Source organism: Helianthus annuus, chromosome 11 (assembly GCF_002127325.2).
Source record: "Helianthus annuus cultivar XRQ/B chromosome 11, HanXRQr2.0-SUNRISE, whole genome shotgun sequence".
Classification (NCBI taxonomy): Eukaryota; Viridiplantae; Streptophyta; class Magnoliopsida; order Asterales; family Asteraceae; genus Helianthus; species Helianthus annuus.
In genome coordinates, this window is record NC_035443.2 from 183575321 (window position 1) to 183647409 (window position 72089).

Below are 72089 nucleotides of genomic sequence, written 5' to 3' on the forward strand. Positions count from 1 at the left end.
GAAACTGTCCCCATAGTCCCATCGGCTAGTTCTACTTCATATTTTACGTTTAAGGTTTTAACAGGCAATTTTAATAACTCGCAGAACTTATCATCCACAAAGGATTTGTCTGCTCCAGAATCAAATAAGACTCTTGTGAAAACATCATTGATAAGGAACGTACCGGTTATGACATTATCGTTCTGAATAGCCTCTTTAACATCCATCTGAAAGACCCTCGCATTGGTCTTCTTCCCATCTTCAGCCCTTTTCACATTCTTCGGGCAGTTCGTCTTGATATGCCCCTTCTCATTGCAACTATAACAAGTTGCATCCTTGAGTTTCTTGCACTCAAGAGTCCTATACTCCGAGGACTTGCATATCCCACACGGCTTCGGTGGGGATTTCTTTTCAAACCTGCACCTTCCAAAGCGGTGCTTTTGGCAAACCTTGCACAAAGGCTTGTCGCCTGACTGTCGGTCATTTTTCTTGTTCTCTGACCCCCTCTTGTTGTCACGATTGCCCCGATGCTTCTTGCTGGATCTACGTGAATCATCATCCTCACGTTTCCTCTTCTCACTATCAGCATTCCTCAACGACCTCTGCCTCACTGCATCAAGCGTGAGAGACAGAGATATATCTGCCACGGATCTGAAGGTAGCAGGCCTAGAAGCCTTTACGCTAGCTTTTATTTCTGGGGCCAAACCCCCCAATGAAGCGCGCAATCCGTTTGGGTTCCGGTGTTACAAGATACGGAACCAATCTTGACAGAGTGTTGAAGGTCGTGAGGTATGCCTGGCAATCCAGGTTCTTCATGATTAATGATAGGAAGTCAGATTCGATCTTTTCAACCTCGTGCTGAGGGCAGTAATTTTCCTTGATGAGAGCCATGAATTCCTCCCATGTCATGCTGTACAAAACAGCCTTCCCAGAGGCTTGAACCAAGGATCTCCACCACGCTAGGGCTTCACCTTTGAACGACTGTGAAACAAACTTCACCAAATCTCTCTCTGCACAACCACTGATGTCCACCACAGTGTCCATCTCGTCTAACCAGGTCATACAGTCCACCGCGCCCTTTTCCCCAGTGAAATCTCGGGGTTTGCAAGATACGAAATATTTATACGTGCAACCCCTGGCGCGAGGTGTATCATCGACTACTTTCTTCTTAGGGTGGACGCTATTCTCATTGGATGAATGTCTATCGTCGTCCTTCTTTGGCTTAGACGGAATCGAGGGTGGTTTGCTGTGAGATTTAGAGTGGGTTTTTAGCTTTGAGTGTGGTGTAGTTAGGGTTCTGCTGCGGGACTCGGTGTATTCTTCATACTGCCGATCCAGGGCTGCCTTAACAGCGTTGTCTACTAGAGCTTTCAATTCCGCGCCCGTTATATGTATCTGGGCGTTATCATTGTCATCCTCTTTTGAATGACTATTAACTCTACTTGGTTCAGTCATTGTAACTTGAATCTGCTACAGAAGATAATAACAATGTTTTATTTAGGAGTTTATTATGGAATTGTCTTTTATGGAAATTCATTAACCATGGTGAACAGAGACCATATTTGGTTAATTTGTCACTCACAGTTTATTTAGGATTTGAATATAACTTATCCTATTTACAATTGATATTGTTAGTGGCACATAAGCCTAGTCATAAGGACGTTTTTATAATATAGGTTGGGATTACAGAGAATCAAGGCATGGAGGTTTGAACCATAGTTCTTTTACCCCTTTCTGACAGGGAGTCATAGACTACAACTGTCTTTTGTCTTATTTGACAATAAGTATGGCCCGTGGGCACTACATCTCTAATGGATGTTTTAAATAAATGATCATCTTTCTTTATTGACGATTTTAACCCATGATTTACAAATCATTAATTTGGGTCTTGGAATCCTTTGAAGGATTCTTATATAAGAATGACGCGAATGATTTTAACGAATCACATCTGCCAAGGATGCTAACATGTTTACAGAGGTTAACTGGAATCTGAATCTTTTAATTAAGTCTTACCATCTTGGCCGGGTCTTGTAATGACACTAGGCTAGGTTTCACTATTAAGATTCTTTATTTAGGCAGATTAATTTAAAAGGAATGAGTTTCGATTCATTTCATATAACAACGTATATAATAAAAATGAAATTTATAACATATATTCCATTAATCAGAATAATGGTTACACACTGTCCTAAACGGGACTTTTAAATAAATAAGTACCTACGCAGAGGTTTACAGAAAACAAGTCCACGCAGGGACCATATACATAGATTGATGTCCATACAGGGACTAAAAGATAAGTCCACGCAGGGACTGAAATGCAATTGTCCACGCAGGGACTAAACACGATAAATGTCCTTGCAGGGACTAGAATGCAATAGTAAATACAATAATACATATAGAGACTAATGATCTCGTTTCTTCCTCCCTTTTAGTAGGTTTGCTAGGCCTTTAAAGAATCCGCGATTACTTTTACGTTCTTGCTCAAAGTCTCGTTCCACTCGGTTTAGACGGTGGAGGATTTCTTCTTGCTCCGGTGGAGAAAAATGTGGCTGCTGCGACGGTTGTTGAACCGGAGGTCTAGGAGGTATTGGATACCCATGAGCTGAGTAATCTGTTCCCCAAAGGTTTCCATAAGCTCTGTCTGGATGGAGGGCATTGTAATTAGCCGCAACCACGTATGGGTCGGCATCATAATTATAGTTGTAGTGCGTATGAGTCGGCTGCTCAAACGGGTTGTACGCGATGGAACCGCCGTATGCTGGTATTGGATTGTCATAGCCGAATGGTGGTGGAGGTGGTGCAACTGGTGCAGAATTCACCTCTGCAGGGTGACCAGAAGGTTCCCCTAACTGTGGTTCTTCAAGTACTGGCGAAAAGTGACTTGCACTCGAGTGGCGAGGGGTGCTAAAATGGAATTCCCCTCCTCGGGTGGACATCCGCGCGCCTGATCTCCTACGCCTTGGCGGATCTGGAGGTGCTGGTTGAACTGGTGGCGGAGGAGGTGGTGGCGTAACTGCCACGAAACGCGAATCCTCGGAAGGATCCTGTTGCTGTTGCTGCTCATGAGGCGAGAAGTGATGAGAAGGTGTGAAGTACCAATCACACTGGTTAAACCTCGCCTGGTAACTGTCGGGACCTTGATAGGGCGTTCCATGGAAGGATGACCCATCAGAGATCTCGATAGGGTGGTTGGGAGTACCTCTTGCAGGTTCTATGGGATCCGTGTCTTCATCCATATCAACCGTATTATCTTCGGAGAAATGGTCTTCAGGTCCTAAAGGGTTATAACCTACTGGTTCTTGGACATAATCAGCCGGGTTAAATCGGCCTTGAAAGAAATGAGTAGGATCGCCATAGGAACGGTGCGAAGCAGATCGCTGGAGAGGTATAAACGAAGGTTGAGGGTTACTGGGATCGTTCTCCGAATTTGGTCCAAAAGAGTGACGGTATGAAGGTGTCGAACTGTGCGAGGTAGAATGTCTTGCAGGCTCAAAGAGGTTTCTTCTACGTCTCTGAGGTTCTTCGCTCCTTGTACTCGAAGGAGCTCGCATGTTCGAAGGTCCGGCCTCGTGATCATTATGAGTAGTGATCGCCTCTTTGCCTCTTCCTCCTCTTCTAATTGTTGGTGGCATATTTCCTGCTTAACAAATCTTTAAATCATAAAAAACAATAAAAGACAAACTGGAAGAACAATTCGAATTTGTCCTATGTTCTTGTCTAGACTCAAGTATGTGCAATTGTGTCATTGAGATTAAACACATAAGGATAATGTTTAATTCACTCAACGTTGGCTCTGATACCAACCTGTCACACCCCGATTTCCACGTGTATCACCGGTGGGCCCGGTAGGCGATTACCGTGACGTAGTTGGCAATAATATAGTCAAACCATACAATATATAAATGCACAGCGGAAGCATAAAGATAAATATATTTCAACCTTTGAATGTAATATCAAAGTATCACAATTGTCGAAATATAATCCACAGGGGATCAAAATAAAATATAAGTATTGTTCAACAGACGTAGGCATCTTAAGCTTGCGAGACTCTTTATTGATGCTAAGGAGAATTATCCAGCCAATTACGCTTAGAACCTGCATTTAATCTTTTTAAGGAAAATACGTCAGTTTACACTGGTAAATACATTCAACCGACACTTTTGTAAAATGTTTAATAAAATTGATTTGAATGCACATGGCACAAACTCTTTATAACTTGGAATAATTTATAATTAAATCTTGTAAAAGAATTACATGTTACTATGCGTTCGGTCGCCCGGGTCGTGCCGGGTTAAAGGTTAATAGACACGCCACTAAGCATAAAGCCGTGGCGGGAAAACCAACGGTTATACCTTTAATAATATAGACACATTACGGGTGTACGCCTACACCCGTGTGTCGGGGTCGTGGCCATTTCGTAAAATGATGCCAAGGATATCCGGGACATGGTCATTAAGCTCCCAAAGGCGTAAAGCCAACAAAACAAGTTTTTAAACGGGTCACATTGATAATACCCAACTACTAATGAGTTGGGGTCAATTGCCCGACCAAGCGGTATTTTAAATACCGTAACCCAAGCCCGTATAACGGAAAATAAGTTAAAAGTATTTACCTGAGCAAGTATTAATCCTTAATAAACAATGCAAGTTTCTTTTACTGGTCTCCTATTCTGGAACGAAGGTTTAAATCAACCTATTAGAATCCTAACGGGTCTTTAATTTAGCCTTAGCTAGACCGGTTGGTTTCAAAGGATATTTACGGTTTAATCGCATGAAAGGCGAAAACCGGGAATGGAATGTGATTCAGACCCAACTAGTTTGAAGACTTGTTTTGTATGGGTAATATAATCACACTCTGGATTTTGAGGTCAAAACAATAAGGTTTGACCCGTTTCGGCTAGTTTATGCAAACTAGTTACATAAGCCGAACCGTGCGCGCATAAGGCGTAACGGGTAACCGTAAGAGTCCTACACAAGTTTCCTAAGTCAATATGCTTTAAAGAGGTTGTGGTATCAGTAGGATACCTTCCGTAATGCCCGTAACGAGTTTAAATCCATTATATGCCCCGTAGGGGTAATTTGGCCATTTTAAAGATTATAAAAGAGGTTTTTGAGTTCTACAGGAAATCTGAGTTTTCCGATCAGTTTATAAAGTCCAAAATACTCTATTTATTATTTAAAATCAATAGCAACTGGAATCGGGTCAAAAGACCTTGTAGAACTCAAGTTATGCTCGAAAAGGGTATATTTAGTATTTACCGAACCGATGCCATAACCGCAGGTTAAAAATCATTAAAAATCTTCAAAAATCTCCAAATATTATTTTACATCAGTGGGTAAAAGGTTTGGTGCCGAAATTTGGGTTTAGATAGGCGTTATGCTAATTGCGCCATTTAATTACTAAAGTCTTCGTAAATGCGCTATTTAGCATAACTCCCATTCTAGACCTCGGATTGACGTGAAATTTTAGGGACATGCTTAGAAATCAGTAACTAAGATTATTCTCCTTTCATATGTCCAAAATTCTCGTTTTAAAGTGAAAAGGGCGTTACGGTCAACTTTTAAGCATTTAACGGAAATGTGTTAAAGACTCGGACAAACAACGAACCGGTCACAGAGGGTTATACCATCATGTAACCTGGTCCTAAGAAAGTCCTAAGGCATATCTAAATCATACCATAACGGGTCAGAACTGAAGTCAAAGCAAAAGTCAAAGTTTTGCGACTTTCGGTTCCGAACCGGGTCAAAACAGAAAATGGTCGGATCAAACAAGCTTAGACTAGTTAATATACTTATTATCATGTTATATATGTGTTAAAACAGATTACACGCCATCTACATTACTGATTATGCTCAAAATCGCAAAAATAGCATTCTGTTGACTTTTTCTAAGCAAGTTTGACTCGACATTCGGACTAGTTAGAGTGGGAATCAGAGGGTGCCCTTTTAGGGGTTTAATGCCCACATGATTACCAACATATAACTACTTTTGATTCGACAAACCACTGGACCATTTGTGATTTATCGCCAAGTCAACCGTTAATTACGACGGATTGACTTTTAGGCTATAACTAAGCAAAAACTAAGCCACAAAGGGTTAGGCATACTTACAGAAGATTGGTGCACGACCAGAGATGTTAGAAGAATGCTTTTGAGCTCCAGAAATGAGCAGATGAGTTGTTTGAAGGTGTCATGAACAATGGTGCACCACATTGCCTTTTATAATGAAATTTTGGGCACAAGATCATTACAACTCAACCTATAATTGCTCATGGATGATTAGAAAGAACTGTGAGGAACTGTTAAGAAAGTGGGGTACATGCTTAGTATGCCAAATTTTGAATAATTATAAAGAACTGTATGGAAGATGTGAAAGGTTAACGTTGAAGGAAGTTAGAATGAAAATATAAGAATGTGTAACTATTAAAGGTGGAATGTTATATAAAGAGGGGTTGAGTGGAATGTAAAATATGATGAACATTTGAATGGATATTTGAATGAATCTTGCCCTTAGTCGGGTTCCCCCATCGTATGTGAGAGAGTTAAAGTTTTATACGCATGATTCATGGTTCGTATTATAAAACAACCCTACGTGGTAGAATGTAATCTCAATTATCGAATGAATGGTTGTACCAAGTCTTATGTAACTCATATGTGGAATGGAATGGCATATGTAATAAGCTTATAATCTCGTATGTAGCGGAACCTAGGTAAGTATATAGATAAGAATTAGCCCTTTGTGGTACAATGTTAGGTAGTTGTTTTAGTATTACAATTGCTAGAAGGAATGACATATGTATGACAGCTATGGAATGTGATGACAAGTATAGCTGAGTATGACACCTCGAATGTAATATGAGTTACTCAAATGTGAGTATTGAATTATCGATCATATTGATAGCGTGATAAAAGATTTATATTGACCCTTGTAACCAAGGGATAGATGGTAAAGAGATTAGAGCAAGATAGTATGTACACGATTTGTATAAACGTATACGTAAAATTGTGTTTATCCACACAGATATGATAGATCATGAATGAAGGAAATATTGGTCTCGGGTAAAGATTATACGTAGGTATTGTAAGAAAAATATGAAAAGAACTATCAAGTCAGTGACATGAAAGAGATTTCGCTTGATATTGGTCTTGTAAGGATGAGGTGTATGTAGAAGCTAAATAGTTAGAAACTACTGAATGATGTTTGATTTGTGTCTTTATATGAATGAATAGGAATGAACAAGTATGAATATTATGATAATTATTCCCCTAAGTAAATATCAGAAGTATACGGGAATGAATAATCTGATACATAAGTTTTAAGAAATCAGCTTGAACAATTGAATGATGATCATGAAATAATGTAATAGGATCATATTGAATTACCAAGTGCATTGGACTTGGTAGTGATCAAATCATCATGGCGGGTGATCGGATGAAAACTTGTTGTCAAAGTTCGAGGTATGTACTTACGAAAGGATACAAGTAGACTTGTTAGAATGTATACTAGCTCGAGTCGGAATGGTAGCATATCGGATAGAATTACCATCGACACTAGGTGGAATACACAACACCTCCCATGTGTCGCAATTACGAAAGTGCCTCGCGTTTGAAACGGCATATGTGCCCTTGGATGACATCGAAGTGATGAAAGATTGAAATATAATAAAAGGCTAGTGACAATAAAAGATTACAAAGTGAAACAACTTTGCAACAAAGCCATTAGACAAGTTTTGGTCCAATGGCGACATCAAAAAGAATCAGATCACACATGGGAAACGGGAGATGATATGTGGGAACACTACCCGTCATTATTCAATACGTATTTAGGTTTCGGGGACGAAACCTTCTTTAAGGGGGGTAGACTTGTAACGCCCCAAATTTTCGTATGTCAATATAATATAAAGTAGTGATGCTTAAATAATAGAAAATGACAAATAGAGATTTATGCCACGGGAAAAGTTAAATAAATGATACTAAGTTCACAAAATATGTATGTAACTAATTTAACCAAAAGAAAAGTGACCAAGTTAGTATGGGAAATAACAATTTGGACACACTTTAAAAGACAAGGGTCTAAAGGTGTAAATGTGTAATGAAATTTGATAAAAAAAAAAAAAGAAGGCCAGTGTTGTTCCTGGGTGTGTGCGATCGAACGAGAGAGGGAGCCAAGGGGGAAACCCTACTTCTTAAAAATCCTACAAATTGAAGGGATTGAAAGCTGAATTCTAGGTGCATGAGTTAGGAAGTAAGATCTCCTAACTATATTAGATACCAAGTAAGTTTAATTTCATGTTCTTATGAAATTTCATGAAGTGGGTTATGTGAAAATTATGATTTGTGTATGAAATCGAACCTAAATGTTAAATGATATGAACAAATAGGGGTCATATTATGTGCTATTTTGATTGTATTAGTAGTTTGGGGTAAAACCCACTTGAAATTGTAAGGTAATGAGGTTTAGTAAAGTTTATGGATAAATTGTGTAATGTGGATGTTAAACTCGTGATATAGAAGGTGTTTAGATGGGTAATTTGATATGAATCATATGTAGTATGATTATGATATTGATTGTGAAAGATTAGGTTAATCCATTGATGAATTTAGGATGAATATGCTATAATTACTTGTACATCATGTTTTATAGATAGTACGCACGCCATGTGTTCGATGAAATGCTTGAGTTGAATTGGTTATGTATGAACATGAGAAATTGAAGTATTGATGATCTAATGATGATATGAAAAATAAATGTGAGTAATGAACATTATGGTAAATGTTGTAAATGTGCGTAAGTGATGTATAACGCAAAAGCTAAACGCGTATGTGATGCACCTTATAGGGTCGAAGAAAGGAGGGGAATCAAACCAAGCAAAGGCAATAGGAGCGCACGACTCCGGTAAGTTCATATGAACTTCGCTCATGTAGAATGTAGATTTTGTGTTAGTTTTCATATAAATAATCGTTCGTTGTTTTATGCGGAAATTTATAGTAAAATGTCTTAATGCGAATTGTTGGTAGAAAAAGGGAAAAGTCTATTGACGACCCGTACAAATGGGTCTAAAGTATGAGTATGAGGTGTTCTTGGTGACGTATTGACCCGTAGTTAAACGAGTCAAGTAAGATGAAATTGTTATGAAGTTAAGATAGCTAGTGAAGTATGGAAAAATTAAAAAGTAAGAATAAGTATGATCCGTGAGAACGGGTCGGATAAAATAGGATGATTGATGATGATGGAAACTAAGATGGTGCTATATCCGTTAAACGAAATTGTCATATGAGAAGTTCGAATGAAAATATGTAAAGATATAGTGACCCGGTAACGGGCCAAATAATGATGAAAAGCAAATTGTATTAGTAATATGTTTTAACCGAACTAACTTGTAAGTTTGTGTTATGGATGTAGGTGAATCTCACTCTTGATAATGGCGAGCTTGGATCGAACACACCACGTCGCCCTTTATGCGCTTCCGGTTAAAGTTGTCTTTGTAAATGGGTCAAAACACTTTCATAATGTAAATGTTAAATTTATGTCTAGGATGTTTTGTAGGTAAGTTAGGATTTTAAATCTTATTTTGGTAGTTCGGACAAAACGCTTTTGATGGAATCTTGAATGGTTACAACTTTTATGTCTTTTGAAACGTGTCGTAGAATTTAGTTTGAATAGTGATTGTTAAAAGCAGGGAATTGCTTATAGTACGAACGGGTCATGTCCAATTTTTGTTAAATTTAGTATGTTGTATTTATTATTTTCGAATGTGAAAAAGTGGGCGTTTCAAGTTGGTATCAGAGCCGAGGTTTGAGGAATTTAAGCATTAGAGTTAAAATGCTTGAACTCAAACCGAAAGCTCGTATGAAGGTGTGTTCGTTCCGAAGCGCTATGCAAGTAAGTAAATTGTAAATTTTGATTATGCTTATAGTTAGAAATGGGAAGGGGATTATAGTTAACTCACTAGAATAACTTGGGTTGTAACATTACGGGATGTTACGGAAGGTTTCGGAACGTCACGGAACCTTTCGGGTCATATCGGGGCTCGGGAACGAAGCATGTGGATAAAAAAAATCAGCGTTTGCAGGTCAGAAGACCCGTCGGCGACGACCCCCTATGGCGTCGGCGACGCACCTGGGTGTCCCGACGGCCTAACCCCCTGCCTACGCACAAGTCCAGCGACGCAACAATCTGGGGTGCGTCGGCGACGCGGCCCAGTGCCGTCGGCGACGCCCCTCCCTGGTCCACTTTGCTGAATGGTTTCGTTTGTTATTCCATGGCCTCTAATTCAGTTTCGGGCCTTCATTAATCTTAAAAAAAAGCCCCAAAATGTTAATGAAACCATGAATATAAGTTTACTAACACGCAGGCTATTAGTTAAAGAACGAAAGAATAAGAAGTAAGTGTAAGAGTGAATGTATGTTTTGATTAAAATGTCTAGAATGTTCGTAATGAAGGATAGTATGGTTTTCTGACCTACGGAAATAAATTATTGAAAGTAAATAATGCATGAATGATATAGAAATGAATGATATGGTATCTAATAAAAGTATGTAATTGTAAATGGCGGACGCAGTGAATGTAAATGATGATGATAATGATATTATCAATAATGATGGTAAAGAAGATGCCCTATGATAATGGTATGCGGTGTGGTCACTAAATGACCGTTAACACCACGAATGATTAATGGTATGCGGTGTGGTCGCAAAGTGACTGTTAATACCGAGAATGATGAATGGTATACGGTGTGGTCACGAAGTGACCATTAACACCGAGGATGATGAATGGTATGCGGTGTGGGCACGGAGTAGCCGTTAACACCAAGGATGATGAAGGGAATGCGGTATGGTCACTAAGTGGCTATTAACACCAGAAATTATGAAATAAAAGCATGATAACCATAATTAAAAGGACAAAGGTCAATAAGACGTAAACATGATGGCATGAAGTAACATATAACGAAGTGAAAAGTATATAAAATTAATGAATATGTAATAAGTAAGAGATCGAAAGTCATTGAAATATGTTAGGTATATTAACATATTTCCTAAACTATGTTGTAGAGTATTTCTTAAGGCAAATCTAATAATTTCGTTAGGTTTCCAAAAAATGTAACCTATGATAATTAGGATTCTCTAAATGTCAATCGGGTCATGTCTTTCGAAGTAAGAACGTATATGATTGGAAGGTTGTGGGTGAAGTTCTAGTTGGGTTTATCAACCCTATGATGAGAGATATGTAGTGTGGTCATAAAGGACCGTTAACACCTAGCATGAAAGAAAGGAAAGTGTATATAAAAAAAAAAGGAATGATAATTACGATTAAGCTTAGAAAGTATTGAACATGAAAGGATGATAGAATTTCGAGTGTAGTATGGTCCAAAGGATGAAAATTTTGTTAAATAAAAAGTAAATGTTAGTAGAAAGAATAACGGGCTAAGACCTAGATGGATGATTTAAGCACCGACGAGGATAGAGATTTTTGTAAGAAATGGTAAAATGATAACAAGTATGATTGGATTCGAATGTTTAAAAGATAAGAACGAATTTCAAGAATGAAGGAGGTGGCTCAACATGTAACATAATCACGTGATGGACTTACTAGCAGAGGATTTAAAAGAAATGGGATGGCAAGAACAACGTTTACATAAGTATGTCTAAAATCAATCAGGAAGTAAAAATGTGCGAATTAGTCCATACTGTAGGAATAGACTACCAAGCAACTAATAGTAATAGAGTTACTAAATGTTTGAGGCAAGTATATGTATATGTATATATACACACACACATACATTAGTAGTCAAAGTTTTTACATCACAAGAGGAGGTGACTAGGAAGAATGATGATATTGATAATAGAGGAATTAAGTAGTAGGCTCATGATGAGCATTATTGTTTCTAACGGCATAGTGAAGGAACAAGTATGGTTAGTAACTTGGAAGGCAGAAGTAAATGACTTATAATGCTAGTAAATGAATTATAATCTTTATGTCAATACAGGAAAATTATGGCGGCTCTAAATTTTTGTTTATTGTAAAGTACGGTTATTAGATGTCTTGAAATGTCATGATGGAAAGATGGCAAGAGTCGACCCGCATATTAGTAGAAAGGAAAGAAAAGTGAGGAACTGTTAAGAAAGTGGGGTACATGCTTAGTATGCCAAATTTTGAATAATTAGAAAGAACTGTATGGAAGATGTGAAAGGTTAACGTTGAAGGAAGTTAGAATGAAAATATAAGAATGTGTAACTATTAAAGGTGGAATGTTATATAAAGAGGGGTTGAGTGGAATGTAAAATATGATGAACATTTGAATGGATATTTGAATGAATCTTGCCCTTAGTCGGGTTCCCCCATCGTATGTGAGGATTTATTAGAAGGTAAACCTCTAAGGAAATGTTCGAGAGTTAAAGTTTTATACGCATGATTCATGGTTCGTATTATAAAACAACCCTACGTGGTAGAATGTAATCTCAATTATCGAATGAATGGTTGTACCAAGTCTTATGTAACTCATATGTGGAATGGAATGGCATATGTAATAAGCTTATAATCTCGTATGTAGCGGAACCTAGGTAAGTATATAGATAAGAATTAGCCCTTTGTGGTACAATGTTAGGTAGTTGTTTTAGTATTACAATTGCTAGAAGGAATGACATATGTATGACAGCTATGGAATGTGATGACAAGTATAGCTGAGTATGACACCTCGAATGTAATATGAGTTACTCAAATGTGAGTATTGAATTATCGATCATATTGATAGCGTGATAAAAGATTTATATTGACCCTTGTAACCAAGGGATAGATGGTAAAGAGATTAGAGCAAGATAGTATGTACACGATTTGTATAAACGTATACGTAAAATTGTGTTTATCCACACAGATATGATAGATCATGAATGAAGGAAATATTGGTCTCGGGTAAAGATTATACGTAGGTATTGTAAGAAAAATATGAAAAGAACTATCAAGTCAGTGACATGAAAGAGATTTCGCTTGATATTGGTCTTGTAAGGATGAGGTGTATGTAGAAGCTAAATAGTTAGAAACTACTGAATGATGTTTGATTTGTGTCTTTATATGAATGAATAGGAATGAACAAGTATGAATATTATGATAATTATTCCCCTAAGTAAATATCAGAAGGATACGGGAATGAATAATCTGATACATAAGTTTTAAGAAATCAGCTTGAACAATTGAATGATGATCATGAAATAATGTAATAGGATCATATTGAATTACCAAGTGCATTGGACTTGGTAGTGATCAAATCATCATGGCGGGTGATCGGATGAAAACTTGTTGTCAAAGTTCGAGGTATGTACTTACGAAAGGATACAAGTAGACTTGTTAGAATGTATACTAGCTCGAGTCGGAATGGTAGCATATCGGATAGAATTACCATCGACACTAGGTGGAATACACAACACCTCCCATGTGTCGCAATTACGAAAGTGCCTCGCGTTTGAAACGGCATATGTGCCCTTGGATGACATCGAAGTGATGAAAGATTGAAATATAATAAAAGGCTAGTGACAATAAAAGATTACAAAGTGAAACAACTTTGCAACAAAGCCATTAGACAAGTTTTGGTCCAATGGCGACATCGAAAAGAATCAGATCACACATGGGAAACGGGAGATGATATGTGGGAACACTACCCGTCATTATTCAATACGTATTTAGGTTTCGGGGACGAAACCTTCTTTAAGGGGGGTAGACTTGTAACGCCCCAAATTTTCGTATGTCAATATAATATAAAGTAGTGATGCTTAAATAATAGAAAATGACAAATAGAGATTTATGCCACGGGAAAAGTTAAATAAATGATACTAAGTTCACAAAATATGTATGTAACTAATTTAACCAAAAGAAAAGTGACCAAGTTAGTATGGGAAATAACAATTTGGACACACTTTAAAAGACAAGGGTCTAAAGGTGTAAATGTGTAATGAAATTTGATAAAAAAAAAAAAAAAAAAGAAGGCCAGTGTTGTTCCTGGGTGTGTGCGATCGAACGAGAGAGGGAGCCAAGGGGGAAACCCTACTTCTTAAAAATCCTACAAATTGAAGGGATTGAAAGCTGAATTCTAGGTGCATGAGTTAGGAAGTAAGATCTCCTAACTATATTAGATACCAAGTAAGTTTAATTTCATGTTCTTATGAAATTTCATGAAGTGGGTTATGTGAAAATTATGATTTGTGTATGAAATCGAACCTAAATGTTAAATGATATGAACAAATAGGGGTCATATTATGTGCTATTTTGATTGTATTAGTAGTTTGGGGTAAAACCCACTTGAAATTGTAAGGTAATGAGGTTTAGTAAAGTTTATGGATAAATTGTGTAATGTGGATGTTAAACTCGTGATATAGAAGGTGTTTAGATGGGTAATTTGATATGAATCATATGTAGTATGATTATGATATTGATTGTGAAAGATTAGGTTAATCCATTGATGAATTTAGGATGAATATGCTATAATTACTTGTACATCATGTTTTATAGATAGTATGCACGCCATGTGTTCGATGAAATGCTTGAGTTGAATTGGTTATGTATGAACATGAGAAATTGAAGTATTGATGATCTAATGATGATATGAAAAATAAATGTGAGTAATGAACATTATGGTAAATGTTGTAAATGTGCGTAAGTGATGTATAACGCAAAAGCTAAACGCGTATGTGATGCACCTTATAGGGTCGAAGAAAGGAGGGGAATCAAACCAAGCAAAGGCAATAGGAGCGCACGACTCCGGTAAGTTCATATGAACTTCGCTCATGTAGAATGTAGATTTTGTGTTAGTTTTCATATAAATAATCGTTCGTTGTTTTATGCGGAAATTTATAGTAAAATGTCTTAATGCGAATTGTTGGTAGAAAAAGGGAAAAGTCTATTGACGACCCGTACAAATGGGTCTAAAGTATGAGTATGAGGTGTTCTTGGTGACGTATTGACCCGTAGTTAAACGAGTCAAGTAAGATGAAATTGTTATGAAGTTAAGATAGCTAGTGAAGTATGGAAAAATTAAAAAGTAAGAATAAGTATGATCCGTGAGAACGGGTCGGATAAAATAGGATGATTGATGATGATGGAAACTAAGATGGTGCTATATCCGTTAAACGAAATTGTCATATGAGAAGTTCGAATGAAAATATGTAAAGATATAGTGACCCGGTAACGGGCCAAATAATGATGAAAAGCAAATTGTATTAGTAATATGTTTTAACCGAACTAACTTGTAAGTTTGTGTTATGGATGTAGGTGAATCTCACTCTTGATAATGGCGAGCTTGGATCGAACACACCACATCGCCCTTTATGCGCTTCCGGTTAAAGTTGTCTTTGTAAATGGGTCAAAACACTTTCATAATGTAAATGTTAAATTTATGTCTAGGATGTTTTGTAGGTAAGTTAGGATTTTAAATCTTATTTTGGTAGTTCGGACAAAACGCTTTTGATGGAATCTTGAATGGTTACAACTTTTATGTCTTTTGAAACGTGTCGTAGAATTTAGTTTGAATAGTGATTGTTAAAAGCAGGGAATTGCTTATAGTACGAACGGGTCATGCCCAATTTTTGTTAAATTTAGTATGTTGTATTTATTATTTTCGAATGTGAAAAAGTGGGCGTTTCATGATTCGACAAACCACTGGACCATTTGTGATTTATCGCCAAGTCAACCGTTAATTACGAAGGATTGACCTTTAGGCTATAACTAAGCAAAAACTAAGCCACAAAGGGTTAGGCATACTTACAGAAGCTTGGTGCACGACCAGAGAGATGTTAGAAGAATGCTTTTGAGCTCCAGAAATGAGCAGATGAGTTGTTTGAAGGTGTCATGAACAATGGGGCACCACATTGCCTTTTATAGTGAAATTTTGGGCACAAGATCATTACAACTCAACCTATAATTGCTCATGGATGATCAGCAGCTGTCCCTGAGTGCTAGGGGACATGTAGGGGGCGCCCATGCTTCCATTAATGCATCTAAGGTCGGTTAAAAGATCAAACAGTGAATCTGTTCATGTTTACTGCATCTGGTGGTCTGACGCGGCCTGCATTAAGGATCAGGCTGGGCTCACGCGGGCCGCCTGAATCCTTATGTCAGGAACCGTATCTTCATATGGCTCGCGTCCCGCATTAGCTTGCTTGTTTCTCTAACGCGGCCCGCCTGAGGCCTGCAAATCAAGATTTTCAAATCTTTTACCATGATTAGCCTGACCTTTCGGTTCCGAAGGGGTAACTTTGCGATTTGGGCCTCGTTTATTTACGAATAAGGGCCTCTCGACTTTTACCCGCATTGTTAAGTCCCCGGTTAGTTTAATTACTATCCGAAAAGCCTTATCTTTCATTGTTGACGCTTCTAACCCCTCGCATACGGAATTGATCATAACTTTCTCGTTTCAAAACGGAACTTCGTGAAATTTATATCGTATATTCTAGTGAGCGTAATTTACTGTTACAAAGCCTCGGGTATGTTAAAGGGTCACTCAGAGGTATAACATAAACATGTTGACACAATTAACCCATGTAGTTTGTAATCTCTCACTTTCTTCCGTATTTCGTTCCGTACGATCCATGATTTATCCGTTTGAAGGTACGAGCATCATTTCGGGTTACTGTACAATGTATTTATCCCTCGTTGACATTTTTAACCCTCGAATTTACATACTTTCCATGTTTGTCAACTTTAATCCTTTATTCAGTATTTAATACCACGTGTAAGCTCAAGACATGTGTCAATACATTATTGGACGCAAAATTTTGAGGTGTTACAGGGCACGCCATCTACAATCTGGACCCCTTCAAGATAGGGGATAACGAGTCACTCAATGGGAGAAAATTCCAAAGAATCGTCGCGGTGATGCCTAACTGGAACCGCGATCAGGTATAGGGAGGTACCTTACTGGTACGCAAGAATTCTTATCGGATTACAATTCAGCTAGGAAGGGAGAAATCCAACTCTTGCTAAGGAACGGGGCCGACGAGCTTGGGTTTGGGCTCGAGGCCCTTGCTCGGGAACATGACATGTATTGTAATAAACAAGTTCAGGTAGAATGGGGCGGTCAGAAAGGATGTAACACTTGTTTTATTGTGATATTTTCAAAGAAGAAGAAGAAGAAGAAGAAAAAAAAGAAAATTATTGATTGTTTCACTTTTGCATATTCTAGAGAAATGAGAGTTTAACAGATATTATAGTTTAAGTTTGTAATCAAGTCTAGTTGGTTTAAAACAACATATAATCTTCTGGCCGTGAGCCTGATTATACTTCATTTCATCATAGTTGGTGTTTTGACAATCGGATCAGTTGCTAAACGGAACGGTTAAAACATATAGATGCGGCTAGAGGTTGCATAACCAAAGTGCTGGTATTAGCTAGTCCAGGACCAACAGTCGAGTCCATTCTTGAAAACCTGATTATAAGTTAACAAAGAGAAATAAAGTCCAATATTGAGCACCATGATTGAATCCAAATATTTTCACCCCATTAACCAAGAAACCAAATATTTTTCATACCATAAACCAAGAAACAAACCCCAACACATAACCACTTACCGAAGTTTTGTCAACTTTATTAGTTAAAACAGTCCAAAATTGACATGTTTTTGTAAACTATTTAGTTTTTAGGACAATATTCAGAGTATAAGGACCGGGTACCGAATTAGCTTTAAATTACATTGTTATTTAAAGCATTTAAATTAACACATACCAAACCTATAAGGTATCACTTGGCATGAGATACAAACTAAAACTTTAACAAAAATCAAAGGGTTCTGTTAAAGAACAACCTGTTGCAGCGATTCTCTCTCTGAGGTTAAATTTCTTGGCGATTAATGGTCTTACGTCATCAACTCCAACCAGACTTTCTAAAAATGGCAATAAGGAAAGCAGCTCTTGATCCGTACGGTCATCATACCAGCTTTCTAATGAGTAAAACAAAAGTTATTAAGGTGTTATATGATGTTAATAATTAAAATTTCGACCAGTTTACTAATGAGTAATGAACATGCCGTTTTGGTTATGACATATACCTCAAATGGGTCAAAATGTTAAAAAAAAAACTAAAAAATAATAAACACATTAAATACGTCGAAAATCACCCAAACTCATATTTTAATATATTATTTACATTATAAAAAAATTTAGAGGTATTGTAGAAAAACCCTATGAATTATCACTATATTCCAATGTAACTATGTAAGTCCATAAGACTATTTTTGGATGATGAAATTTCTAGACTTTCAAAGACTAACAAAATAGTCCTTTGTATAGAGTTCAGGGAACTAATCATCTAGACTTTCAAAAACTAACAAAATAGTCCTTTGTGTAAACTTTTACTTAAACTATATCTAGAAATCATTTCGATATTTTCACAGAATAGTAGACAACATAACTCAAGAAAGTTAAGTACCTGTGGAGAGTTATCAATCATGACAACAACGTGTTAAATCGCGACCAAGGATTGATAAATCTTTGAGGTAGTTTCCTTCTAGAAAAACGCAGGACTCATCAATCTTGTCCCTGTGGTTTGAACCAAAATGCCACATTCGTCCAAGAAAGTTTTTTTTTTTTTTATCAAAGTCCCTGAGGTTTATACTTTTTGTCATTTTCGTCCCTTCTTCTAACGCCGTTTAAAAAGCTTTTTCAAGTCAGGGGTAATATGTTCATTGTACCTATTTATTTTTCTTGTATTTATTTTATTTTATTCTTTTTACTTATCTATTATAACCCACCCAACCCCACACTCTCTCTCTCTCTCTCTCTCTCTATATATATATATATATATATATATATATATATATATATATATATATACACTCTCCCTCTCTTAACAGATCACCACAACCACCACCATCACCCACTTCAATCACCGCCATCTTCACCACCATGTCACCGACCTATACCACTCACCTCCGCACGTCACCCGCAACCGCCACCCACCTCCACCGCGTTACCTGACGACGGGCCAGTGGAGGAGCCCACTTTGCCCGCTTTGGGCCTTTCTCTTTGGGAGCCCAATTACTAAAATGTCCATTAAATAAACCACCCTTGCTCACCAAGGACTTTTCCATGTTTTGAGCGGGAAAACAGCTAAGGAGCAGCAGGCTCATTTAATGCCTGATAAGAGAAGCATCCGGTCACCATCATCGTACTTATCCGGCTATGCATTTATGAAGAAGGGTATCGCACCGTTGGGGGTCAGACACGTGTCTGACCTTCCCAAGGCATCGCAGTTACCGTTAGATAGTGTGGGAGATATTTCTCTTAGAGATAAGGGCATGCCATTATATAAGAAGGAACAAGGATAAGGCAAAGACAGGTATAATCTCCGGCCAACTCCTCATTTACTACTCTCATTTATTCTCCTCATTAACTCCGACCAATATTCCTCGCATTTACTACACACATAGCACATTAATTAGATTCACACAAAGATAGGAACTTTCCGGTGAATACCTTCATCGGAAAACACTCCTTACCTCATCCGGCAAGTTTACTTATCCTCACGCCGGAGCTTGGTCACGGATCCCCCTCCCGGGGTCCCCCGTGGCGAGGCTAACGGTTTATTTCTTTTGTAGCAAGCAAGGACAGGAGCTCTCAACGTCACCGAAGATCCAACTAACGTCACCCGGTGGTTGGGTATTCGACATTGGCGCCATCCGTGGGACACAGGCCTGACCGGTGTTCCCACATTAACATCCGACGTTCAGAGAGCAACTCACCTTTCCGGAAACAGCATGGCAACTCCACATAGTTCACGTGTCACCCAAACGGCCCAAAATGATCTGGAGAAAGTCACTGTGGAGGATATCACTCATGAAGAGGATAACGAGAATCTGGTAGAAAACCTGGAAGAAACGGAGCATGTCACCCCTGGCTTCGTGGCCATGCACAGGGAGAAGATAACCAAGTATCTTGACGATCTGAAGAGACAAGAGAAGTTGGACAGCCTCAGAGCCAGACTCTCTTTTGACACACCTTCAAATCAAGAAGGAACGAACCCCCAGAATAAGGGCAACAATGGGGACCAACTGGAAACATTCATGACAGCCCTGAGGCAGATGTCTTCCGAAGAGAGAGAGGACTTGATCATCGGTCAGAAACACAAGGAAAACGAGAAAAACGACTCAGGTAGCGATGGTTTGGACCAACCATACCTACCACGAGACCTGGCCGAGGTCTCAAAGTTCACAAGGAGAATATCAGAGGCACCCATGCCTCCCAAGACAAAGCTGCCCCCAGGCTTTGATCGCTACGACGGAACGAGGGATCCAGAGGATCATCTGCATGCCTTCCGAGGAGCGGGGCAGCTGGGAAGGTGGCCCATGCCGGTATGGTGCCACATGTTTGTGCAAACTTTAACAGAAGGAGCCCGGCTGTGGTTTGATAGCCTCCCTCCGGGGAGCATAGACAGCTACGAAGAGTTAAGCGAAAAATTCCTCAGAAATTTCGGCCAACAAAGAAAGGTGGTCAAGAATCCCACCGAAATCCTCCACATCAGGCAAAGGGACAACGAGCGGATAGACCAGTACATGGAAAGGTTTGTCAAAGAAAGCATGAACATCAAGGATGTTCCGGAGGTCATGAAAATCAGTAGCTTTATAAATGGGCTGAAGCATGCACAGCTGTGTGAAAAGCTGGGAGAGGAGTTCCCACATTCCTTCGATAATCTCATGTACATGGTCAGGGCTTTCGTCCGGGGAAAGGATACGGTCAGCAAGGCTAAGAAGACGGACACTACACCCCGAAGGGCTGCCCCAACAGCAAGACCCCTTGAAAAAGGTACTCCCTATTCCCGAAAGCCTCCCTTTGATAGAATGTTACATGACAGGGCAAGGCCCTCATACTCCCCCTACAGACCCCGAGGGAGGGGCCCTCCCCCTTACCCTGACAGCTTCACCCCCCTCGTTAAAACTCCAAGTGAGATACTGGCCACGGAAAGAGTGAAGAATTCTTTCCCGAGGCCACCCCCCATAAAGCCAGGACCCAAAGCACAGCCGAATGAATACTGTGAATTTCATAAGGGCTTCGGGCACAAAACCGATGATTGCATGTACCTCAAAAGGGAAATAGAGGCGGCGGTGAAGACGGGAAGACTGGCCCACCTGGTCAAGGAAATCAAAGAAGGGGGGATCGTAAGGGAAGAGATGCAAGAGAGCCTGGGAGGGCAGATGTTGATATGATAAGAAGGAGAAATGAATTTGATGTTACCCGAAGTGTTAAGGCCAGAATCCTAGGCTCTCCGAACTGCATGAAAACTCCCATCCTCATGCCGTACTTAGAAGAAAGCGAAGTACAACGGCTTCCACTGAATATCTCAGCTGTGATAGCTGGACACAAAGTGTCTAGAATACACGTAGACGGAGGATCCGGCGTCGAGGTAATATATGAACATTGCTTCCTCAGATTCGACAGAGATATAAGAGATAGACTGGAGGAGGACTCTATCCCGTTGGTGGGATTCAACAACAGTGTGTCACACCCCCTGGGAAAGATTAGGCTCCCATTTACAGTCGGTGTAGGGGACAGGGTCCGAACAATCAATTTGACCTTCACTGTAGTCAGGGCACCCTCCAAATACAACGCGATTTTGGGAAGACCCGGGATCGGAGATCTGCAAGCGCAAGCATCCACTCCTCACGAGGCGTTGGTATTCCAAACACCAAAGGGCCTTGCATGGGTTAAGTCAGCCTACGAAGTGGTCTCTTCAGTATCCAAAGGGGAGGAACCCGGGAAGACCCAAGGGAAGAAGGTGGAAGAATGGGTCCTCTGTGATAAGTTCCCAGAGCAAACAGTCAAGGTGGGAAGCCACCTAAGCGACAAATGTAAGAGTGCCCTAAAGGAGTTACTCCTCCATAACATAGACGTGTTTGCATTCCAACACGGTGACATGACGGGAATTCCCAGAAGCCTGACGGAACACCGGCTCAACACCTTTACATGGGTGAAACCAGTGAAGCAAAAGAAGCGGAGCATGGGACCAAACAAGAGAAGGGCTGTTTGTGAAGAGACCCGCAAACTGCTCAGGGCGGGGATAGTTAGGGAAGTCAAATACCCATCCTGGGTTGCCAACCCAGTTATGGTTCAGAAAAAAGATGGGGGATGGAGGATGTGCATTGATTTCCAAGACTTAAACAAAGCATGCCCCAAGGACTGCTACCCCCTCCCGTATATAGACACCCAGGTCGACTCCCTGTCCCAGTATCCACTGAAGTGCTTCCTAGATGCCTACAAGGGATACCACCAAATAAAGATGTCAATAGAAGATGAAGAAAAGACCGCTTCCATCACCGATGAGGGAACATTTTGCTATACTAAGATGCCCTTTGGTCTCAAAAATGCGGGGGCGACATACCAAAGGTTTATGAACACCTTGTTTAGGGAGCAAAGGGGAAGGAATCTAGAGGTGTATGTTGACGACATTGTCATTAAGAGTCTGACAGAAGCAGCCATGATAGACGACATAGCTGAGACTCTCAACACAATGCAGGATGTAAATATGAAGCTGAACCCCAGGAAATGCTGTTTCGGGGTAGAGGAAGGAAATTTCCTGGGGTGGTGGTAACTAAAGGAGGGATAAAGGCAAACCCAGAGAAGACCCAGGCTGTGGCGGAAATGCGCTCCCCCAGGTCCTTGAAGGACATCCAGCAATTAAACGGAAGGCTGATTGCACTAAATCGTTTCTTATCAAAAGTGGCTAACAAAACCCTCCCTTTTATGAAGGTGTTAAAAGACTGCCTCCAGACCAGCAAATTCAACTGGACCACCGAGGCCGAAACCGCCTTTCAGGAAATGAAGACCTACATCTGCAAGCTCCCAACGTTAGCTACCCCGGTGCCCGGGGACCCACTGCTCCTTTACCTATCTGCCTCTAAGACGACCATAAGCGCGGTCATGATGGTGGAACGGGAGGGGAAACAGATCCCCATATATTTCATCAGTAGAACACTTAAGGGGCCCGAGGAGCGGTACATGCCTTTAGAAAAGCTTGCGTTGGCCCTGGTTTTTGCATCTCGAAGGCTCAGAAGGTACTTCCAAGGGCATAAGGTCACCTTAGTAACTGATCAACCCCTCCAGAAAGTGCTTAGAAAACCGGAACAGTCAGGGCGACTGGCTAAATGGGCCGTAGAATTGGGAGAACATTCTCTGGAGTTCAAGCCCAGGACAGCCATGAAGGGACAAATACTGGCTGACTTCCTAGCAGAAGTGCCTGAGGACGAAGAGAGGGAATTACTAAGGTGGGAGGCTTTGGAGGAAGAAGAAAAGAGAAGGGAAGACGAGGCTGTCTGGAAGTTGTTCACGGATGGAGCATCCAGTGAAGAAGGGAATGGTGCAGGCATCACATTGATAAGTCCCGAGGGGGTTGAGCTAACATATGCTATAAGGCTGGATTTCGAAAACACCAACAATACCGCCGAATATGAAGCCCTCTTAGCAGGGATGAGATTGGCACAGAAGATGAAAGCAAAATACCAATTCACAGTTGGTGGTAAAGCAGTATCAGGGGGAATATGAAGCCAAGGATGGCGTCATGGCTCGGTATGTGGCGAAAGTTAAGGAGACAGCTAAGGCATTCGGAACCTTCAAATTGGAATACATCCCTCGAGGGAGGAACAGGAAATCTGATGCACTGAGCAAGCTAGCTTCAGTGGCATTCGATCACCTCGCGAAGGAAGTCAAAGTAGAGGTCCTGACATCCCCCTCCCTGAACGTAACGGAAGTGGCCACAATCGAGGGTTCCCAAGAAACATGGATGACTCCAATCATTAAATTCCTCCGGGACGGGATCTTACCCGAGGGGGAATGGGCGGCCAGAAAAATAAGGGTCAAAGCCCTACAATATGAGCTGATTGGGGAGGAGCTATACCGAAGATCATATCTGGGTCCATCCCTAAAGTGCATAGATATGGAAGAGGCCGAATACGTGATTAGGGAAATGCACGAGGGAATCTGTGGAATGCACTCAGGACCAAGAACGGTTGTAAGAAGGGCAATGAACGCAAGATTCTACTGGCCGCGAATGTACGAGATGGCATCTGAAGAGATCAAGAAGTGTGATAACTGCCAAGTACATGCACTAATGACCCACCAGCATAAACACCCTATGGTCCCGGTCTCAACATCTTGGTCGTTCCAAAAATGGGCCATCGACATAATCGGGCCTTTTCCAGAAGGCCCCGGGGGGGTCAAATATGTGGTGGTGGCCATTGATTATTTCACTAAGTGGATCGAAGCGAAGCCCCTGGCGAAGATCACCGGAGATCAGATGAGACGGTTTGTGCTGGATAACATCGTGTGCAGGTATGGGATCCCGAAGGAACTGGTGAGTGACAATGGGGTGCAATTCGCCGGGAGACCCTTCAAGCCATGGTGCGAACAAATGAGAATTCAACAGGTGTTCACCTCTGTAACCCATGCCCAGAGTAACGGGTTGGTGGAGAGAGCCAACCAAAGCGTTATCAAAGGAATGAAGGGCAGTCTTGGGAGGAAACAGAAGGGCTGGCTGGAGGAACTTCCATTTGTGTTATGGGCATACCGAACCACCCCCAAAAGTTGCAATGGGGAAACCCCATTCAGCCTTACCTACGGGACGGAGGCCATGATCCCTGCGGAGATCGGATCCCAAACCGCCCGGATGAAGCTGAGGGATGAGGAGAACGAGCAGGATCTAAGGATGAACCTGAACTTATTGGAAGAAAGAAGAGAGATAGCAGCGGTGAAGGAAGCTCACTACAAAAAACTCCTGGCAAGTTATTACAACACCCGGATGAAGAAACTTAACCTCGTCCCAGGGGACCTAGTCCTTAGGGCCAATGAGGCCAGTCTGCAGGAAAATACTGGGAAGTTGGGCCCCAACTGGGAAGGCCCATATCGAGTCACATGGGCAAACGGGAAGGGAACATGCAAGCTTGAGACATTAGAAGGAAAAGAGGTCCCCAGGACCTGGAACCTGATGCAGTTCAGGAAGTATTACCTGTAAGGGGCATGCCCCCAGGGGAAAACGGCTAAGGGCCACTTTTGTTGTAGGAAAACTATGTGTATGGGGACTTTCCCTCAGGAAGTAAACCTTTTTGTAAACAGTCTATGAGGGGAGGTATAAATCCCCCGAAGATTAAATGAAAGACGGACGAAAGTGTCCCATTTTGAAAACTGCGGGTAACCATACCTGGGCAGACGTGCCTATGAACACCCTTCAAATCTAAAACTAGAACAAACAAACACACGTGTATGAGGCATCCAAAGACGTGCCCAAAGCCCGGCCGTGGGGCTAATAAAGGTTTAGCTAACCTAAAAAACGGACAAAAGCAAGTCAAAAACATAATATCACATTATAAACTTGTCCACCGATTGGCCTCGAACAGACAATCACAGTTTAACAAAGCAAACAACAAAGAACAAATAATGCAAATACACTCGTATATAGAAAACTACGAAGGGGAACCTGCTTTATTTGATACAAAACATACGTATAAAAAGAAGCCCCAATAACTGGGGCAAAAAACTAAAAAGATTATTACAAACACGGCGAGACAAAGTAAAGACATAGCTCCTCGCCAAAGCAGCTTGAAAATCTCCAAGGAACCACCAAGCTAGCCTCCGATATAAGCCCCTCCAAAATAAAACAAACAAGGCAAGAAACAGGCAACAAAGCAAAAGAGGAGCTATACATAACCATAGGCCATACGATTAGCGGTCAAAATGGTCCCCAACACAAAGGACCATCCAAAATAAAGTCAAGCCAAACATACGAGTATCCCAAGGTAAGTTAGAGTTATTACAACCATATCGAAATTTGTCAAGTGTTCAGAATTTACTGGGGATCACCCCCGGAAAGAGACGGCGGGGACGAAGGACCAACAGAGGAGAACTAGGCCTTCAGTTCAGCAATTGAGATCATGGGATGTTCAAGGATCTTGGCAAGGACGGCTGGGGTTTTACGCCCAAACTCCTCGTTCAGTTTGGACAACCTCTTCTTTACCTTGGAGTTGTAAAGAGGAGTCTCTTTTCTGCCCAGGCCTTGGGCAGAATAAGCATAGCCGTCCTTCAATCCCGCCTGATAGCCAACATCCCTATAGGCCCTATAAACCTCCTCCAAACCGCTTTTAAAGTCTTCTGATTGGGCTACAGCAGTCAGGAAAGCCCCAAAACCTTCAGTAATCAACAAGTGCTTCTCCCCAGCCAACCGTTGGTTATCATCTGAAGTTATCCCGTAATCTGCATACATAGTGTTAAGCTGCTCCTGGGAAACGGAGCCAACTTCCTTCACATGCTTCAGCTCAGCAGCAAGCTCCTCCTTCTCCGCAATCAACGATGCCATCTCCTGCTCCCAGGCTCGCTCCTTCCTCTCAAGCATAGCACCAGCCCCCTAAACAAAGGATCAGTGAATACGTATGTATATATAAAAAAAGGGGGGGAGAAGATTATGCACCTTCTCCTCCTGTAGCCTCCTCTCAGCATCAACTACTTGGCCTCTAAGCCCAGCAACAACCGACTGGGAAGCCTTAAGCTCAGCCTTGAGTCCCTCGTTTGCTTTCCTCAAATCGTCAATCCTTTGCAGCATCCCAGCACCCCTAAAGAAGCTTTCACACAAAGACATGCTGTATTGATCTTCAAAGAGATCATCCCTCAGGGCAGAATTTACAAATTTATGTGAGGGGGGGACAGCATGACTCAGAAAATCCCTAGCAGCTTCAGGAGTCCCTATCACGGAAGAACTAGTTACCTTCCACTTGGGAACATAAGTGGTAGGGATGGCATCAGCAAACAGAGGAGCAAGGGGGGATCGACAAGCAAGGCCTTCCTGAAAAGTAGGATTGCTAGTCCCGGTAGCATGTAACGAAGAAAGTTCATAAGCCGGGGAAAGGCGAGCTACCCCCACCTCAGAGGCCTTGTCCCGGATGCGGGAAGGAGAAGGACCAGTTGGAATTTCTATAGGCTCCCGGGAACTCCCCTAAGAAACAAGAAGAAGGGACAATCAGAAAAGACACAAAAAGAAAGAAGAGGAAAAGAGATAACTCACCAGTAATGGGGCACTCACTAAGCTTGAGGACTTTAAATGCTTGGAAAAGGAACCTTTGACCCCGGCAGGAGTAAGGTCAGAAACAGCCTTGTAAGAAGGAGGTTTTTGACCACTAGCACTCCGAAGCCTTTTGCGAATATTGCGAGGTGCAGGAGCCGGATGAGGACTGACAGACTTCCTTTTACGAACCAGCTATATCTCCACTTCTTCATCGTCGCTTGGGCCGGAAGGATGAACGGGAGGAAGGTCGGGAGAACTTTCCTCCCCACCAGAAGGATCCTCCTCGGACCCACCCGTAGCAACAGAGCCCCCTGCCTGGACGGATCCCCCAGCAGCCTGTGCCTCTGCATTCAGCCGGGGATCGATCTCATCATCAACCACGTATTTCACATCTTTGGAATCGCCTTGAAGAAGCCGCCACAAAGTTATCTCTACACAAGACACCAAAGATGACTACGGACCCCCAAAAGCATGAAAGAAAAAAGAAAATGACTGTAAGAAACAAACCCAGAACACAAAGTACCTTTCTTGCCAAAGAAGGCTCTTGGACGAACTGGGTAGGAAGGACTCAAACCACCCATAGCAAGCATCCCCTCCGAAAAGGTAAAAGCCCTTGTTGGATTATCACACATTCTTTTCCACTGGACAGTCTCACTCGCAGAAAGGGTAGGGACAACATCCTCAATAGCAGCGTCGAGATCCTTGGGAGCAGGGGACTCCGGTAGCATAGCCGTAGAAACGAATATGAACCTACACTTCCAGTCCTTTGGGTAGGTCGAAGTCGGCATAAAGCTGTAACAAGGTCTCGAAACATTGTTTTGACGCTTAGCAAATGTAAACCAATCACCATCGGAGATCAGCCGGTAAAACATGCAGAACAGAGGAACAGAGGGTTCCCCCGAGATTGCGGCACAGGACAGTTCAAAATGAACTACCCTCATGAACCCCAAAGGGTGAATCTGGAGAAATGCACGCCAAAATGACGGAGTAAGGAAATCTTGAAGGCAGAAAGGGGGTATCGGACCCCACAGGAAGAAAAGGCAAGAGTATAGATGGGTATCCTATCCGGCGTGCATTCTGCCGATTCGTTGGGGCCAGGTAAAGAAGGGGAAAACTGATCTGGAATGTTATATGCCTCGACAAAGGTTTTCAGATCTTTCATCGTTAAAACAGACCTTATTGATGACCGACCTCCACGGCTCATGGTTAAGAGAAATGGTGAATGGGGAGAATAGTTGCAGAGAAAGAAAGAAGATTGAGAGGTTTGAATGAGAAACCGGAGGAGATTAAAGGAGGTATTTAAAGAGATAACTGCTGACGTACAAGTAACTGTCACATCAGCAGTCCTCTCAAAAATTTAAAAACGGGCACGTGCAACTAGGGAGTTAATTCCCGCTACAGTTGATTCGGCGATACAATGATTCATAAAAACTGCAAATAGCAACTGATCAGAAGTGGGCCCACCCAAAGAGAAACCGTCTCTCTTAAGCGGTTGTGATTCAGCCTCGGATCATGAGTCTCGGGTCTCAGAACCAGGGACTAAAGATGACTTGACGACGGGCCAGTGGGGGAGCCCACTTTGGCCGCTTTGGGCCTTTCTCTTTGGGAGCCCAATTACTAAAATGTCCATTAAATAAACCACCCTTGCTCACCAAGGACTTTTCCCTGTTTTGAGCGGGAAAACAGCTAAGGAGCAGCAGGCTCATTTAATGCCTGATAAGAGAAGCATCCGGTCACCATCATCGTACTTATCCGGCTATGCATTTATGAAGAAGGGTATCGCACCGTTGGGGGTCAGACACGTGTCTGACCTTCCCAAGGCATCGCAGTTACCGTTAGATAGTGTGGGAGATATTTCTCTTAGAGATAAGGACATGCCATTATATAAGAAGGAACAAGGATAAGGCAAAGACAGGTATAATCTCCGGCCAACTCCTCATTTACTACTCTCATTTATTCTCCTCATTAACTCCGACCAATATTCCTCGCATTTACTACACACATAGCACATTAATTAGATTCACACCAAGATAGGAACTTTCCGGTGAATACCTTTATCGGAAAACACTCCTTACCTCATCCGGCAAGTTTACTTATCCTCACGCCGGAGCTTGGTCACGGATCCCCCTCCCGGGGTCCCCCGTGGCGAGGCTAACAGTTTATTTCTTTTGTAGCAAGCAAGGACAGGAGCTCTCAACGTCACCGAAGATCCAACTAACGTCACCCGGTGGTTGGGTATTCGACATTACCCACAACCGTCACCCACCTTGCCTTCCCCGGTCAATATTACACACATGAAACACTGGAACAGAGAGATCAAAAGATCTAGAGTTTGAGAGAGAAAGAAAGATAGAATGGACGCCGTCAGGGGGTGAAAGTGGGGAAAAATGAAAACCTGAGGTAGCCAGATGAGAAAAAAGAAATTTTGGACTAAAGTGACATTTTGGCTTAAACTACAGGAAGGAAATTGGCATTTTACCTATTGTATATCATTACAAAAACTTCATTATTAGAATAGTATAAACCTTGTGTTAAGCATCTTTTGACCAGTTTTACCCATAAAACCTGCTGCAATTTTAGCTTACTTTCGAATCTGACCCTTTTGACTGACTAGTCATCAACAAGATACAAATTTGAACCTCTAGAAACAAGTCTTTTGCCCAAAAAAAAAAAAAAGAAATAAATCAGAAGAAGCAGAGGATACTGAGTCAGCACTATGAGATTCACAAAACATATTTTTAAAAGCTAGCCAACATGAAAGGTGGGTAACGGGCCTAAAGAAACAGGAAATCTCCTACGGGTTGAGTCAACTCCTGTTGGACAGTTTGTTCTTTTCAATCAATAAAAAATGAATGAAAAACTTCATCTCAAAATTAATATTATTATTTTAAACTAATCTATTTTTTTAATATATAGAACTATCAAGTAGATAATTAATACACCTTGGGCAACTATATTTCAGAAAGACTCAAATGCTTATCACTGCATTAGTCCTTGAAAATTAGTTGCAAGGTGCTTTCAAGCGCTAGAAATTGTAATGTGGCATTTAAACCCTACAAGTCATAAATTGTATAACAATACAGCCCCCAAACAACTAGATATATTAGAAATAATAACCCTGGTTATGATGTTTGACATAAGGAAAATTAATAATTAATTTATCCAAGACACATGCTAAATCATGAGAAGATCAATGTATACACATTATTACATAATACTTACTACGTGCGATACATTAAAACTTGGAGGACCACGTTGAACCCCACCCGAAGAAGCTCCATCATTGAGTATGTGATTGTGAACACCATTCGATAGTTGACTCATTGGTAGTGCACGCCACTTATCAATGTATGCCATCGAGTGTTGATCTATGTCAGGAAGCCGACGTTCTTTAAGGATCTTAAGGATATTTTTAGATTTACCAAGAAGTTGGGCTGCAATTCGGATGTTGTCTCCCCTTTTCTCTATTGCATGGTGATGGCACTTCGCTTTTATTACACGTTCCAAGTTCGTAAAGCAAGCGAGTAACAAATCTGCGATTATAGTTGATATCCATTCAAAAAGTTCTTCATCACGAGGCCAATTTTCTTTCTCATTGCAGTACAACAACACGGTCTCACTGATTCTATACATGGAACTTGCGGGTATGAACTTATTAACTAAGTGATATGTACTTGTATTCTTGTTGCTCTTAAACTGTATCACAAGTTTTGCTGCTTCATGACCCAACCATTTAAGAATCTCCTTTGACGTTTTCCCTTTACGAGCCTTCTTTTGAAGATCAATTCGTTGCCACGTGCCATATACTTCAACTTCTGTCCATGCATGTCTTGAAGCTTTTCTTGCGTTTACTAAGTCGTCATCTACATTGAGACATTCTTCAACATGTCTTACTAATTGAAGGCCTTCCTTCATTCCGGAAAGCAACCCCTTGAAATGATCATTCCCAATGTTTGGAAGTGCAATGGCAGTTGATGTCAGTGTTACTAGTATAAGGCTCCAGCAGTTGTGGGTTTCTTCTGGACATAAAGGTGGGACTTTAGTATTGTCGAACTCTAATACGCCACTAAATCCTGTAGATTTCTCTAGAAGTTTCATAAGCTTTCGTGGCTCTTTCTCTTCGTATTCTTTAAGTAATTGACTTATATAATGTAACATATTTCTTAATATACTCTTTGAAAGTTTCGCTTCATCTTCAATTTGTACCACATATCTTCTATATTCTTCTATTTCTGAGCTCGCATTGCTAGTATTAGATACATTTTCTACCTTTTTAAACATGTTTAAAAACGACTTGAAGAAATACCAACAACACGAGAGTAATATAAGAAAAAATCTTGGAACGAGACATATGATCTTACATATAACCAAAACCGTAATATGAAGGGCTATTAACAAGTTCAAAACGATGTTTTTTAGTATATGCAATACTATATTACACTCGCGGCCTAGAATATGTGAATGGATATGGTTGTGTTTCCATTGCTGAAGTCTTTGGACCCAATGTTTCTCAACTAGGAAAACATTTAACTCGTTCTTGCTCCATTTCTTAGAGAAAATGTAATTTCCATTTGATGTGAAAAATCTAAAAAGTGGCGCAATACTACCTATTGCAACTCCAATTGATTGAACGAAAATTATTACCTTGATCGACCACTTATAATCTGAAGTACCGAAAAACTCATCTTTCTTCGTACTTAGAAATGATACCAAATACAAACCTGATATGATAGCAAGGCCTAAGCATATATCCCCACAGGCAGAAGAAATTGGTGAGTAAGCAATCACAAGTTGGGGGTCACAACTTTCTACCATCATCCAATACTTTTTTACATAACTTCTTAGTTGCTTGTAGGAAAACTTTTTCTCTTGACGACATGAAACCAATCGTTGCGACTCATTATATTGATGTTCTGTTTTTTTTCTAAATGTTGAAGTTGCCGTAGCTACTGAAAATGGCCATAGAATGGGAAATATCAATACAGGAATAAATGGTACAAAAAGCGCATTGGTGTAAGTTTGGATCAATATATTTACAACAACCGTGACGACAAGGATTTCCAAAGCCACGATGTTCATTAGAAGCTCTTTGTCATTCATAAGCCCTAACGAAGGTAAAAAATTGGCTATCATGGTGACCAAGAAAGATATGCTACAATTCTTTGATGTAGAAACTTCAATGCTAGACATTTTAGTGGTAAGATCGACAGGCAACTTCATTGCTATTGCGATAAGCGTTAGAGTAGCAGCGTTAAGAGTGAAAAACCTGTTTGGAAACCATAATTTCCATCGCCAAAACCCACGCGCAAGATCGGCTGCCATTGCAAGTAGGCATAGAAAAGATGCTAGAGCAGTATACAACCCCACCCATGGTATCGCGTCTTCAGGAGATTGCAAACTCATTATGATATAATACGGGTAAACCACGATTGAGCTTAGCTTTGAAGAGAAAGATTCGACATGTTTTGATGTATGACAAACTAGTTTACAAAGATATTTGTTCATGAGTTCGTGGAAGTAGATATCAAGATTTTATTTTACAATATCCCTTTGAGTGTTTCTTCCATGTTCCTTCCTAAGGTCGGCTATGCAGGAGACATATTTGAATTTTGTATGTTATTGTTTGATTGTTTAGCTAAGCTTGAATCAAAGTAAACGCATATTTGAATAATATGTAGAGCTTTTCTGTACAATTATAAAAATGCATATTGTCCGCACTAAAAACATGCATGAAGAAATTTAAAACAATTTGTGCCAAAAAAAGCATAGTTTGTAGCTAACTAGTAGATGCGCCGTCCGCGTTACGGGGCAATTGCCGAATAATTCTCAATCAATTAAAAAAAGACTACTATAATTTTGCTATGAAAAAACGATGATAAGACCGTAATTTTGGGCTCAGGGCAAAACTGTAATTTTTCAGGACTAATGAGCCAGTGTTAGGCAGCTAGAGTTATGCGCCGCCCGTGTTGCGGGGCGCTAAACTGAGTATTACTTAGGTTAATAACATGTACGCCTTTATGTCGGTTAGTTATACATGCTACCTATAACACGATATCAAAAAAGATACATCAAGTTAACCAATTAAAGAAAAACAGTAGCATAGTTATGATAAAAAAAAAAATTTAACTAAAACGATGACAAACGTGTAATTTAAAGTTGGGGGCAAAACAATAACTTGTTAGGACCAATTAGCGAGTAATAGGCAACTATTTGAAATGAATAAAAACAAAATTAAGTCAACAAAGTAAAATAAAACATTACCATGGTTTTGCCAAAGAAGAAAAACGATGGCAAGATTGCAATTTTTAGCGGAGGTAAAAGCATAATTTTAAAATTGAGGCAAAATAATATTTTGAATTGAGGGTAAAACCATTTTTTTATTTTGAAATGGGGGCGAAATCGTGATATTTTAGCTGCGGGCAAAATCGTAATTTTTAGCTGGGCCAAAATCATAATTTTAAACTGGGAACCAAATCGTAATTTGGCAGGACTCTAGCTGAGGGCAAAACCATAATTTTATTTTGAACTGGGGGTAAAATTGTTTTTTTTTTTAACTGAGGGCAAAATCGTAAATTTAAGCAAGGGGCAAAAGCAAAATTTTATTTTGAATCGAGGGCGAAATCGTAATTTTATACCTGGGATAAAATTGTAGTTTGGCATCACCTATAAATAGCTATTATATGGGAAAAAAAAACCAAAGTCAAAAGTGCTGCCTAAAGTGGCCAATCAATTGACAAAACTGTTCCCCGCTTACGTCATCAACTTGTACATGTTAATATGTATAATCTAACTATGTATTATATTCTTACTATATTGAATATGTAAAAAAAGCTCACAAGCATGAAGCCCGTTTATTAAACGTACACGAATATAGTCTTGAAGTCAAGTTGAACTCGTTAATTTAATCTCAACTCTTCTACGATCTGGTCTCGAAGAGGTCACAAGCTACTTGGATCGTTAACACACCTACTTTCATTTCGAGAGAGTGATCGAAAAGAAAGCGATGTAGAAAGGCAAGTATAAAAATTGTTGAAGACAAGGCAAGTATAAAAGGTCACTAACACCATCCAACGGGTTCCACGAACGCCCACATAATACACAGGACTTCATCTCTCACATAAACCCGGTTAGTGGGTTGTTTTCTCAGATGCCATAATTTGTTTAAAATTTATTTACATTAAAAGATCGCTTTATGTTTGAGAGAGGTTCCCCAACAAAGCGGGTTTTGTCTAAAAACTGTAAAGCGGTGAATTAAAAACTGTAAAACCGTGAATTTATTAACATTAAAAGATCGCTTTATGTGTGAGAGATGTTCCCCGACAAAGCAGGTTTTGTTTTAAAAGTAAAAACATATAAAACGATGAGAATGCACCATGTGTATGTTGCTCGTTCTATAGACAAGGTTATTTGCATCCACTTATGAACATAAAATACAACATAGTGTGTTGATTTATCAAAAGTATAACTGTGTTGTTTAAGATAAAATACAACATAGTGTGTACTATACTTTTCTAAAATATCCATCATTAGACACACACTCATATTATATTCACATTAAAAGGAACTAGAAGAGAGCCCACCTAACGCGGCAAAGACTACAAACAATCAGACATTTCTAATCACATAAACTGTTAACTATTTTAATTAAAATATAGAACTATACTAATACAATACTCAAATTAAAAAGAAAAATTATTATTTAATAAACCAACCTTTAACCAGTTGTTAAATAATAATTCAACCTACAGAATAGCTATATAATAATCCTACCTATTAACATGTTGGTACTCAATGAACTTTTGTTAATTTTTTTTAACTGAAGTTAGTTTTTAAGTTTTATTTATTACACAAACAGTCACTGTAGTTATAAGTTACTAGTTTTAAGTTTTATTTATTACACAAACAGTCTCTGTAGTTATAAGTTACTAGTTTTAAGTTTTATTTATTACACAAACAGTCCCTGTAGTTATAAAAAATCATAAAAATCCTGAACCGACACCCAACTGACCCGAAAGACGAAACTGAAACATAAACAGGTACAGACCACACCTGAACCGTCACCGCCGTCAGTTATAAAAAATCATCAAAATCCTGAACCGACACCCAACTGACCCGAAAGACGAAACTGAAACATAAACAGGTACAGACCACACCTGAACTGTTTATTACACAAACAGTCCCTATAGTTATAAGTTACTAGTTTTAAGTTTTATTTATTACACAAACAGTCCCTGTAGTTATAAAAAATCATAAAAATCCTGAACCGTCACCTCCGTCAGCGAAAAAAAAATTAACAGAAGTTCATTGAGTACCAACATGTTGATAGGTATGAGTATTATATACCAATTTTGTAGGTTGGATTATTATTTACCAACTGGTTAAAGGTTGGTGACGAGGTGTGACCCGCGTCGATCGCCCGACCCGGTTACAACCTTTTATATTAACATAAATACCAAGAATTATTCTAGAACCTTCCATATCTATAAGGAAGGTGCATAACTAAATCTCCCACTTTTTGGGAGGATCGTGTAAATCTCCACTTTATCGGAGCACATCCTAAAATAAGGGAAACCCTAATTGAGAACCTATAAATAGAGGCAAATACGTAAGGTATGATCTATCTATTTCCCATACACTTTTCCCTTCATATACTTCTCCCAAAAACGAATACTTATTCTCACGCCGGAGGGTGGTTACAGGAATAACCCCATTCCTGTAACGAGTCCTAACGGTGTTTCTGTTTTGCAGCCACACGTTCGAGTCATTGATAGTTGAAGTTTTCGGAGTTGTTAAGGTCAGTGTTTCTTCATTGGCGCCATCCGTGGGACCAAGCAAGAACAACAAAGAGCTTCATGGCAAGTGATCAGAACATGGCTGGTCAAAGGGTGACGAATAATAACCTGACGCTAGGGGCGGGAGGCGTAACCGCCCCAGTATCATCACCGGCCGTTACCAGATCGTTAGATCTAGAGTTCGAGGCGGAAGGGCCACCACCAGGGTTTGATAACGTTACCGCCGTCTCTTCCCAGGCCGTGGTTACAAACCCTTTCCTTTACATGCCCGCACAAACACCACCCGGAAGGGTGGAGGGAACAGTCAATGGCACCTCTGTCCCAGGGGCTGCTATTTTCTCGCAGACTTCACGCCTTCACTCCACCCCAGTCATCACTTCGGCGAATCCCAGCATCTTAGCATCTGGAACCAACACTCCTCAATACTACCAACCGTTGGGCTCCAGTCCAATGCCACCGTTGTATTCAGCCGCACTCACAGCAGCATTGTCCACCCCGCCTCATCAGCCGGTCATCATGCCAACTGGAGTAATGAATGCCCCTGTCACGCCAGGCAATCAAATGTATTTCCCGGGATATTGCTACGCGCCCCCTTTCGGATACTTACCCTCATACGGGGGAACAGCCTATCCCCCTCAGGGAACGACACAAGGGATGTCACAGTCGCCATACGCGGCTTACATGCCGCCGTGGTGGAACTTTCCGAGTCCACAACCAATGTATACCCAAGCATCAACTGAACCCGTACACGACAGGGAAAACGCGGTCCGACCCCGGTTTACTCCTTTAGAAAACTCCGGTCCAGGAACAGGTCCCGCCCTGGGTGCAAACAACCCACCGGCACAAACAGTGAACGTAGAAGATGACGAGTTAACCAAGCCGTACAAGCCAGTAGATGCAACATTCCGATCCAAATTTACACGCCGTATCGCCGAAGCCCCTATTAAAGAAAAACCAAAGATGCCCCAAACGGTCGGTAAGTACGACGGCCTCACCGACCCGGATGATCACCTTAATTTATTTAAGAGCGCGGGTGAGGTGGCTTGTTGGCCCATGCCCCTTTGGTGCAAAATGTTCGTACAAACCTTAGTAGGAGCAGCGCGAGTATGGTGGGACAGCTTACCCACGGGCGAGATAGACAGTTTTGAAGATCTGGAATCAAAGTTCATCCTACAGTTCAGTCAACAGCGCCGACATACAAAAGATAGGAATGAACTACTCCATATCCGTCGTCGAGACAACGAAACGGTAGAGAATTTTATCATCAGGTTCAATAAAGAAAGCCTGGCGATACCAGGCGTCACTAACGATTTGGCGTGCGGAGCTTTCCTCCAAGGGGTTAATGATGACGAATTACTAAGAACGTTGCATGGAAGGGACGGGGTACCCCCGACCATAGACGAGATACTGCGGATTGCCAAAGTATACGTTATACAGGAAAAAGCGGTAGCGGCCAGCCACGCGGCTAACAGAAAGAAAGAAGCCCTGAAGAATCAGGAAGAAAAAGACAATCGGGGGTCTAAAAGTAAACACAGGGGAGACCGATATCAGCGGAACGACAGAGACTCGCGTTACGATAAACATCGGAGCTCATACTCAAGAAATGAAGCGTCAAAACCTCGTTCTGAATATCCCAATCTAAGCAAGACCCCGGCAGAAATTCTTGCCTCGGAAAACCTCAGGCTCAACCCACCAAAGCCGCTGAAAGACAACCCGAACAAGGATACGAGCAAATACTGCGAATACCACAAGGGAAGCGGACACGACACCAACGATTGTTTCCAGCTTAAGAAACAGATCGAGTACTTCGTAAAGTCAGGAAAGTTGGCACATCTGGTGCGAGATATCAAGCAGGGTCCGCCGGTGGTCAAGGAGGAAAATGACAAGGCGGCAGGAAAAAGGCCGCGTGAGTTAAACATGGTTCATGCTGGTATAGGAAGAGGGGCTAAACGGAGTTTCTCCACCCTCGAGCCGTGGATGTTGGCAACAATGACCATCGAACCACGAATGGAAGATTTGCATCTTACCACGGACGCCCTGATCATTTCCGCGGCAGTAGGAGATTACCGAATGAGGCGAATCTTGGTCGACACCGGAAGCTCAGAGGATATCATATACGAGCACTGTTTCGATAGAATGCAACCGGAGGATAAAAAGCTGCTCGAATCAGTACATGCTCCTATTAAGGGTTTCACAGGGGAAAAGGTGGATCCCATTGGTCAAATCACCTTCCCGGTGACCTTCGGGCAAGCACCCAGGGAAAGAACAATACTACTAACTTTCCTCGTGGTCCGCGCCGAGTCATATCACAATGTGATCATCGGAAGGTTCACTTTGGGGAAGTTAGATGCCATAGTCTCCACGGCAAGAGGTTTTATGAAGTTCCCGACACCGCAAGGTATTGCCACGGTGTTTCGAGACAGAGTTGGAGAAGTATTGGACACCAAACGATGCCGCCAAGGCCCCGCGGGTGTTACAGGGCCAGAAAGGTGGGTTTTAAGCACACGCCACCCAGACCAAATGGTCACTATCGGCGACACCCTGTCCCCAGAAATAAAAAACGACCTGAAACAGTTGTTAAAAAGAAACGCAGACATTTTCGCGTTCGAGCACGCCGACATGACGGGAGTCCCTCGTGATAAAGCGGAACATAAACTCGCCACGCTCCCAGGCATCAGGCCAGTCGCCCAGGGTAAACGCAGCATGGCCCCGGATCGCCGGGCAGCGGTCGTTAAGGAGGTACGCAAGTTAGTGGAAGCTGGAATCCTCAGAGAAACACAGTACCATACCTGGGTGTCTAACCCGGTCATGGTTAAAAAGCCAGACGGCACATGGCGGATGTGCATCGACTTCAAGGATCTGAACAAGGCGTGCCCGAAAGACGCATACCCGTTGCCAGAAATTGATTTAAAAGTTGACTCCCTGGTACCGTATCGATACAAGTGTTTTCTAGACGCATATAAGGGATACCACCAGATTAAGATGGCCAAGGAAGACGAAGAAAAAACAGCCTTCCACACCGACGTTGGCATCTTTTGTTACACCAAAATGCCTTTTGGGCTGCGGAATGCAGGAGCCACCTACCAGCGCCTCATGGATAAGGTTTTCGAAACACAGATCGGGCGAAACTTGGAAGTCTACGTAGACGACCTGGTAATAAAAAGCAGCGAAGAGAAACAAATGTTGGCAGACATAGAAGAAACTTTCCAGCGGCTCAGAAAGTATAACATAAAGTTAAACCCAAAAAAGTGCTCTTTTGGGGTGGAAGAGGGAAAGTTTCTGGGGGTAGTAGTTACCCGCGACGGCTTTAAAGCCAACCCAGAAAAAATAACCGCCATATCGCGGATGCCTTCCCCCCGAACGCTGAAGGAAGCTCAAGCCCTAAATGGACGACTGGTAGCAATCAACAGGTTCCTTGCAAGGCACGCTGAAAAATCACTGCCGTTTATAAAAACGCTGAAAGATTGTCTCGACAAAAAGAATTTCAAATGGACAGAAGAAGCGGAACGAGCTTTGCAGGAAATGAAGCGGTTCATAGAAAAGCTACCTACGTTGACCGCGCCCAGACACGATGAAGTGCTAAAAATGTATCTGGCGGCGGCCCACACAGCGGTAAGCGCAGTGCTCATGGTTGAACGAGAAGGGAAACAAACGCCCATTTACTACATAAGCCGGGTATTGGCGGGGCCTGAAACGCGCTACCCTACACTGGAAAAGCTGGTATTAGCATTAGTACACGCCACCAGGCGATTAAGAAGATACTTCCAGGCACACCGCGTACAGATCTTAACTAACTACCCGCTACAGCAGATCCTGCACAAACCGGAGGTCTCGGGTCGGTTGGCCAAATGGGCTATCGAGCTGGGAGCCCTGGATATCGAATATCAGAAACGCACAGCAGTCAAGGGACAAGTTATCGCCGATTTCTTAGCCGAAATACCAGAAGGAGAGGTAGTCACGGACCCGGTTGTCCAAGACGCACCGGAAACGAGCACAGCGAGGCAGACTTGGAAGTTGTACACAGATGGATCGTCTAGTGGAAAAGGGTCTGGGGCAGGCCTGATGCTGATAAGTCCGGACCAAATCAGGCTAATGTACGCCTTACGTTTTGATTTCGAGTGTTCTAATAACGAGGCGGAATACGAGGCGTTACTGGCTGGTCTACGAATGGCAAAATCCATGGGGGCAGCCAGGGTCGACGCATACGTCGACTCACTGCTGGTCAACAATCAAGTCAACGAAACATATGAAGCAAAAGACGAGGCAATGGCGAAATACCTGGCAAAAACCAAAGAGCTCATGAATTCCTTCGACAAAGTCACGCTTAACCATGTGCACAGAGGAAAGAATCAGATAGCAGACGCCTTAAGCAAACTAGCCACTTCCGGCATGGAGAGGGAGGTAAAAGTTGAAACATTACAGACCCCCTCCATCGAACCACGGAGCGTTTTCGCCGTCACAGTCGAAGAGCCCTGTTGGTATACCCCGATCCTACTTTTTCTGAAAACCGGCGAGTTACCCTCCGCCAAAGGCGAAGCACGAAAAGTACAAACAAAAGCGTTGCAATACGAGGTCAATGATGGCATCTTATATAGAAAATCTTACCTGGGTCCGCTGCTGCGATGCGTCTCCCCGGTAGAAGCGAAATACCTGATCAGCGAAATACACGAAGGCATATGCGGTATACACGCAGGTCCTCGAGCAGTGGTAGCCAAAATTCATAGCGCGGGGTATTATTGGCCCGGGATGCACGAAGACGCTGTCAGAGAACTGCGAAGATGCCTCAGCTGTCAGAAGTTTGCCCCTCAGACAATTCGGCCCAAAAATAGTCTTATACCGGTGACATCAGCATGGCCATTCCAGAAATGGGCTGTAGATATCGTAGGACCTTTCCCGCCAGCCCCTGGGAAGTTGAAATATTTAATTGTGGCGGTTGACTATTTTACCAAATGGGTGGAAGCAAAACCTCTGGCTAAGATAACGGCAGAAAACGCCAAAAAGTTTCTCTGGGAACACATTGTATGCAGGTTTGGCTTACCACTCTACCTGGTGAGTGACAATGGGACGCAGTTCACGGATAGAATTTTCCAAGAATGGTGCGCTGACCTCCGCATTCAGCAGATATTCACGTCGGTAGCACACCCACAAGGTAACGGGCAAGTAGAGCGGACGAACAGGAGTTTGCTGGAAGGAATCAAAAAGCGGCTGGGTCACGAAGGAAGCTCGTGGGTGGAAGAGTTGCCACATGTCCTCTGGGCACATAGAACAATGCCCAAGACTAGCAACAATGAAACCCCATTCAGCCTTACTTATGGAATGGAGGCTATGATACCTGCTGAAGCAGGGTTGCCATCGTTACGCCGCCTCAGGGAAAACGACGACAATGACCAGTCACTGCGAGCAGGCCTAGATTTGTTGGAAGAAAGGCGCGAGGCGGCCGCCATCAGCGAGGCACGCTACAAAAAAGCTCTGGAAAAGTATTACAACAAGCGGGTGTCTAAACTAAGTTTCAAGGTGGGCGATTACGTCATGCGCGACAACGAAGCAAGTCGAGCGGAACCAGCGGGAAAACTAGGCCCCAACTGGGAAGGTCCCTATGTCATCCAGGAAGACTTGGGCAAAGGAGCCTATCGCCTGTCCCGACTAGATGGCACGCCAGTCCCGCGCAGTTGGAACATCGCACAGCTGAAGAAATGCTATTTGTAATGCCTTGCTCCTAACAGCAAGAGTTAATCACCTTCTCCAGTTTGCATTTGTAACCCTTTAAGGGATTTTCTACTTTTTTCCTTTTTGCTTAATGCAAGTTCAATAAGATTACAAGTTCATCTACTACAAAAGTTACCATCGCACAATGAATGCATTAACCGGTAAAAACACAAACAAAACCCTTAAACACGAAACATTTTCCATTATAAGTCATAGGGTAACCACTACAAGCGCTTATGGCGGGTATCTTGGTAATAGATGCATAAACCGCCCCAAAAATAGATAGGCATTGTTACATATACATAACCTATCTCAAAAAATCACAAACCAAGTACTTGTCCCTGTTTTTACAAAAACCAAACATAGGGGAACCAAAATAAAGAACATGTTCACAAACACCCATTAAGAAAGATGGGGTGCCATCACCACTGCAGGGGTAGGCACCCCCACATCATCACCATCACTGTCGTCCACCACCACCACCGGGTTGGCAGAGGAACAACCAACCATTTGGGGTTCCAAACCAGTGCCATCCACCTGCTGCCTCCTCCGACTGCCGGACTGACGTTGGTAAGTCAGACGGTATCGTCGCTCAGGATCCACCGGAATCAAGCCAGTAAGTATGTCAGCTGATAGTTGTACCCCGGGATCCTCCGGTGGAGGATCCGGAACAACGAGACTTTGACAGGCTCGGTTTGCACGAACCGGAGCAGCATTTGGGATAGGTCTCCGGGCCCTAAGCATTGATCTCGTCACCGGTTGCTGTAGCATCAACAGGCCATCGGCAGCATCAAGCACCCGAAAAATTTCGGAAAATCTTTGCCGGTACCGTTTTCTTTCCATTGCAAAAACATAACCAAAAGTGGAAACGAAGGGTAAATTTATAGTAGCAGTTAAAAAAGTTTTGACAGTGATGACATCAGATATATTAATTAGAAGTAATCATCACAAGCTACAAAGTCATACTTTACAAGCCGGCGCTGTCAGTAATCATGACATTTGCATTAACGTAGCTGTCAAATCAAAACAGAAAATGGGCACTAAACCCAATTCAAACAGTGTTAACAAGAGTACAGAATAAGCAACAACATGAATAAAGGAACAGTCAGTCTTCTTCAGATTCATCCGCAGGATCCAGCATCAGACGAAGGGACTCTATGCCATCCTCATTCACCTTATCCATCAGATCGCCATAACACGGTAAAGGTTCGGTATACGCCGCCTCAAGAGCACTCGCCATATCGGCCTGCAATTTACTTTTGGTAACCTGGAAATCCGGCGACACTCTCTCCACCTGTTGACAATCCATGTAGCCTTTAAGTACCCCATCATGATGCCCGGATTGGTAGGCCGCGGCGGACAGGCGGTCAATCAGGCCGGTAAAATGAGATGACTCACGCAGGTATTCGAACGCCCCCACTAGCCCGTTAGTTATCAACCAATTCCTGTCTCCCCGCAATGCCGCCAGTTGACTGGTCAAATCATCAACCTCTGCATGAGACTGCACCAGCGCATTCTCCACTTCTTTTAATTTGGAAGACGACGAAGCGGCAAGCTTGTTGTTTTGAGTAACAAGGGAGTCACAATGATCCTGCATCTCTTTGAATTTTGCTTCGCGCTCCTCTAGCTCTCCTTGCATCAGTCGGATCTTGGTGTGGCAAGCTTCAACTTCAGCTGTCAAATCTTGATACCGCTCCTGCACCTGGGACACAAAATCAGTGTCAACACGAAATTTTTCCAATTGGGCTGATAACTCGTGTCTCACCTTCTGAGCTTCCGCCACAGCCTTACGTTCCAACTCCTCTTGCACATTTTTTGCCGTAGCCAAGACCCGATCTTTTTCCGCCATATCGCGGGCCCATAAGATCCTCTCCTCGGCAAGATGCTCAGTTACCCTTCGCAAATCCTCCTCGGCCTTATTCTTTTCTGACAAAAATCGGGCCTCTTTCAATCCAGCGGTCTGCAGTTGACTTTCGAGGCGATGCTTGTCATCCCTCAGCTCTTGGATAATGGCTCGGGCCTCGTGAAGTTGAGCGTTATCACGCACCCACCGGCGTCGTATCTCCACCAACCGGCGAGGTAGGGTCACAGAGTCCGATATAGACGAGTTCATCAAATCTTCATTATTTAATCCCTCAACATACGCCGCTTCGGCGGGGGGATACGCCTTTTCAACCCAATGTTGGACAACTGGAGGAAAGATAAGTCGGGAAGATTCAGCTATTTTCCATTGAGGCTGGTAACGCTTATCCTGGGCATGAGGATCCCAACAAACGGTCGGTATAAACAAATCGTCAATCAAACGAGCACCATCGTCAGCAATACCGCTGCTCGACGCACGATTGTCACCTCCACCCGCGCTAGTTGCCTCATGCGCGGTCGACGCGGCAGCAGCATTTGTGTCAAAACCAGCAAACATGTCCTTGGGCGATTCAGGAAGGACCGTGTCAACACCACCTGATCGAAGCGATGACAGCGGCTCGGAAGTTACGGCTATGGATACCGTAGAACTAGGAATGGGCATGACGCAGCTCACAGCGGGAGCAAATGACGCTGAAACTTGTGAACCCACAGGCATGCTGACATTACCGGTACATGAAGCCGCCACAGTCGAAACAACAGTGGATGTCATAACCCCGGATGACACAACCCCGGATGACATTCCCACAAAGGTACCTACACCACAAGCCCAGATGGACGCTATCAGCAGGGACACTAATATGTCATATGGTTACTTAAAATGAAATACCTGGTGAAATTGCACACGCGGCTTGCACCGCCTGAAACGCGCTCAGCGTAGGTGCCACAAAAATTTTCCTCTTTTTCGAAGTACGGCCAGGACTGGTCAGGTCGGAGGCTAAGGAAACTTCACGACTCGCGTTGGGCGTCTCTTCCATCACGGGCACGCTAAAAGAAGGTGTTGTATGTTTTTTCCCAGACAGCTTTAGCCGGATAGGTTTCTTCTCTGATGATGCTGAAACAGCGGCCGCCATACCCGACAAGGGAGCAATATACTCCAAGGGATCCGCTGGCATAATCGGTAGAAGAAATTGCTCCAGATGAACTTTCAACACATCTGGTTCCCCTTCATCAAGCCCCCGGTCGTTGGGTTTCAACGCAAGATGACGTGGTGGATCAATAAAGTCAAACATCCCCCACTCCCCTGCGCAAAATACGTGATTAAATAAATACCGGAGTTAAAAATATGTTAACCAGGTGTGGTGATGTAAGCATACCTCCATCTTCCCGTTGGAACGAGGGATAACGCTTTATATCCGGCCATAACAGGCTCATACCGGCCATCACTAAGGCCCCTTCTGGAATGATAGTGCACTCAAAGGGACGGCCATACAATTTCACATATAACGCGTTCGACGCGTACAAATCTGCAGGGGGAGCATCATCCTTCACTTTATCCTTCGATCCTTTATCTTGCCAATGCATTTCCCCGGGAATCGCACTGGCATCCAGGTAGAAGAATTTTTTCTTCCAATCCTTGTCTCTAGAACTAGTAGGGATCTCCCTCAGACATGATACCTCTGTATCCCGCCGATCAAAGGTAAAGAAAGGGGATTTCCACACAAGTACGAAGAAAGCCCTAAAGACAACCAGTTCTGGGATGTGACCAAGAGCTACGCAGGCATACTCGAATTGTCGAAGTTTCACAAGGCCAAGAGGATGTATTTGAGAAATGTGGATGCGATAGAAGTCAAGCACCAATTTCAAAAACTTGGTGATGGGTAATCGGAAGTTGCAAAACTTGAAGAAATCACTAAACAAAGTGATTTTACCTGCTTTCAGGGGAAAGGCGGTGTCGGTTTTTGACGGCAACACAGGATTCCATTCAGCCCTAATGCCGTAATCATGGACCAAATTGTTGAAAGACATCACGCCCCATTTGCAAAGTAGTACGTCAGTGGAGGCAGTGGCGGAAGAGGATTCGGTCGTTTTCGAAGCCATTGAATAGAGAGGATGATGACGGAGTAATTTGGGGGAGATTTCTTGAACCTCCGTTTAAGGCATCGTCCTTTATAAGATACGAAAACTTTTCAAATTCAAAAATGTGTACGAATCGACGCACGTGTCAACCACGGGAAAAGACAGCTGTCATTGACAAGATGACCCAACTGTCACATCCAATATTTTCGCCGTCATTTCCAAAGGTCGTCACACAAATCATTACGAGTTTACCCTTTTTTCTTTTTCTCTTAGTCCGACCTAATGGACTCCCTCCATGAGCTCGGACTGGGGGGACATGACGAGGTGTGACCCGCGTCGATCGCCCGACCCGGTTACAACCTTTTATATTAACATAAATACCAAGAATTATTCTAGAACCTTCCATATCTATAAGGAAGGTGCATAACTAAATCTCCCACTTTTTGGGAGGATCGTGTAAATCTCCACTTTATCGGAGCACATCCTAAAATAAGGGAAACCCTAATTGAGAACCTATAAATAGAGGCAAATACGTAAGGTATGATCTATCTATTTCCCATACACTTTTCCCTTCATATACTTCTCCCAAAAACGAATACTTATTCTCACGCCGGAGGGTGGTTACAGGAATAACCCCATTCCTGTAACGAGTCCTAACGGTGTTTCTGTTTTGCAGCCACACGTTCGAGTCATTGATAGTTGAAGTTTTCGGAGTTGTTAAGGTCAGTGTTTCTTCAGTTGGTTTATTAAATACCAATTTTCCAATTAAAAATAATAAATGTTTGTTTTTATGATGTATATATATATATGTATTTTTTACGTATAATAAAGTTATGCAGTTAAAAAATATTGGATAGTTGGTTTAAAAGTCAAATAATATGTTTTAAAACATTGTATCATGCGTTCTAAAGTTGTATTACTTAAACTTTTAAAATTATATTTTTGTCATCTTTATATGTATTATAATATAGTTTACATACAGATACATTTTGATTTTAATTTATAATTTATTTAAATATAAATAAAGCGTATGAAAAAATATTAAAATAAATAGAATTTTATTCGTAGACGACTCTCTCACTCTCTCTCTCTATATATATATATATTTTCATATGCACCTTTTCTTTTCCTTCCGTTTTCAAAGGCCACCTAGTTTTTGGACATATATATAATTTTTTAAATATATAATTGAAAGCGTTATTTAGCTACCTTGACCAAAGTAAACGATTCCTTGTTGGAATTCTCCTTCTATATATGAATAACGTTCACTTGTGTCTTTGTGATGTTGTTCGCACCTCTAAACATTTAGAAGTATTCAATGAAAAATGTGCAAACAAAAGCATGCCCAAAAAAAACTCAAAAAATATGGTCGCAGAAAATTTGATCGCTACATTGTAAAAAAGATATTAACACTTGAGTTGATATCATTAACCGTGCTAACCTTGGTAATTATAAATAAAAAGAAATTAACACTTGAGCTAATATCATTAACCGTGCTAAACATGGTATGGAAGTTATGAATGAACGTAATGAGGTGTGGTATGTGGATATCTTGCTAGATTTCAATAATCCAAAGCCCAACTGATGAGAAAAGTGGAAGCCCAACGGCAAAATTCTGAGTTGAAGTAGCTGGCCCAACAGGCAACAGCAATGCCCCAATGCCAGCCTGGTGAGTGGTGAATTAAAAAGTATCGTTAATTGGGTAAACCCGGATTCGGATCCGACTAATGAATTAACACAACGCAGGTGGCGGGTCAAGAAATTTCTACCCAATCAATCCAGATTCGTAGACGTGTTGATTTTCAGGTTAGGGTTGATGTCTTTTAACGGATAAAAATATGGGTCATGTTTAGGTTCACTCGTTCAACATGTCATCTCAAAATGTTTCTACCCAACTCACTAACCCGACATTCTCATCCGCTTAAACATGACATGATTCTAAATAAGTCGACCTTCTTATGGGCGTGTTTCTGACACATAAGCTACATATAACTCCTATCTTAAGCATGCTACAAAGTAGTCTATCATCAACATAGGAGAATGTAAGTTAAACATACGGTGTCCTTTACTAGGTATTTTGTTGCAAGTTTAGTCCTTTACACCTAACCCAGTTAAAAAACCATGTTAATTGTTGGGTGTAAAGGACTAAACTTGCAACAAAATACCTAGGTAATGGACTAAACTTGCAACAAAATACCTAGCAAAGGACACCGCTTGTCAACAATTAACAGGGTTTTTTAACTGGGTTGGGTGTAAAGGACTAAACTTGCAACAAAATACCTAGTAAAAAACACCGCCTGTCAACATTCATTAAAAAATACACCACTTTATAAAGATAAAGGACATTCCTAAAATAAGTTCGGGGCTGTTTGTTTACCTCTTAATGAGACTCTTAATGGTTCAGACCTCTTACTGGTTCAGCACTTAATGGTTCAGACTGTTTGTTTCACGAGCAAATGTCTGAATAGTTCAGACATTTGCCTCTGAATGTTTAAGATTTATACAGAGTCTGAATGATTAAGACCTCTAATCTGAATTGGTCATACATTTGCCTCTGAACGGTTAAGCATTATACAGGCTCTTAATGGTTCAGACCTCTTATTGGTCTTAATGGTTCAGGCCTCTTATTAGTTCAACACTAATAGTTCAGACCTCTTACTGGTTCAGTATTTAACCATTCAGATATTGCCAAACAGCCCCTTACTCTTTAAATAGGCAGTCATCTGTGTCTAACATTCATCAACCATCCACTCAACTTAAAAGGTGAACGTTAATAACAATTTTAAAATAAAAATAAATGGAAAAAATTCCAAACCATCAAACTAGAGGGCGTTCTCCAGTCGGTTTAGCCGGTCCAACCGACTCAACCAACCCAGACATCTTCTAAAACCGTAGTTTGACTTAAAAATCCAAACTGTCAAACAATCAAAATTTAGAAAAATGTTTATGTAAACATAATTAAGCATCTAGCATTTATAACTCAACATAACCAACAGCATAAATAAATAGCTTAACAAAAATAAACTTCATATTTAGGCATCTTGAATAACTTCTTCAGAAACATCCAACAATTCTTCAACCTCAATTTCTTTAGCCTCATATTCCTCTTCAACATCACTAGCCTCACCGTCTCTTAACATTTGCCGATCAATCTTCTCTTGCTCGTGATACCGCTTCCACTCGTTCACCCACCGTTCCCAGTCATCCTTCAACTGCTTCCTCTTCTCACGATCTTGTTCGCTCAACAACACGGAAATATCCTGATCTTGTACGTCATACTTCTTGCTGTATTTTTTAAGGTTCTTGAATATTTCCTCCTCTTTCTCGGGACTCAAAAAGGATGGTGGCCTTGGCCGCCACAAGAACTGCCACAATTGAACAACATGATCCATTATATAAAAGGGAATTGCCCTGTAATAATCTCACCTAAACCTTATTGGCCATTAATAATCCCACCTAAGAATATTCCCCCCACCAGTCTCACCTTTCACCTATTTTTCCTACAATGGTCCCCCGTTAAAAAATCTTAACGGAGTTAAGTTTTTTTCCAAATTACAAACATATTTTCTAGGGCTTTTGATCAGAATGATGATACGAGTCCATTGATGTAAAACTTACCTCGAAATAGTGCTCCAAGTGACTTGATTTTGGTTAATTGGAAATTTAAACACCTGAATTGAAGCGTCGTTTTCATCGTTTGGAGCACCGTTTCGAGACAAGTTTTACATCAATGGACTCGTATCGTCGTTCTAATCAAAAGCCCTAAAAAATCTGTTTGTAATTTGGAAAAAAGCTTAACTCCGTTAAGTTTTTTTAACGGGAAACCATTGTAGGAAAAATAGGTGAAAGGTGGGACTGGTGGGGGGAATATTCTGAGGTGGGATTATTAATGGCCAATAAGGTCTAGGTGAGATTATTACAGGCCAATTTCCCTTATATAAATTGCACAATTTATAAAAAGAAAAGTTACGGTCAACCAACTCGGCCTGTGATGACTAAGAAAAAATTAGATGATTACCTGAAAGAAATGATCCTTTAGAATTCGGTAGAGTAGCTTTCCGTTGAATGACCATATATTGAATCCGTTTTCCATCTCATGCACCGATGTGACTGAAGTTGCAACGTACCTATAAGAAAATAAGTAGATAAAATTATGAGTAAATTACACAAATCGTCCTTTATGTATATCATTTATTGCAAATTGTGTCCTTTATCTTCAATAATTACAGAAAACGTACTCGATGTTTGCAAACCCTTGCAAGTTATGTCCTTTAGCCCTAACACAGTTAATTTTTTTGGTTAAATCTGACCAAATGGACCCCATATGAGGGTATTTTGGTCATTTTACTCTCATGTGAGGTCCATTTGGTGAGATTTGACTACAAAAATACCCTCATGTGGGGTCCATTTGGTCGGATTTAAGCACAAAAATTAACTGAGTTAGGGCTAAAGGACATAACTTGCAAGGGTTTGCAAACATCGAGTACGTTCTCTGTAATTATTGAAGACAAAGAACACACTTTGCAATATGTGACATACATAAAGGACGATTTTTGTAATTTACTCTAAAATTATTTTACTTGCAGACACTATTATACCCAAAGATCATGTTCCACGTACATTCAACAATGGTAATGAATAACGCATTCTAAATACGCTTGTAAAAGCACTTAGAAAACCAAAACAAAATGTTTTATTATATCATAGTTGTTAATAGCGAGCTTAACACCACCTATAGCGAATAGTGTAGTTATGCAATTAGGCCTGTAAACGAGCCGAACGAACACGAACACGAGCACAGGCATGTCTGTGTTCGTTCATTTAACTTTAACCAAAACAAACATATAATCGAACACGTTTATTTTTCGTGTTCGTTCGTTAAGAAAATGAGCATGTTCATGTTCGTTTATGTTCGTTCGCTTAATACCTAAACGAACAATTCATGAACGTAAACGAACAAAAACAAACAAACAGAATACAACACAAATGAACATAATGACCAAACATAAAGACATAAAGTAGTTTTTATATATATAAAAATTATTGATTAATTACAATTAATTATATTGGAAAGCCCATTTTTATTACTGAAAAGCCCAATTATCAATTAGTTATATGTATATAAGTAGTTAAAAAAACCTCTTTTTGTTTATCTTTATATAAATATAACCCCATATGTATTTATTAAATTAAAATATTAATGAACGTAAACGAACAAACATAAACTGACGTTCACGAACATAAATGAACGAACAACACGTTCATGTTCGTTCGTTTAATTAAATAAATAAATAATTTTGTGCATGTTTGTTCGTTTATCTAATAAACGAACTTCCCGTCGAATAAGTTCACGAACGGTCGGTTCGCTTACAGGCCTAGATGCGACACTATGCCACTATCTGATTGTTAGGGCCTAACAAGCGCAGAAATAGCGGAATATCTTTTTCCTTTTAATAACTACAAGTAGCGACTGAAAATATAAACATTTTTTATAACATAAACATGTAAAATATTTCTAGAATTTTACAAGATTGAAAATAGAAGCGTATATTCTTCCATATTTACCTGCTTTTTTTATAAAACAAACATGTAAAATATTTCTAAAATTTCCTTCTAGTGTATCGCTAAACATGAAATAGTGCCCGCTATTTCATCGCTATCGCTTCGTAGCGTATAAGTAGCTTGTCGCTATCGTCTGCTATTCACTACGGACAACAATAGTTGTTAATGGCGAATAGCGATAAGGTACCTATATGCTACAAGGATGGTCCTGTGATTTGCATGTTGTAACATATTTAGTCCCCAACTTTTGCCAAAAGTAGACGGATAGTCCCTGGGGTTTGCACTTTGTAACACATTTAGTCCCCAACGTTTAGTGACTAAATGCATTACAAAGTGCATACCACAGGGACCATCAATCTACTTTTGGCAAAAGTTGGGGATTAAATGCGTTACAAACTGCAAACCACAGGGACCATCGGTACACTTTAAAAAAGATGGGGACTAAATCCAAAACTTTGGTTAACCACAGGGACCATCCATGTACTTTACTCGATTTTTATTTAAATACCTCCCAGTAGGATCCCACTCGATGTCGGTTGCCATGAAATGCTCAGCGGTAGCCATAGTTTCAAGCTCATCGACATTATAAAACTCCAGCTGTCCATTAAACCCCTTCAAACCAGCCAAAATGATAAAACGACCAGTCGGTGACCAAAAGAGCACATTCGCCTGCTTTTGCTTAAGCGTTGTGAGCTTCGACACTTTACCACCTTTCACTGAATAGAAACTAACGTCGGGTCGTGGATTATCACCGTGAATAACCGCAAACCGGTGACCCTTTGGCTCCCATGCGAATGAGATAACCTTATCATTCTTGTTGTCGAGCTCAAAAACCTCGATAGGTATGTCACGCTCTTTGATTCGGAAAAGCTCAAAGCCGGTATAGGTGCTCTTTTTGGTTTTTGTGTATCGGTCGACTTTAACGGCAAGGTATTCTCCGTTGCTTTGCCAGTACATTTTGCAGTCGCTAACGCTGAAGAGATTCTTCTGTCGTAACTCTACTTTGCTCGGGATTTGAAAAAGGCTCACCTATCAACACAATTGTTAATCCCAATGTAATGAAAATTTTGAAACTTCAAAAGAGGGTTAATTTATGACACGACCCAAAAATACGACACGAACCTAACACGAAATTCGCGGGTTTAGGTTTAGTCTAAACTGGATCGGGTCTGTTTCATGTTGAACCCGCGAATTCGTTTAGCTTAACGGGTCGTGTTCGTGTCAACACGGTGGGTTGACCCATTTAACTCATTTATCTTATATTTTATTTTTTTACAATATGTTTTATGTCATCAATTAACTGGGTGGGTATTCTATGCCATAATTTTAACTTAAAAAGAAAACTGACATAAAATTTTACAAGTAAAATGTAATTGTATTATATACATTTGTAGTATAAATTTATTTTATTTTAATAATTTGCGAAAAGAAATATTAAAAATTCGGGTTGAACAGGGCCTGTTTGGATCAACCCGCAAATATTCTGGTCATGTTCGGGTGCATATGCATGACACGATTTTCAGGTTCGGGTCGTGTTCATGTGCTGGGTTCGTCTAAAATTTTCAGGTTCGGATCGGAACCACCAACCCGACCCGTTTAACACACTTACATATGGTAATTAACTATAGAAAAAAAAAGTGTGCTATGATCTTACAGTAAGTAATCTATGACCCATACCACAATATGGTAATTAACTACAGATTAAATATAAACTCTACAAGTTAAAAATGAACATGATAACTTACTCTTGCGGGTTGATTTCCGCCACCAAGCTCAGGAACAAAAATTGCAAAAATAGGATCAGTAGGAGACCAGCTGAAGTCCGTGACGTTTTCGACTTTGATGGATTTCTTGTCAATAAGACCGAAGGACTCCGTGTCATACACTGAAATGACGTTTTTGCCCATCCGAGCGAAATACTTGTCCTCTTTTCCACCGCCCCATCTGGAAACGCACACGCGCGTCAACATCAAGAACAAATACATTCAAGATATAAAAAAATTAATAAAAACGTCTAGTACTAGTAATAGATTACTTGAAAACAGGCCAAGAAACCCCTGTAAAACCTCCGGTTCCTCCAATCGCAAACTCATCAGCACTTCCCTTGAAATCTCGCATTACTTTTCCGGTTCTCACATCGAATATGTTGAGTGCAACCCTCTGATCATGAGCAAATCAAGTCAAATGGGTCAAATTTATAGGTCAAAGAAAGTCGGGTCAAACCGAGTAATTCTGGAGTGAGTTAAAACAAGAAGGGTCAGGTTGACCTGAAATACTTTTTATCTTAAACTTTTAAGCTTGTTCTTTTAAACAGTTAGTTTCTCAAATAGTGTTAAACATATATGGTATTTTAATCAGTGTTGTAAGAAGCGCTAGATGCTAGTCGGCCAATGAGGTACTGACTAGCGATTAATCGGGATTAATCGGATTGAAATTTTATATGTAATTATCAGTTTTATATGTATATACGCACATTTTATATGTATTTTTTTAAGTGGGCATGCTTTAACACCTTCTTCGACCCATATTTTCAAGTAGATACGATTAATTGCCAGAATTTATAGGTTTTAGTCAAGAATCTGGCGGAATCGCTAAACTGCCACCGCTTTTTGGCTAATTAGAACCGGATTTGACGCCTACTGATTAATTGGGCGATTAGATAAAATTACTCGGTGAACCTTCGACTAGCAATTAATCGGCGACTAATCAGAGGCTAGTCGAGATTTTTACAACCATGATTTCAATAACAAATGTGTGAATAAACTAACTAGAAGGTTTATGCGTTATAAAAGCATACAAAGACTGGACAAAGCAATAAACGTTCTTACATGGGTGTCTCGGGGATTGCTCGGTTCATGGCTGCTATAAGTAACCAGATATTTCTCACCCGGAGAGAAATCAATGAGTTTAACCTATAAAGCAAACAGCGGAATTTCAAGATTATAGGCGAAATACGTGAAAAAATCAGAACACTATAAAAAACAAAAGAGAAAATGCCATTTTCATCCCTGAGGTTTGGCCAATTCTGCGACTTTCGTCCAAAGGTTTGATTTTTCCGAAAGTTGCAAAACTGGCCAAACCTTAGGGACGAAAATGGCATTTTACTCAAAACAAAAAAGCATAACGATACGCAACCTGTGGATGAGCATAACGCATCAGGCGGTTAAATGTGGAAGCACCGCCCCAAACAGCAGCACCTTGACGGTGAACCGTAGCTAAGTAGGTCCCTAACGGAGACCACTGCACAAAACTTTCAGTCCAGAACTGCAAAAAAGAAATACATTATTATTATTATTATTATTATTATTATTATTATTATTATTATTATCACATTCTAATACCAACATTCTTTCATATAGAAAATGAAATAAGAGGATATCGAAATAAAGGGATTTTCTAATTACGGGGCGTTTGTAAACGGGGTCAGCTTTCACTTGTCTTGCATCGTTCCAAAGGACTTCTGTGTCGGATCCAGCACGAATAACAAACTGATCTCTGCCTTTCTCATCGGTAAGCCAGTGTTGCAGATTCTCCTGCATTAACATGCCAAAACGTTTAACGTTATAACTAGTTTGCAATATATCTTTATAAAGTTTTAGGATCTCCAGAAAAGCCACAAACAGGAATCAGGTTTCCCACTTTCACCCATGTACAAAAAAATAATAATAATAATTCAACAATGCTATATGCAGTAAAAAGTTACGATACTTAAGCATGTGTATTGCAGTTTATAGAAATGATACCAACACAAGAATTACCCATGAATGAACACTTGATAACACGAAATAACTGCAAAACGTTAGACATTAACTACTACTTTCAGGATCTGCAATAAGTAGGGGTGCAAACGAGCCGAGCAGGTCGAGAAAAAGCTTGAAACGAGCTGAGCGTCATCGAGAGCCCGAGCCGAGCTTGAGCCTAAAATGGAGCTCGTTTATTTATCGAGCCCGAGCTCGAGCCTAGCATGGGCTCGACAAGCCTTATTGAACCTTAGTGTAATATTTAGTTTATTAATATTTAATAACATTTAACCTTTATTTAAAGTTGTCTAATAAACGAGCCGAGCCAAGCTTGTTTAACCGTGTTTACGAGCCAAGCCCAAACCTAAAAATAAGCTTGTTTAGTAAATGAGCTTTACTTATCGAGCACGCGAGCCTAAATGAGTCTATTATAAACGAGCCTGGGCAGAGCTCGAGTTTGAGAAACTACAAACGAGCCAAGCTCGAGCTTTAAAAGTAAAGCTCGAACTATCAGTAAGGCATACAAAAAAGTTCTCTAGAAAAAAAAAAGAAAAAAAAACTTATTGAAAAATATTAAAAAATCCATTAGTCGCATGAAATTGGAACAAACTACACAATATGCAACGCAAAGAAAATAATCTAATTCCGGATACATACCCCGGGTGTATAAGGCCTGCTCTCAGGTGGAGCCCACTCGTCTGGGACTTTCATGAATTTGTCGATTTCATCAAACATGTTGACCGCAAAAATGTGTGCTCTGTCTAGCTTGTACCCATTGGTCTTCTCCTTTGCAAGCTCAGCTTCCTACACACACCAAAAAAAAATTATTTATGGTGTGTTAGAATATAACTGCTGAAGTCTGAAGAGAAAACAGTACCTGAGGAGTGTTGTACTCGATGAAGCAATAACCTCGGGTCTTACCGGTGTCTTCATCTACAGGCATCCAAAGTCCATTCTCCTTAATCACTCCAATTTGGCTATAGATTTTACGAACTACACCTTCAAGCTTCTCGAACTTTTCCCTAGGCACAACTGGCAAGTTATCCACAATAATAATATTCCCGAACCCAGCATCAAACTCCAACGAATCCTCCTCGTTAAGATCATCATCGTCACTGAAGATTCCAAGTACACAAATGAAAAAAAAATTGGTAGACAAAACACAGGTATTCATAACTCATAGTTCAATATCATAACAACAAACACATATAGTAAAGCATCATTAAGCAATTGAATACTCCATATGCAAACATGTAACAATATAGATAATAGATGTACAACTAATATTCAAATCATTCAGGAACTGAACAATATTTAACACATGCAGTGTGTTCAGTATCAGGATTCATTACACAACCAACAGATTTACACAACAAAAAATCAAATAGAGCTGGCAAAACAGGTCCTATTGTGTTTAACAGGTCAGCGACGACGTGATTAACATAAGTATCAAACATGAATACAAACTCGTTTAACTACTTTATATCTCATGTCCATGATACAGTTGTATGTTTTATGCACCAAGAAGTTGGAATGGTGGAGCCCGGCCTCCTAAATTTAACTATTTTTTTATGAAAGTATACGGTTACATAGAGTACTTTTTCTTAAACAGGTCTTATCGTGTCCTAAAACAAGTTAGAATAGATTTTAGGGTTCAACGAGCCGGCTCTAGCGCCGCTTGAACGAGCTTAATCGGAGTTCGTTTGACCCGGTTTCCTACATTTATTAGGTTAAATACATTATGTACCGACTACCGAGCAATTGAATACTCCATCTGCAAACAGGTAACAATATAGGTATGCAACTAATATTCAAACCATTCACAAACTGAACAACATTTATCACAGACATAGTGTTTAGTATCAGATATACAACAACAAACACAAATCAAAGTGTAGCAGTTTATTAGAGTTTTAACAGCCACAGTCAGTTTACAATACAATACACACTCAATCGGCCAAAAACTCTTAAATCGGAACAGAAACACAAAACAATTACATATATACATAACAAACACTCAAATTACTCACAACAATGAACATAAATCAACATGTAACAGACTATTAGGGTTTTAACATCTATCGTCATCAGCTATTCCGTTTACAATACAATACGCATTCAAACATGTATATAAATACAACAGATACACTAAACAAACACTCAATTTGCTCATAACAATAAACACAAATCAAAGTGTGACAGTTTATTAGAATGCACACAGTGTAAAACGAAAGAAAAACGGAAAGAAATAGAGATATATATGAGTGTGTGTATACCTTCTAATGCCGCAATCTTCACCTGGAGGAAGACGAATGGAGTTCCAATCAACTCCAGAGAGATCGATGTTTAAACGAGCGGCTTCGGTTCGTATAGCTTCCATTGACATCACTTCCGCCATGATTTGTAGATCGAGAAAACCTTATCGTTGTATCTTGCTTTGTGAAATGATGATCTGATCTGTACGGCGAGAAATTAGGGTTTGTGTAACTTATGTGCAGAAGAAGAGGAACTGAAGAAGATAATGCCCTACTTTGGGCATGTTTGGCCTAACTTATTGCTTGAAGAAGATAATGCCCTACTTTGGGCATGTTTGGCCTAACTTATTGCTTGCTGACTTTTCTAAAAGTCCTTTTGGCAAAAATAAGTCAGGATCCTGACTTTTGCCTTCAAAAAAAGGACTTTTGCCCTTAAAATGGAAAGTCAAACACTTCTTAAAAGGACTTTTACCCCTTCAAAAGTCCTTTTTTCTTTAAAATAAGGAACCCCAAACACCCACTTTACTTGTAGCGTAAAGGTTTTGTGTTTTTTTTTTTATAACAGTGTAAAATGCAACTATTTTTATTAATAGTCTCTTAACCTATCTGAATGTCATGAGTTTGAGTCTGGCCGCCTGACTTAACAATTGTTAGACTATCTTTAATGTTAAGAGCATCTTTAGGCGCCCTTCTCTGTCCACATGATATCCTCACAAATCTTTAGAAATTCTTATAAACCTCCGATTTCATCTTCAATCATACAAACATCCTTATATTTTCTACCTTTTCACCTAATTTTTTATTATAAGATAAACTTTACAACAATACAAATACTTTAAACTTATAAATAGCAATTTATTATTAATTTCTGTTCTGCACTAGACAGCCAGTTATGAAGACTAATCCATGATCCAGATGTGTTGAATAAGTTGTGCGTATATGACCCAACAGTCTTTAATTAATTATAAGCCTATTATATTAGCCCATTTAACTTCTACCTTAAAATCATATTGAATTCATATAGAACTATTCAATTCAGCCGCTACTATTTCTGCCGTATATTCATGTTCATCAGCAATTCTCTCTCTAGCCCCTGATCATTCATTCTTCATCACTTTCAAATGGAACTATCGTCGTTCAACTCTAACCGGTGAAAACTTCTCGTCTCCTGCACGACGACATAAAAAAAACTGCTTGCAATAATATAACTTGAAAAGTAAATGTCACACCCCTAATTTCCATGTGTCACCGGTGGGCTCGGTGGGGAGTATAGTGACGTAGTTGGCATCATCATAGACAAACAACACAATTTATAAATGCACAGCGGAAGCAAAGATAGATTCATTTCAACTTTAATATAATGTAACATCAAATATCACTAATAGTTGAAACGGATCCACAGGCGGATCAAAATAAAAATAAGATATTGTTCAACAGATTTATTCTCATCCAAGCTTGCGAGACTTATTGTGGACGCTCTAGAAGACAGCCAGCCTATTACGTGTAGTACCTGCACTTAACCTTTTGGGAAAATACGTCAGTTTACACTGGTAAATACAATTTAACCGACTCATTTTGAAAATGTTGAAAATTGATTTGAATGCTCACGGCACAAAGCATTTTTATAACTTGGGATAATTATTTATTATAATCTTGTGAACGAATTACATGTTACTTGTGCGTTCAGTAGCCCGGATCTTGTCCGGGTTAAAGATCAATAGACACACCACAATAATGAGTTATACACTGACAGGTGTACGCCTACACCTCGTGCTCTGGTCGTGGCCATCTCGTAAGATGATGCCAAGGATATCCGGGACATGGTCATTAATCCCCCAAAGGCTTAAAGTAAACAAGACTGTTTAAACGAGCCGATCAAATTATTCAATTAACCACCCAAGGATGTAAGATTTGATGCTCGATCAAGCGGTATTCTATATACCGTAACCCAAGCCCGTATAGGGAAAATAAGTTAAAAGTATTTACCTTGGTAAGTATAAATCACAACTAGCAAGTGAAGGTAGCTTTTACTGGTTCTTCTATTCTGGTACAAAGGTTTATAATAACCTATTAGATTCCTAACGGATCTTTGTTTAAGCCTAAGCTTAGACCGGTTAGTTTTAAGGACGATACGGTTCAAACGCACGATTAAGCGAGGACCGGATAGAACGTGATTTAGACCCGACAAGTTTGAATACTTGTATAATATGGTTATGCTAAATACGTTCTGGATTTTAAGACAAAAATGATAATGTTTGACCCGTTTTGGTCAATTTATGCAAATTAGTTACATAAACCGAACCAAAGGCTAAAAGAGCGTTACGGGTAGCCATAAGAGCCATATGCAAGTTCCCTGAGATAATATGCCTTAAATATGTTATAATATCAGTAAAATATCTTCTATTGTGCCCCATACGGAATTAAACTCAATTTACGCCTCATAAGGGCATTTTGGTCATTTAAAGGATTATAAAAGGGTTAAATTTGTAATCTGAGTTACAGGCCTGATTTATACAGCAAATACACTTAATTTATCATGTTATAACAGTAGGTTATGACCCGTATGCGAAACTTATCATTTAAAACAAAACTATGCCCCTTAGGGGTATTTTGGTAATTTCCCAAGGGCTCAAACGGTCAAAACTGGAAACCTGAGTTCAAAAACTTGTGCTTACTGTTATTATATAAAAATATACTAAAAACATCAGTAGGTATTAACCTTATATGTTTAATATGGTTATAGTACATACTATGCGTTAAAAATGCTTAAAAAGGCGATTTAGAGCCGTTTCCGGGTTTTTAAAAGAAATCTGAGATTTTTATAATTCCAGAAGGCTCAAAATATTTTATTTAACAAATTAAATCAGTAGAAAAAGGTTTGGGGTCAAAAGGATTTGTAGAACTCATTTTATGGCCGAAAAGGGCAAAACCGGTATTAACCGAATTAAACTTAGAAACCTATGTTATGCTCAGCCAAAAATTAAATAAAAATCTTCAAAAATCCCAAAATATTATATAACATCAGTGGGTAAAAAGTTTGATATTAAAAAGTGGGCTTAAATAGGTTATATGCTAATTACGTCGTTTACTTAACATAAAGCTTTCAAATTACGATAATGAGCATAACTCTTAATCTAGACCTCCGACTAATATCAAATTTTAAGTGCAAGTTTATAAATCAGTAACAAATGTTTCTACTCTTCCACTTTTTCAAAATTCGCGTTTTATAGTAAAAAGGGCATAATAGTCAACTTTTAACATAAATCGGAAACATGCATATGCATCGGATGAGTATTGAACCAAGTTGTAAAATCTCACTATCTCAGAGAGTTGTACATATATAAAAATGGTCCAAAATAAGCTCTAAGGCAGATCTCAAACATGCATGCACGGATCAGAATTGAGAGTCAAAGAAAAAGTCAATTTATGAGACTTTCGGTTCCGATCCGGGTTTAGACTGAAAATTGTCGAGTTGATCATGATGAAACATGTTCTTACATTAATTACAAAGTTATTTTGATGATCAAACAGGTTGCATGTGACCTACATTGCTATATATGCTAAATTTTGCAAAAACACATTTTGTTGACTTTTTAAGAAAAGCTTTGACTCGACAATCATCATGCTTAGAGTGGGAATCTGAAAATACCCCTTTGAGGGTTTGTTACCCACATAAATACCAACTTGTAGGTACTTTCAATTTGAGAAATGACTGAGCCATTTTCGTTTAATCATAAAGTCAAACTAAATTTACGACGGATTGACTTTCGGTTAATAAACTAAGCTAGAACGAATTAGAGAAGGGTATGAACACTTACAAGAGTCCTAAATAAGCTTAGAGGTCACTAGGAAGATGCCTTGATGTCCACAAAGCTCCAGAGATGGTCTTGTGAATTTTTGAATATGCAAGTGATGAATGTTTGTAACTACAAGACCCTTTTTATGCAAGTTTAATCCCATGAGAGGTTGCCACAAGGGTCTAGGGATGTTGTGAGAAGTGTCCAAGTGCCCCTAGCTGCATGTAATCCCATTGGTGAGGCTCTGGAGTCGGATACAGCTGGTTACCACTCGAAATCAGACCTGAAACTGGCAGCTGTGAGTTTTCTATCGCTGGGCAGGTCACGCGACCCGCGTAAGGGTTCCCAGGCGGGCCGCCTGGGCCTTCTGATCCACAAAAACCTTTTAATTGTTGATGTTTTGGTCCTTGGTCCTTTGCTACGTGGTTTTGGCTATTTATCTTGCACATTAGACCCTCAAATATGATTTTTAAGGACCTTGGGACATTTACAAACATGGTAAAGTCCTTGGTTAACTTTGTGCTTACCCGAAAAGTCACGAATTTCAACGTTGACGCATTTAACCCTTCGTGCACGGTTTTGATCATAACTTTCTCATACGATAACGAAACTTCATGAAATTTTTATCACATATTCTAGTGAGTATATTTTATCATTACAAAGCTTCGGGTTTGCCAAAAGATCACTCAGAGGTATACTTTCAACATGTTGACACAATTAGCCCCTGTAGTTTGCAATTCCTCACTTTCTTTCATTTCCCGCTTTGTATGATCCATGATTTATCCGTTTAGGGTTATAAACACCATGTAGGGTTATTGTAGAGCCTATTTATCCATTGTTGACACTTTGGACCCTTATATTCCATAGTTTCACTGTTTGACAACTTTAGTCCCTCTAAAGTATGTTTTCACATATCCAAAGCCTATGCCACGTGTCAATGCATTATTGGACGTAAATTTCCGAGGTGTTACATCCTCACCCCCTTAAAAGAAATCTCGACCTCGAGATTTACTGGAACAAATGAGGGTATTTTTCTTTCATCATGGATTCTACCTCCCATGTGTATTCGGGACCTCTACGGGCATCCCACTTGACCTTAACTATAGGTACATGCTTCCTTCGAAGCTTCTTCACATGTCGATCCTCAATCGACAATGGTTTTTCCACAAACTTCAAGCTTTCATCTATATGTATATCTGTATGTGGTATGACCAGTGATTCGTCAGCGAAACACTTCTTCAGATTACAGATGTGGAACACATTATGTATACTACTAAGTTCTTCAGGTAAGTTTAACTTATAGGCAACTGATCCGACGCGTTCGATAACCTCAAAAGGTTCTATGTATCTCGGGCTAAGCTTGCCTTTCTTACCAAATCGCATCACTCCCTTCCAGGGTGATACTTTAAGCAATACTTTGTCACCTACTTCGAAGTGAAAAGACTTACGCTTTGGATCAGCGTAGCTTTTCTGCCTATCTTGGGCAGCTTTCAAGTGATCGCGAATCTGGACAATCTTGTCCGTTGTTTCAAAAACCAAATCTGGTCCTGATAATTGAACTTCTACTTCTGCCCAACAGATGGGTGTTCTGCATTTCCTACCATATAATGCCTCGAAAGGTGCAGCCTTAATACTAGTATGGTAGCTATTGTTATAGGAGAACTCTATCAATGGTATGTGGTTATCCCAACTGCCACCTAAATCAATCACACATGCTCGAAGCATGTCTTCCAAAGTTTGGATGGTACGCTCGCTCTGTCCGTCCGTCTGTGGATGGTAAGCCGTACTAAAGTTTAAGCGCGTGCCCAAAGACTGTTGGAAACTCTTCCAAAAATGAGAGGTGTATCTCGTATCTCGGTCAGAGATAATCGACACTGGTACACCATGTAGAGCTACGATCTTATCCACATACAATTGAGCTAACATGTCAGAGCTGTAAGTTTCCTTAATGGGAAGAAAATGTGCTGACTTGGTTAGCCTGTCTACTATGACCCATATAGTATCGTTTCCCTTCCTTGTCTTTGGCAATTTGGTGATGAAATCCATTGTTACCATTTCCCACTTCCACGTGGGAATTTCAGGTTGTTGAAGCAAACCTGACGGCTTCTGATGCTCGGCTTTGACTTGCGCACAAGTCAGACATTTAGCTACATGCGCAGCTACAGACTTTTTCAAACCAATCCACCAGTATTTTGCCTTTAGATCCTGGTACATCTTATCAGCTCCAGGATGAACGGAATATTTGGAGCTGTGGGCTTCCTGGAGGATAACATCCCGAAGTCCCCCATAAACTGGAACCCATATTCGTCCATTTAGTCTTAGCATTCCATCCTTGTCATAGGATAACTGCTCCTCAGTTACTCCTAGCTTTTCTTCAGGATAATTAGCTTCCAACACAGCTTCCTTATGTGCAGCTAACACCATTTCGTTCAAATTATTCCTTATTTCTATGCGCTTGGCATTGATCCTTATCGGCTTCACTCTTTCTTTTCTGCTTAAGGCGTCAGCAACTACATTTGCCTTGCCTGGATGGTATCTTATCTCACAGTCGTAATCATTTAAAGTTTCCATCCATCGTCTTTGTCGCATGTTCAATTCCTTCTGATTGAACAAATGTTGAAGGCTCTTGTGATCCGAATAGATCACACACTTGGTTCCATACAAGTAGTGTCTCCAAAGTTTTAATGCAAATACTACGGCACCCAGTTCCAAGTCGTGGGTGGTGTAGTTTTTCTCATGCACCTTTAGTTGTCGTGAAGCGTAGGCAATGACCTTGCCTCTCTGCATGAGTACACAGCCCATACCAGTGTGTGACGCATCGCAATACACCACGAATTCTTCTATACCATCGGGCAATGTTAACACTGGTGCATTGCTCAACTTCTCCTTCAGAATGTCAAAGGATTCCTACTGCTTAGGGCCCCAATCAAACTTAATCTTCTTACATGTCAACGAAGTTAGGGGCGCAGCAATCCTTGAAAAATTTTCGATGAATCACCTATAGTATCCTGCTAATCCTAGGAAACTGCGAATCTCGGTAGGTGTCTTTGGCTCTTGCCAATTCATAACTGCTTCTACCTTAGCGGGATCTACTTGGATACCACGCTCACTTACCACATGTCCAAGGAATTGGACTTCCCGAAGCCAAAATTCGCACTTTGAAAATTTGGCATAGAGTTTCTCATGATGTAGAAGTTTGAGAATACAACGGAGGTGTTTCTCGTGGTCAGCTTCGTTCTTTGAGTAAATAAGAATGTCGTCAATAAAGACGATGACGAATTTATCCAGATAAGGCTTGCAGACGCGATTCATGAGGTCCATGAATGCGGCTGGTGCGTTAGTGAGCCCAAAAGGCATCACTAGGAATTCATAATGTCCATAACGAGTCCTAAACGCTGTCTTGTGCACATCTTCGTCCTTGACCTTCAACTGGTGATAGCCTGACCTTAAGTCATTCTTTGAAAAGTAGCTTGCCCCTTGCAATTGATCGAACAGGTCGTCGATCCTGGGTAATGGATATCTATTCTTGATAGTGACTTTATTAAGCTCACGGTAATCGATGCACAGACGCATCGATCCATCCTTCTTTTTGACAAACAAGATTGGCGCTCCCCAAGGAGACGAGCTAGGTCTAATAAAACCTTTAGCTAACAGATCATCTAATTGCGTCCTTAACTCCTTCATCTCCGTTGGTGCCAACCTATATGGTGCTCTTGCTACTGGCGCCGCGCCCGGAATGATGTCAATTCGAAATTCCACTTGCCTATCCGGTGGTAAACCAGGTAGTTCTTCAGGGAAATCTTCAGGGTATTCCGAAATGACAGGGATATCTTCAATCTTTGGCTTTGGCTCATCAATAGAAACTTGTGCCATATAAATGACACAACCCTTCTGCAGACATCTGGATGCCTTGAGCATGGACACTTGCTCAGGCAATCCATGCTGGGTATCTCCTTGGATAGTGAGTGACTCACCAGACGGAGTTTTAACTACCACTTGCTTTCTGTTGCACACAATCTGGGCTTGGTTATGAGATAACCAATCCATACCTATCACTATGTCAAAACCGGCTAGCTTAAAGGGAAGTAAGGATAATGGAAAAGAGTGATTCCTAATGGATATAACACATCCATCTAAAACAGTTGAGGCGGTTTCTATGGTTCCATCAGCTAATTCCACCTCATACTTCACACTTAAGGCTTTTACATGCAATTTTAACAATTCACAGAACTTATTATCTACAAAAGACTTATCTGTTCCAGAATCAAACAATACTCTAGCAAAAACATCATTTACAAGAAAAGTACCTGTAATCACGTTGTCATCTTGAACAGCTTCCTTAGCGTCCATCTTGAAGACCCTTGCGTTGGTCTTTTTCCCTTCCTCGGTTTTCTTGGTGAACTTTGGGCAATTAGGCCGAATGTGCCCCTTCTCATTGCAACCATAACATGTTGCATCCTTCAGCTTCTTACATTCCAAGGTCTTATGATCTGTGGATTTGCAGATTCCACATGGTCTTGCGTGAGACTGGGATTTCGACTCAAATCGACACTTCCCAAAGTGGTTCTTGCAAGTTTTACATTTGGGCATATCCCCTGATTTTTGCCCATCCTTCTTGGATCCCGACCCTTTCCTATGGTCGTTATTTCCTCGGTGTCTCTTCTCTGATCTTCGTGAGGTATCATCCTCACGCTTTCTCTTATTCTCTTCTGAGTTCCTGAGAGCTCTCAACCTGACTACGTCCGAGGTGAGAGATAGTGATAGATCAGTTACTGATCTAAAAGTTGTAGGCCTTGATGCCTTAACACTTGCTTTAATTTCAGGGGCTAAACCCCCGATGAAGCGAGCAATTCTCCTAGGTTCTGGGGTTACCAAGTACGGAACCAACCTAGATAGGGTATTGAAAGTGGTGAGGTAGGCCTGACAGTCTAAATTCTTCATCACCAATGACACGAAATCTGACTCGATTCTTTCTACTTCATGCTGCGGGCAATAGTTATCTTTGACAAGAGCAACGAACTGATCCCATGACAAGTTGTAGAGTGGGATCTTCCCAGTAGCTTGCATGAGAGACTTCCACCATGCCAATGCTTCTCCTTTGAACGATTGGGATACATATTTTACTACATCCCTTTCAGCACAACCGCTGATGTCCACCACCGTATCCATTTCGTCCAACCAGGTCATGCAGTCAATCGCTCCCTTCTCCCCAGTAAAGTCCCTGGGTTTACATGAGATGAAGTATTTGTATGTACATGACTTACCACGCGGTTCTGGTTTATGCTCAACCTTCCTTGATGGGACACTGTTTTGATTGGATGAATATCGCTCATCATCCTTCTTGAGCTCATCCTTCTTAGATACATCTTTCTTGGAGGGTGGTTTGCTATGAGCCTCCGAATGATCTTTGGGTTTGGAATGTGGCGCGGATCGGGTCCTACTTCGGGTCCCGCTTGATTCCCTAAATTGCCTTTCAATGGCCTTGGTAACAGCATTTTCCACTAATGCTTGTAGCTCCGCACCAGTTACATGTATTTTAGTGTTATCTGGGTTTTCCATTGAATGACTGTTTATTTCTTCAGACTTAGCCATGTAGTTTTAATTGCTACATAAAAGTAAGGACAAGGTCTATCTAGAAGCCTAACAGTATTATCGTTCTTGACGATTTATTAACCATGGTAAATAAGAGCCATATTAGTTAATTTGTTAATTAATTTCATTCAGGACTTTTTATTAGCAACTTTACCCTAGAATGAAATATATATTGGCACAATAGGCCTAGTCACTTGGACAAATTTCTAAATTTTGAATTTAGATTTTATAGGATTAAAATTTGAATAATTAAAACAAATCAATCCTTTGCTTGGCAGGGAGTCTATAAACCACGGCTGCCCTTTTTGTTTTATATGACATTAGTTATAACCCGTAGGCATGATGTCACAATCAGATATGTATACAATATAATTTTGGATAATTTATTAAAAGGGTGACATGTGTGATTTTACGGATCACGCTAGCCAAGATTGTTAACATGTTTACAGATGTTAACAGAGATTTGAATCTTTTTAAACAGGTTCTACCATATTGGCCAGGTCTTTTAATATGACATTCAAGCTAGGTTTTACCTTTTTTTTAAGATTCTTATTATTAAAATGGTAAATTAAAATAATAATCGCTATTTTTCATTTATTTGTATATTATACTCATGCATATAATTTAAAAATGAAAAACTTAAATTAACTATTTCAAATAAAATTAACTAGCACAAGTTTGCCCTAAACGGGACTTTTACACAAATAACATGCCCACGCAGGGGCTAAACTAACAAACAAACCCACGCAGGGGTTAAATAGAAACAAACATGCCCACGCAGGGGTAGAACAGGAAGGAAAAATATGCCCACGCAGGGGCAGAATACAGAAAGGAAAAATATGCCCACGCAGGGGCAGAGTACAGAAATAAATGTCCTCGCAGGGACATGATTAAATAAACTAGCAAACAAAGGATTTAGTAGTCCTTCTTGCTTTTTCCCTTGATTAAATCCACCATTTTCTTAAACATCCCACGATTATGCCGACGATCTTCCCGTAATTCATGCCGCATTTCTCGTCGCACATCATTTATCCCTTGAAGGATTTCTTGAACTTGTGGCGGCGACATCATCGGTGCCTGCGGTGGTAGCGGATAATGCGGTGGTTGAGGAGGCTGCGGCTGCTGATATCCATATGATGGGTATCCATAAGTCGATTGTCCCGCAGTCCAGGGACCTCCAAAAGTACCTTCCGGATTGAGAGAGTTGTAGTTCGCAGCTACCCAGTAGGGATCCCCTGTAAAGTCATAACCTATGTAGTTCGGCTGCTCGAAGGGATTGTATGATGCCACGCTAGTGTAAGCAGGGATTGGGTCTCCAAAATCCTGTGGTGGTGGTGGCGCAATTGGCGCAGATGTTACTTCTGAGACGGGGTGTGAAGATTCTCCCATCTCTGGTTCTTCGTGAAGTGGCGAGTATCGGCTGCTACCTGAATGTGGAGGGGTGCCGATGCGTACTCCCCCTCGTGCGGAAATCCGAGCGTTCCTTCCTCTTCGCCTCGGAGGCGGGGGAGGCAGAACCGGAGGTGGTGGCGGCGGTGGAGTGACCGCGACAAGTCGGGAATCCTCAGAGGGATTCTGCTGCTGCTGCTGAGACTGTTGCTGGAGGTGCAAGGGAGAGCTGTGTTGTGGCTGGTGTAGGGGAGAGTTATGGTAACTAGGGGTAAATACCCAGTCATACTGCCTGAATCTCTCCTCAAAGCTGTCGGGACCATTGTATGGTGATCCCACAAAAGGTGATCCATCAGAAATCTCGATAGGGTGGTTCGGAGTTCCAGATGGTGGCATTGAGAGATCGGTATCTTCATCGATATCCATCGGATTGCCACCAGGAAAATGGTCTTCTGGTCCAAGTGGGTTAAAACCCATAGGCACATCAAGGTAGTCAGCAGGGTTGTACAGGCCTTGGAAAACAGGTGATGGGTGGTCAAAGGGTGATTGGTGTCCTTGGAGAGGAATATAGGACTGGTGAGAGTTGTGGGGCTCATTTTCTGATTGAGGCCCGAAGGAGTGTGGGATAGAAGGTGAGGTACTCAGTGAAGCTGAGTGCCTTGCGGGTTCAGTAAAAGACCTCCATAGATTTCGAGCATCTGTGTTATGGGAGCCTGAAGGTGTTCGCCGGTGTGAAGGTCCGGCTTCATGGTCGTTTCCCCTTCCTCTTCCTCTCATACGTGGCAGCATTTTTGTGAACCTGTGAAAATCAAACAAGTGATACAACAAAATATATATATAAGACAAAGTTAGAAAATAAAACAAATTTTTGAATATTTCCTAAGTTCTTTGTCTAGACTCGAGAATCGAGGAATGTGCAATTGTGTAACTGAGATTAAACACAAAAGGCTAGTGTTTAATTCACTCAGCGTTGGCTCTGAAGCCAACCTGTCACACCCCTAATTTCCATGTGTCACCGGTGGGGAGTATAGTGACGTAGTTGGCATCATCATAGACAAACAACACAATTTATAAATGCACAGCGGAAGCAAAGATAGATTCATTTCAACTTTAATATAATGTAACATCAAATATCACTAATAGTTGAAACGGATCCACAGGCGGATCAAAATAAAAATAAGATACTGTTCAACAGATTTATTCTCATCCAAGCTTGCGAGACTTATTGTGGACGCTCTAGAAGACAGCCAGCCTATTACGTGTAGTACCTGCACTTAACCTTTTGGGAAAATACGTCAGTTTACACTGGTAAATACAATTTAACCGACTCATTTTGAAAATGTTGAAAATTGATTTGAATGCTCAAGGCACAAAGCATTTTTATAACTTGGGATAATTATTTATTATAATCTTGTGAACGAATTACATGTTACTTGTGCGTTCAGTAGCCCGGATCTTGTCCGGGTTAAAGATCAATAGACACACCACAATAATGAGTTATACACTGACAGGTGTACGCCTACACCTCGTGCTCTGGTCGTGGCCATCTCGTAAGATGATGCCAAGGATATCCGGGACATGGTCATTAATCCCCCAAAGGCTTAAAGTAAACAAGACTGTTTAAACGAGCCGATCAAATTATTCAATTAACCACCCAAGGATGTAAGATTTGATGCTCGATCAAGCGGTATTCTATATACCGTAACCCAAGCCCGTATAGGGAAAATAAGTTAAAAGTATTTACCTTGGTAAGTATAAATCACAACTAGCAAGTGAAGGTAGCTTTTACTGGTTCTTCTATTCTGGTACAAAGGTTTATAATAACCTATTAGATTCCTAACGGATCTTTGTTTAAGCCTAAGCTTAGACCGGTTAGTTTTAAGGACGATACGGTTCAAACGCACGATTAAGCGAGGACCGGATAGAACGTGATTTAGACCCGACAAGTTTGAATACTTGTATAATATGGTTATGCTAAATACGTTCTGGATTTTAAGACAAAAATGATAATGTTTGACCCGTTTTGGTCAATTTATGCAAATTAGTTACATAAACCGAACCAAAGGCTAAAAGAGCGTTACGGGTAGCCATAAGAGCCATATGCAAGTTCCCTGAGATAATATGCCTTAAATATGTTATAATATCAGTAAAATATCTTCTATTGTGCCCCATACGGAATTAAACTCAATTTACGCCTCATAAGGGCATTTTGGTCATTTAAAGGATTATAAAAGGGTTAAATTTGTAATCTGAGTTACAGGCCTGATTTATACAGCAAATACACTTAATTTATCATGTTATAACAGTAGGTTATGACCCGTATGCGAAACTTATCATTTAAAACAAAACTATGCCCCTTAGGGGTATTTTGGTAATTTCCCAAGGGCTCAAACGGTCAAAACTGGAAACCTGAGTTCAAAAACTTGTGCTTACTGTTATTATATAAAAATATACTAAAAACATCAGTAGGTATTAACCTTATATGTTTAATATGGTTATAGTACATACTATGCGTTAAAAATGCTTAAAAAGGCGATTTAGAGCCGTTTCCGGGTTTTTAAAAGAAATCTGAGATTTTTATAATTCCAGAAGGCTCAAAATATTTTATTTAACAAATTAAATCAGTAGAAAAAGGTTTGGGGTCAAAAGGATTTGTAGAACTCATTTTATGGCCGAAAAGGGCAAAACCGGTATTAACCGAATTAAACTTAGAAACCTATGTTATGCTCAGCCAAAAATTAAATAAAAATCTTCAAAAATCCCAAAATATTATATAACATCAGTGGGTAAAAAGTTTGATATTAAAAAGTGGGCTTAAATAGGTTATATGCTAATTACGTCGTTTACTTAACATAAAGCTTTCAAATTACGATAATGAGCATAACTCTTAATCTAGACCTCCGACTGATATCAAATTTTAAGTGCAAGTTTATAAATCAGTAACAAATGTTTCTACTCTTCCACTTTTTCAAAATTCGCGTTTTATAGTAAAAAGGGCATAATAGTCAACTTTTAACATAAATCGGAAACATGCATATGCATCGGATGAGTATTGAACCAAGTTGTAAAATCTCACTATCTCAGAGAGTTGTACATATATAAAAATGGTCCAAAATAAGCTCTAAGGCAGATCTCAAACATGCATGCACGGATCAGAATTGAGAGTCAAAGAAAAAGTCAATTTATGAGACTTTCGGTTCCGATCCGGGTTTAGACTGAAAATTGTCGAGTTGATCATGATGAAACATGTTCTTACATTAATTACAAAGTTATTTTGATGATCAAACAGGTTGCATGTGACCTACATTGCTATATATGCTAAATTTTGCAAAAACACATTTTGTTGACTTTTTAAGAAAAGCTTTGACTCGACAATCATCATGCTTAGAGTGGGAATCTGAAAATACCCCTTTGAGGGTTTGTTACCCACATAAATACCAACTTGTAGGTACTTTCAATTTGAGAAATGACTGAGCCATTTTCGTTTAATCATAAAGTCAAACTAAATTTACGACGGATTGACTTTCGGTTAATAAACTAAGCTAGAACGAATTAGAGAAGGGTATGAACACTTACAAGAGTCCTAAATAAGCTTAGAGGTCACTAGGAAGATGCCTTGATGTCCACAAAGCTCCAGAGATGGTCTTGTGAATTTTTGAATATGCAAGTGATGAATGTTTGTAACTACAAGACCCTTTTTATGCAAGTTTAATCCCATGAGAGGTTGCCACAAGGGTCTAGGGATGTTGTGAGAAGTGTCCAAGTGCCCCTAGCTGCATGTAATCCCATTGGTGAGGCTCTGGAGTCGGATACAGCTGGTTACCACTCGAAATCAGACCTGAAACTGGCAGCTGTGAGTTTTCTATCGCTGGGCAGGTCACGCGACCCGCGTAAGGGTTCCCAGGCGGGCCGCCTGGGCCTTCTGATCCACAAAAACCTTTTAATTGTTGATGTTTTGGTCCTTGGTCCTTTGCTACGTGGTTTTGGCTATTTATCTTGCACATTAGACCCTCAAATATGATTTTTAAGGACCTTGGGACATTTACAAACATGGTAAAGTCCTTGGTTAACTTTGTGCTTACCCAAAAAGTCACGAATTTCAACGTTGACGCATTTAACCCTTCGTGCACGGTTTTGATCATAACTTTCTCATACGATAACGAAACTTCATGAAATTTTTATCACATATTCTAGTGAGTATATTTTATCATTACAAAGCTTCGGGTTTGCCAAAAGATCACTCAGAGGTATACTTTCAACATGTTGACACAATTAGCCCCTGTAGTTTGCAATTCCTCACTTTCTTTCATTTCCCGCTTT

The 72089-nt window shown here is 40.6% G+C and overlaps 3 protein-coding genes and 1 long non-coding RNA gene across 6 annotated transcripts; 1 reads left to right on the forward strand and 3 right to left on the reverse strand.

Moving 5' to 3' along the window:
• Nucleotides 1-8110: 8110 nt before the first annotated feature.
• On the forward strand, nucleotides 8111-15465 carry LOC110887474. 3 transcript variants are annotated; one of them, XR_002563334.1, is made up of 4 exons: nucleotides 8111-8253; nucleotides 8818-8874; nucleotides 14674-14730; nucleotides 15238-15465. It is a non-coding gene; the product is annotated as an uncharacterized LOC110887474 (long non-coding RNA). The 3 variants fall into 3 exon arrangements; XR_004873324.1 differs by having other exon boundaries at nucleotides 8111-8223; XR_002563335.1 differs by lacking the exons at nucleotides 8111-8253; nucleotides 8818-8874 and adding an exon at nucleotides 13967-14109.
• Nucleotides 15466-30204: 14739 nt separating this feature from the next.
• Nucleotides 30205-32400, reverse strand: LOC110888967. The gene has a single exon (XM_022136459.1). The coding sequence runs from the start codon at nucleotides 32398-32400 to the stop codon at nucleotides 30205-30207; it is 2196 nt and encodes a 731-aa protein (XP_021992151.1).
• A 15798-nt stretch (nucleotides 32401-48198) lies between these two features.
• Nucleotides 48199-57296, reverse strand: LOC110891419 (eukaryotic translation initiation factor 3 subunit B). Its single transcript, XM_022139112.2, has 11 exons — nucleotides 57013-57296; nucleotides 55614-55851; nucleotides 55394-55540; nucleotides 54401-54529; nucleotides 54132-54260; nucleotides 53825-53908; nucleotides 53032-53156; nucleotides 52742-52940; nucleotides 51505-52025; nucleotides 49453-49561; nucleotides 48199-48799 (listed from the first exon to the last, which is right to left on the reverse strand). Exons 1-11 carry the CDS (start codon nucleotides 57132-57134, stop codon nucleotides 48467-48469), a joined length of 2136 nt encoding a protein of 711 aa, XP_021994804.1. The 5' UTR covers nucleotides 57135-57296; the 3' UTR covers nucleotides 48199-48466.
• Nucleotides 57297-67295: 9999 nt separating this feature from the next.
• On the reverse strand, nucleotides 67296-68558 carry LOC110888968 (leucine-rich repeat extensin-like protein 2). Its single transcript, XM_022136460.1, has one exon. The coding sequence runs from the start codon at nucleotides 68556-68558 to the stop codon at nucleotides 67296-67298; it is 1263 nt and encodes a 420-aa protein (XP_021992152.1).
• Nucleotides 68559-72089: the final 3531 nt, after the last annotated feature.

Coding starts and splice junctions, on each gene's coding strand:
- LOC110888967 (XM_022136459.1), bottom strand. CDS start 32,400: ATGAGTTTGCAATCTCCTGAAGACGCGATACCATGGGTGGGGTTGTAT.
- LOC110891419 (XM_022139112.2), bottom strand. CDS start 57,134: ATGGCGGAAGTGATGTCAATGGAAGCTATACGAACCGAAGCCGCTCGT. Junction 54,530..55,393: donor GCAGGCCTTATACACCCGGG/GTATGTATCCGG, acceptor ATGTTAATGCAG/GAGAATCTGCAACACTGGCT. Junction 49,562..51,504: donor GAGTGGGATCCTACTGGGAG/GTATTTAAATAA, acceptor ATTTTCTTATAG/GTACGTTGCAACTTCAGTCA.
- LOC110888968 (XM_022136460.1), bottom strand. CDS start 68,558: ATGCTGCCACGTATGAGAGGAAGAGGAAGGGGAAACGACCATGAAGCC.